The sequence below is a fragment of the Nicotiana tomentosiformis genome, chromosome 4, assembly GCF_000390325.3.
Source record: "Nicotiana tomentosiformis chromosome 4, ASM39032v3, whole genome shotgun sequence".
Classification (NCBI taxonomy): domain Eukaryota; kingdom Viridiplantae; phylum Streptophyta; class Magnoliopsida; order Solanales; family Solanaceae; genus Nicotiana; species Nicotiana tomentosiformis.
In genome coordinates, this window is record NC_090815.1 from 61,867,811 (window position 1) to 61,939,899 (window position 72,089).

A 72,089-nucleotide genomic window follows, 5' to 3' on the forward strand; every position below is an offset into this window, starting at 1 on the left:
TATATATATATATATATATATATATATATATATTTATATATGGGGCCTGCTGCGGCGTGCAACCCGATCCCATAATTATCCTTACAATCAGGCCCTCGGCCTCACTCAGTCATCAATCTTTCCAGTATCTCGGGCTCACAATGTCATGAAACAAGCCCAAAATGATGATAGATGCATCAATAGATAACAATAGAGACTGAGATATGATATGAAATGAATATGACTGAGTATGAAATTTTAATTTAAACAAATAATTCACAGCAATATGACCTTTCTGGGTCTCAATAATACTGGCACATAGCCTCAGCATGATTTCTAATATGATTCTTAGCTCAATTTCTTTAACACATAAAACTGCATGGAAAATGCCAAGATTTTTTGACTACAGAATTCTACGGAAACAATTACGTCACAATTTCTATGGTGCACGCCCACACGCCCGTCACCTAGCATGTGAGTTACCTCCAAACAATTCACATAATATGTATATTCAGGGTTCATACCCTCAGCTCCAAGATTAGAAGAGTTACTTACCTCGAACAAGACGAATCCAATGCAGAGCAAGCTAAACAGTGCTCCAGAAATCCCATTCTGCGTGTATCAACTCCTAAATGGCTCGAATCTAGCCACAATAAATTTGATTCAATCCACACAATTTATAGGAATTAATTCCATATCAAAATACTAATATTTTCCCACAAAATCTGAAATTACACTCCAAATATCGCTTGTGGGGCCCACATCTCAGAATCCGACGAAACTCACAAAATCCGACAACCCATCCAATTATAAGTTCAACCATACAAATTTCACTCAATTCCGACTCCAAATCAATGTTCAAAACTCAAAAATTCACATTATGAACTTTAGGCCAACACCCCCAATTTCCTCTTTAAGTTCAACAACCAATTGCTAAAATGAAGATAGATTCATGGAATATAATCACAAGGGAGTTAAGAACACTTACCCCAAGTTGTGTGAAAAAATTCCTCTCCAAAATCTCCCAAACCGAGCTCCAAAATCCGAAAATAGTGAAAATAATCACGAACCCTCGAACTTAAAGGGTTCTGCCCAGCACTTTCGCAGATGCGGACAAGAGGTCGCACCTGCGACCCTCGCTTTTGGAGAATAGCTTGGCCAGCCCAGATCGCTTCTGCAATGCCTAGGACCGTACCTGCAGTCGCGCTTTTGCACAACAGGCACCCGCACCTGCGAAGACCTTCGCTTCTGCATGTGTATTGTCACTTCTGCGACCATCGCTTCTGCGAGCCATTTTCCGCAGGTGCGATCACACCAGAACCATCAAATCTTCAGTAATTCTTTAACTTCGAACCTTGGTCCGTTAACCACCCGAAATCAACCCGAAGTCTCCGGGACCTCAACCAAACATACCAACAAGTCTTATATCCCAATACGAACTTAGTTGGACTCTCAAATCACCTCAAACAACTTCAAAAATACGAACTACACACGGATTCAAGACTAACGAACTTCGAAATTTCCAAATTCTACAAACGACGCCAAAACCTATCAAATCACGTCCGATTGATCTCAAATTTTGCACACAAGTTACATTTGACATAAGGAAGCTATTCAAATTTCCAAAATCAGATTTCGACCCCGATATCAAAAAGTCAACCCCCCGGTCAAACTTCCCAAAAATTCAATTTTCGCCATTTCAAGCTTAATTCCACTACGGACCTCCAAATAATTTTTCGGACATGCTCCTAAGTCCAATATTACCATACGGAGCTACTGGAATCATCGGAATTCTAATCCAAGGTTGCTTATACATAAATCAACATCCGATCGACTTTTCCAACTTAAGCTTTTCATTTAAGAGATTAAGTGTCTCATTTCACTCTAAATCTCTCTGGACCCGAACTAACTAACCCGATAAGTCATACAACAACTATAAAGCACAAACGGAGTAGTAAATGGGGGAACATGGCTGTAATACTCAAAATGACCGACCGGGTCGTTACATTCTCCCCCACTTAAACATACGTTCGTCCTCGAACGTTCCAAGAGTTATTTCCAAGCCATCAAATTACTATTCCATATTACCACGCACGTACTCGGGGGTGATCCCATGTCACCCTATTTTATATCGGCCTAACAACACAACATAATTGAAAGTCATTAATTTAACCTTAGCCCATAAACCTTGGAATTCAATTCCCAACCTTTAGATTTCCTTTTCAAGACACGAATCTCACATCTACACACTGTATGAGTCTGAATAAGCTGTATCAAGCCATAACCATGACCCCATATATATTCACATAACTTACTACACATCTCGCATGCTCGCAGCACCATCCCTGACCACAGTAACTACTCCAACTAACCCGGTACTAGTATTAACCACATATCAAACAAAACCTTATTCCCAAAACCTTTGTACACTACTGATAATGAAAGAAGCACGCAGAATCTCATAACCACTTATCAGATCAACTAGTCATGGAGCTTTCCCTCCCCAATTGGAGCTATAATCACTTTCTAAGCCAACTTTCAATATTATCCTCCCGAATACACCGTAATCAAACCTGATAGTACCCATTCTAGGTCCAATGACCTAATATTATTAAACACAGCTGTCCCACAAACACGCCACATCAATATAACTCAAGTCACAACTGCTCAATCCGTGTATCCAAATATGGGAGATGTCTCAAGGGAGAGAACCGTATTGCAAGTTCAATAAGCACCACCACAACCACAATGTTACAACCAACTCCTCAAATATCGTGAAGAGGATAACCGTAGGCTCATGTGCACAATTGTAGAGAAAGGCAATTAATGAATCAGATAAATTATCATAAAAATTAAATTCCCACACACGGCACGGACAACTCACATGCCAATAATATGAATCGCCCGGCATGGTCACAGGCCTCCAGTCCCAGCATATCATACAGGAGCAATTAAACAAGTACACTTGCATATGATAATGAAATAAGATTCTCATGCTCCTGGACTGGTATAAATAACATGCCATAGTGTAAGTATGTGCAAAGTTTGCTATCACACTTAAAATCGGCAATTTAACGCAGAAATAGTAACTACCCCGTTTATTCAGGGGATTAGCCTCTCTGTAACCTCAAGTGTAGCCTAGATAGTTCTCAACAAAGGTAAGAACACGAGAACATTATAACTTTACGCTTAACATTCAACTCTATGCATATCATAGCCTAAGCATTCTTTCGAGTATAAATACCTGCCCCAATGCCCGCACATTGGCTCAAACCTCACATATATGCACATTTATATCGCATAGCTATCACAAATAATTAACGAAACTAGTGCCTCCACTAAGTTAAAATAAAATACTAACCTCAAATAGGCCGCAACCCGAAACAATATACTTCTGAGAACTCCCAGTCTCCAAATTCATCAAATACATGAACTGATCCAAACTCCAGCACTAGAATGACTAACACATCTTCCATTCACGATAATCCCATTAGGAATACTTTCATAATTCTTCCGTGCCACATAGCAATAACTTGAATATCAACAGTCTATCGACCAGGTAAGTACTGCAATACCGATGAATATCCGTAAGTCAAAACACAATGCGCCTTCTGAAATGCGCACCTTCTCAGGAATTACCAAGAAGTTATAACATTCATCAAAATATCTGAAACTAACCATGCTGTCCAACATTCATTACCTTCTTTTCAAGACTGAACTGTCACCTTATACATGTAAATCCTAATCCCGCACAACACACCACATCTATTCTGCCATCATGTGACAAGCACAAGAATCCCATTATCAACTCTGAGTCACCAGCAAATTACATACTCGGTTAGTTAGAAACCTTCCTCTTGCTTCCTTTCAGGAGGAAATCACAATACACAACACGTTTCCCACACCAGTAGAAAATATCCGGTTCAAACCATGGTAGAAACCATCAAGAACACTTTGAAATCCATTTGCACATAACCAAGCTATTAGAACTAAATTCCTCTAACTCGACCAAACCACGTAGGTCACCAAAACCCAAGAATATTGCCACCAAAACATCTGTAGAGCCTCACCACATCATAATTACCCCTATAAATACCACAACCGAAACACCCACTCTGAAAATACCTTATTTGAGTCTAAGGCCGTTTCATTCACCTTCCTGATACCGAAATATAAAATCCATAATGATATACAAAAATTCCATAAGTCTCGATACAATCTAACTTAAATCTCAGATTTTAGCCTTAAACAATCCGCCAAAAATTCTCAGTTGTTACTTATTAATCTTGAATCTATTAGAACATTCTCAAGAGTCATCCACTCTGCTCAAATATCAATTGCACCGCCCAAACAGGCCAAAAGACACATGCCCCATTAGCACAACAACACCCAAAGAAGTACCCCTGCCTTAACACCACCAATCAAATTCATACTCCGTGTGCACTACATCCTTCACAAATAACAACTCACTCATTCCATGATTTTCATATATTCATAAGTGCAATATAACATGTATCCAGGAATTCCCTTATTCGAGTCATCCTCGATCTCAACCTCTGCAAGTCATAACTAACCCACAAGTATGCCTCAGCCAAAAACTAAACCTTTACATATAACCATGAAATTGAATTGTCAATTTCACGCCCCAAAACCGAGGAGCGCGACCGGCGCTCAACCAAGTGAACCCGGCCGAGCAAGCTTATTACATTTCCTTCTACCCAAACTCATTCATGAATAGAGAGAATATATATGTTTTCGTTAATCAACCAATAAAGTGATCATGTTGCAATACCAATTTCTTACCATCAGTTACTTTGTTTTAAAGTCCCAATTCCAAACACATTTTTCATAATCTGAAGTGGAAATAGTAATTCAAGCACAACACGTGAGTTTGACTTCCGCAGCACCATTATACAACCCACACTATGTCTACGTAGCCTCTATAGATAAAGATGAGTACAATGACAATGCCGACGACAAGGCATCGGCTATACCTCAAACAGAATACACAAAGAACAAAAGATACATGACCCCGGGATGAAGTGGGACTCACCAAGTCAGCTGGGAAGAAGGTGTGCTGCTATCACTGATCAATATCACTTGCTGTGGAACCACCTGCATCTATTTAAAGATGCAGCTCCCTCGGCAAAAGGGACGTTAGTACCATCGAATAGTACTAGTATGAAAACTAAACACTAATTTAAGAATTCAGAAATACAAGATGAATATGATGAACCAGTGCAGCAATAGAATAATATAGATAACCGTTTAAACCATAGAAAGCTTATTAAAAACTACCAATAACATTTATAGGATTTAAGATGAGATCCTCTGTAACCATCTTCACACAAAGCGGCCCTGCCGCCTTACCCGATATATGCAGGTGGAGGTGTACGTACAATACCACAACTCTAATCAAGCGGCCCTGCTGCCTCACCCCAATGTATGCGGGTGGATGTATAACCATAGTACCAAGAACCTACACAAAGCGGCTATGCCGCCTCACCCCAATGTATGCAGGTGGAAATGCATCAACGACACCAATACCAACACAAAGCAGCTATGCCACCTCACCCCAATGTATACGGGTGGTGGTGCCACAACAAAACCAAAACTATACACAAAGCGGTTGTACCGCCTCACCCCAATGTAAGCGGGTGGAGGTGCAGTCCCACAATACCATAATCTCTACACAAAGCGGTCATGCCGCCTCACCCCGATATATATGCAGGTGGAGGGGTATCACAATCACAATTTCTATACCATAATCCCCACATAAAGCGGTCATGTCACCTCAACCCAATGTATGCGGGTGGAGGTGTTTCACAATCACAATCTCTACACAACTTGGCACAATAACTTTCACATAAATCACGACTAGAAATTATAACATGTGGATACATAATCCATAGTTTAGGACACATCCTCAATTCATAATGCAATCTGATAAGAGCATTTGAAACACGAATTGAACATATATCTTTATCACAAAACTTATCAGAATACTCCATTTATAATCAACGTCTCGGAACTTACAAGGATATTGGGAATTCCAATTCTTAAAGAAGAGTTTAGCCAACATACCTCACTTGAGCTTCTTTACACTCTAAATATTCCGGAATTCTTAGCAACTTCAATCTATTTTAGAAATATAACAAATTGAACCAAAATTAGGAAGATGATCATGGTTCTAGCTCATTTGAGCATTTTATCAAACATAAGGTGTGCATAAGGTTTCAAGGCCCTTTTATGGAGAATTCCATCATCCCTCAACCCAATATTTACCATTCCTAGTTCAACAATCTTCCTACACACCTTGATATCACATGCATGTAAATAAACAACCCTCCTACCCAGAAATTATCTTGCTAATTATCCAATTCTACACACAAATTCGAAAGTGAGGGTTGGGGTGTAGAATCTTACCTCTAGGATGAATACCTAGTGAGTTTCCCTTCTTAATCTTCCAAAACTTGGGCAAGAATTGAAGAACAATTATTGAAGAATACCTTCTCACTCTAGGGCACTCTCTCTCACTCTAAAATATCAGATTATAGTTCAAAAATGGCCCAAAGAGTGTATTTAACGAAATAGGGTCGGGTTTTAAAAACTCAAAAAATCGAGCTCTGGAATGGTTCTGCGGTCGTATATGCGACCGCATAATGGATATGCAGACTGCATATCGGTCGCATAATCGCTGACAAAAATGATCGAAAATTTGTCTGTGTATGCGGTCACTATACGGTCCGCATAACTGTTATGCGGTCGCATAATGCACCGCATAACAGTTATGCGGTCGCATAGTCGACCGCATAGCTGCTTCCAGAATGGCCCTCTCCTGCTCACTTCTGCGGCCATTATGCGGCCCGTAGAGTGATTATGCGGTAGCAAAATAGACCGCATAAATGCGCTTTTCCACCAAAAAATTTCCTTTACTTTCCGGTGCATTGTTCAACCCAAAACGTTTCCGGGCTTTACACTTAAGTACTTCGAAATTTTCCGGGGTGTTATAGTCAATAGTGGGCTCCCCCACTTGGCTCAAAGCCATTGATTAAAACACTCAATAACTCATAATACCCATACTCTATTACTGCCTTAATACTGCAGTCAGTTCAATGAAAATGCTTCTCAGGCCCATGCAACACCAACCATAAAATACCTCAATCATCCGCTAATCTCGCATTCATTCTCTTGACAGTCAAGTCAACTTTCTCGACTAGATTCAAATTCAAATATCAACACATATAACCCGCTGGTAGAAAAGAAACTCTCCAATAAACATTATAAGAAACACACCTACGTAGATTACTTTGCAGGAGATAACCCAACTACTTAGCCTCAAATTGGCATCTTGTTATACCCTTTCACATCCACAATTACTACGCAATCACTTAATCTTCCTGAGTCCAAACTCATTAACAAGGCATGGAAATTTAATTCTCTCCACAATTAAACTGCATGACAGATCCTTCAACACACTCACAATTTGATACTGTACGTCACATCAAACGAAAATCAAGCACCCAATGGCCCTCTTTACATTCCAAGGAAACACTTATCGTCACATTCAATCCATCTTAACACATCCCGCAATCGCATCATCCTCATCATATAGCCATTCGACCGCTCATCGAGCCACAAAGTTTCCACTCATAGGGATACTACTAGACATATGAGTCCAAATGTATAAGTCACAACTGAAGCTACCGAGCCTAAGCTACGGTCCAAACCTGGCCTCAAGTCCTCCTGACTGGCCTATCACCAAAACACAGAATACACATCTCGCAATCATCCCTGAAATCATAAGCCGTCGATACACAGCTGATACTGAGCGCTCACATGCGCACACAAATGCGTGGAAGTAATTCAAAGAGTTATATTTCAAGCTGAATCAATTCCGCACAATAAGGAAAGATAGATGGGAAATTATCCTAAATGCCATGTAGCCTTTCGAAGATAAGTATGGACGTCATTATGCCAATCCGCAAGACTTTACTAGACACTTGCTCATGACTCGTAGAACCTATGAACCTAGAACACTGATACCACCTTGTCACGACACAAAATCCAACTAGTCGTGATGGCACCTAACCCAACCCGCTAGGTAAGCCAATTATCAACTATCTAATTCCAATAACAATTATTCAAGCAATTTAAGTAAAGAAAAATCTTAATCTTATACATTCCCCAAGAACTGGTAGTACAAATCATGAGCTTATAAGAATAGAGTTTACAATCCTCAAACACGTAAGCCTAGTGCGGTACCATGATACATTATTTTCTTTGCAAATTTTACCGGGCTTTACACTTAAGTACTTCAAAATTTTTCTGGGCGTTACATTCTCCCCCGCTTAGGATCATTCATCCTCGAATGAGGGTAAAAATCTGTCATTAGCATCTTATGCAACTTAGTTTGTTTTATACCACAGACTAGCAGCCCCAAATTTGACTAACTCCCTAAATTTCCAAATATTTCGCAAGAGTTTCCTTTGTAATTAGGCCTATCCACCTGTCAGAGAGCCCCAGAAACACATCCTAACAACATATACATATCCCAACGACGTAACATAATACAAAACAACACCAATTGTGGCCTCATAAGCAATATATTTCCAGAAAGGGACACCCTTAACGCCAATTGTTCAAATGATACAAAATTCATAAAAAGTAAGTCTTATAATTTTCCTAGATCACAGCTTTATAAATACATGGTCATTCAAAAAAATAAGGATACCTTTTCTTCATTTCTTCCTCAGCCTCCCAAGTAGCCTCTGCAACCTGTTGGTTTCACCACAACACTTTCATGGAGGCAATTTCTTTATTTCTCAATTTTCGGACTTGCCGATCAATAATAGAAATTGGAATCTCTTCATAAGTCAATTTCTCATTTACCTCAATAGTCTCAACCAGAACAATGAGTGTCGGATCTCCAACTACTTTCTTCAACATAGACACATGAAACACCGGGTGTACTAATGACATCTCAGGTGGTAGCTCAAGCTTGTACGCCACCTCACCGATCCTTTGAATGATTTTGTACGGTTCGACATACCTCGGACTCAATTTCCCTTTCTTACCAAATCGCATTACCCTTTCATGGGGAAAATTTTCAAGAATACCCAATCATCTTCTTTGAACTCCAAATCCCTACGACGAACATCCGAATAGGATTTATGATGACTCTGAGCAGTCTTCAACCGCTCCTTAATGATTTTAACTTTTTCCATAGTCTGATGCACGAGGTCTGGCCCTACCAACTCTGCTTCCCCAATTTCGAACCACCCAATGGGAGATCTACATCTCCTACCATATAAAGCCTCGAACGGTGGCATTTGAATGCTAGCATGATAGCTATTATTGTATGCAAATTCTATGAGTGGTAATTGATCATCCCAGCTACCTTTGAAGTCTAGAACACAAGCACGCAACATATCCTCAAGCATTTAAATAGTCCGCTCTGCCTGCCCGTTAGTCTGCGGGTGAAAGGCTGTACTAAAATTCACCTGAGTGCCCAAACCTTGCTGAAATTTCTTCAAAAAATTAGCAGTGAATTGTGCTCCCTGATCAGAAATGATGGAAACTGGGGCGCCATGCAACCTGACTATTTCTTTGATATACAACTAAGCATACTGCTTCACTGTGTCGGTAGACTTAACCGGCAAAAAGTGTGCTGATTTCGTGAGTCGATCCACAATCACCCAAATTGAGTCAAACTTGCGCGGAGTGCGCGGTAATCCTACCACAAAGTCCATATTAATCATTTCCGACTTCCACATTGGAATTTCTATGTTCTGTGCCAACCCACCGGGCCTTTGGTGTTCGGCCTTCACTTGCTGACAATTTGGACATATTGCCACAAAATCCGCCACATTCCTCTTCATGTCATTCCACCAATAGACTTCCTTAAGATCATGATACATTTTCGTAGAACCTGGGTGCACGGAATACCTAGAAGTGTGAGCTTCTGTCATAATTCTTTCCCGGAGACCATCCATATTTGGAACACAGAGTCGCCCTTGGTACCTTAGTGTACCATCATCCATGCCAAGAGAAAAGGCCATGGTCTTATGTTTATGAATCCCCTCTTTCAACTGCACCAACAATGGATCGTTGTATTGGTTTTCTTTGACTTCCACAACAAGCGATGATTCAGCCCTATTTTGCACAATTACCCCTCCTTCACTAGTGTCCGCAAGACAAACTCCCAAACTAGCCAATCGGTGAACTTCCTTGGCTAATGGCCTCTGATATGCCTCCAAGTGAGCCAAACTACCCATAGATTTCTGGCTAAGAGCATCAACCACAATATTGGCCTTTCCCGGATGATATAGAATATCAATGTCGTAGTCCTTGAGTAACTCAAGCCATCTTCTCTGCCTCAGATTTAATTCCTTCTTCTTAAAAATATATTGAAGGCTCTTATGGTCCGTGAATATATCAACATGGACCCCATATAAATAATGATGCCAAATTTTCAATGCAAATACCACTGCCGCAAGTTCTAAATCATGTGTTGGATAGTTCTTCTCATGATTATTTAGTTACCTAGAAGCATAAGCTATCACCTTCCCATGTTGCATTAATACACACCCAAGCCCGATTCTTGAAGCATCACAATATACCACAAATCCATCTATACCCTCTGGTAAAGTCAACACCGGTGTCGTAGTCAATCTTGCTTTCAATTCCTGGAAACTCTTTTCACAAGCATCTGACCATTGGAACTTAATTGCCTTCTACGTCAATTTAGTCAATGGAGAGGCAACAGTAGAAAACCCCTCCACAAACTTTCTGTAATATCTAACTAAGACTAAGAAACTGCGAATCTCTATTGGAGTTGTAGGCCTCGGCCAATTCTTCACAACCGCAATTTTCTGAGGATCAACCTTAATCCCCTCACTAGAGACAACATGACCCAAGAATGTGACAGACTCGAGCCAAAATTCACATTTCAAAAATTTCGCATACAACTGGTGTTGATACAGAGTCTGCCGCACTGCCCTGAGGTGACCGGCATGGTCCTCTCGATTACGTGAATATACAAGAATATCGTCAATAAACACTATCACAAAAGAATTGAGGAATGGCTTGAAAACGCGATTCATAAGATTCATGAAGGCTGCTGGGGCATTTGTTAGCCCAAATGGCATCACCATAAATTCAAAATGCCCATACCGGGTTCTAAAAGCTATTTTCGGAATATCCCGCTCCCTGATCTTCAATTGGTGATACCCGGATCTTAAATCAATCTTGGAGAAGTACCTGGTACCTTGCAATTGATCAAACAAATCATTTATCCTAGGGAGTGGGTACTTATTCTTGATTTTGTCCTTATTAAGTTGGCGATAGTCATACACATTCTCAGTGACCCATCTTTCTTTCTTACAAAAAGGACCGGTGCGCCCCAAGGTGACACACTTGGCCGGATAAAACCCTTTTCTAACAAATCTCTCAATTGTTCCTTTAACTCCTTCAATTCTGTTGGTGCCATTCTGTAGGGTGGAATAGATATAGGATGCGTGTCTAGCATCACATCAATCACAAAATCAATCTCCCTATCTGGTGGGATCCCAGGGAGTTCATCCGGAAATACTCCCAAAAATTCATTCACAACAAGCATTGACTCAAGTGTAGGTGCCTCAGTATCGGTGTCCGTAACCTGGACCAAATAGTAAATACATCCCTTGTTGATCATCTTTGTGGCCTTAAGGTAGGAAATAAACCTACCCTTTGGCACCACATCATCACCCTTCCACTCAATAACTGGCTCATTTGGAAATTTGAACCTAATAGTTCTGGTTCGGCAATCAAGCTTGGAAAAACATGAATAAAGCCAATCCATCCCTATTATCACATCAAAATCGACCATTCTCAACTCAATAAGATTGTCCACGGTGTCTCGACCACGTAATGTGACAACACAATCCCTATAAACCCGTGCGGCCAAAATAGACTCACCAACCGGAGTAGATATAGAGAACGACTCATAAAGCTATTCTGGTTCTATCCCAAATTCCATAGCAACATAAGGTGTGACATATGACAAAGAGGAACCGGGATCAATAAGAGCATATACATCATGAGATTGGACAGTCAATATACCTGTGACAACATCTGGAGAAGCCTCTGATTCCCAACGTCTCCGCATAGCATAAAATCTGCTGGGTCCTCCCAAATTTTATGCACCACCCCTAGCTGCACCACGCCCTACGGGTGCTGGGGTGCCTCGAGCTGGAGGTGCTGTGGATGTAGTAGCTGCAGAATTAGCTGGCTGTGCCGCACCTCTGCCCATATTTTGGCGGGATGAGAGGCAATCTCTCTAAATGTGACCCCTCAAACCACACCCATAGCATAATGGTAGGTCCATGAAATAGGACCCAAAGTGCATCCTCCCACACTTGGGGCATGGAAACCTCTACTGCTGAAACCTTCTATCGGGCCGACCCTGCTGGTGGGGGTCCCCTGTTGCCCTGACTGGGTCTAGATGATTGTGCACCCATCGAAGACTGGGCGAATGATTGGGATGGTCCTGATGACGCTCCCCTGAATGCCGACCTACCACCACTACCACCGGAAGAACAACCAAAGTTGCCCGTGGACCGGGCCTTGCTGCTACTCTGACGCTCCATTCTATTCTTCAATTTGCGGGTCTCTGTGGCTTGAGGAAATGCCACCATCTTGCCATAGTTCATATCGGAATTCAAGGCAGCTGTAGAGGCCTCATTGATAACCAAGGGGCTAAGGCCCTATACAAACCGGCGTACTCTAGCCTCCATAGTGGGCAACATGTGAATAGCATACTTGGACAGGCGCGCAAACTCTATATGGTACTCCCATACATTCATACTACCCTACTTCAGGCTTTCAAACTCAGCGGCACGAGCTGCCTTAGTTTTGGCAGGCAAGAAATGATCAATAAAGGCATCTGTGAACTCACCCCACCTTTCCGGAGGGCTTCCCTCCTCACAGGATTCCTCCCACAACTCAAACCAAGAATAGGCCACCCCTTTCAGGCGGTAGGAGGCCAACTCTACTCCCTCCGTCTCTGTAGCATGCATAACCCGAAGAGTTTTGTGCATCTCATCAATGAAGTCCTGGGGGTCTTCCTTGGGATCAGTACCAGTAAATACTAGAGGATCTAACTGAAGAAACTTTTTTACCCTGGAACTAGCAGATTCCCCTGGATGACTGGAAGAAGTAGGCCCAACACTCGATCTCTGGGCCTGAGAAGCCACTATTTATGTTAACATTCATATGGCTCCCCTAATATCAATATCAGACACACCAGAATTGGAAGCTGGAGCTAGAGGTGGGACTGGAATATCAGTTGGAGGAACCGTTGCACCTTGTGTAGGTGTAGGGACATGTGCGGTCTGATAAGTTGTAGTAGAGTCAGGCAGTGTAGTAACTGGAGGAATATTCTCACTCCTCGGGTGCTCACCTGCATCATCAATTATAGGGTCAATTGTCACTCCTGGGGTGACATTGGTTCTTTGGCTAGTTCTTGCCTTCTTCTTAGGTGCCATGTACTGAAAATTAGAGCAACGCAGGAGTTAAAGGAGGAACAATCTTACAACCAGCTTTATCGCACGATCAAGAACATGAAAGAAGAGTATTATTCCTAAATGCCTGTCACGCCCCAACCTCGGGGAGTGTGATCGACGCTCAACCGAGTGAACCCGATCGAGCAAGCCTATTAAACCTTTCCTATCTGACTCATTCATAATCTAAAAAGGGATCGCATCATCATTTGTAAAACCAAGGAGAGATCAGTTATATAAACATTGCTAGTTCATTTTCCTTATATACATTATGCCATAGTTGAGTTTCCAAAATACAACTCGATCCAACGACCACCCCAACATACATACACGACCCACATAAATGTCTATAGAGCCTCTAAGGATACAAAAGAGCAACATGACAATGCCGGCAACAAGGCCCCGGCTATACCTCAAAATGTGAAAACTTATACAAAAGAAGGACTACATGACCCCTGGGAGAAATGGGGATCACCAAGACTGCTGTGAGGAGAGAAAAAGAGCACCACTACCTGCGATCGGCACTATCTGCGATGGAACCACCTACATCCATTAAAAGATGTAGCGCCCCCCGCAAAAGGGACGTTAGTACTGTCGAATAGTACTAGTATGTAAGGCAAACACCAATCTTAGTAGAATGAACAGTGAAACAAAGAGAAGGAAGTCATAATAATCAATAAGTACTTCATAGAAATACAAAGAAAACACCAAGTAAGGATCACATAGTTTCCAATTCAATCTTTCCATCTTTTTAGATTAATAATCTTTAGTGACAAAGCCACAACTCACAACGCCACCGTGTTTTTACACGGAGTCCGGTCTCGGCCCGACCGGCTAAGCCATCTCAAGTGAGACATATCCATATCTACAATGTAATTCAATAATCCCAATACAAATGCCACCATGTGTACAGCATGGCGTCCGATCTCGGCCCGATCGGCTATGCCATCTCACTTGAGACATAACCTCTTTCAACTGTCCACTCAATTCACATTTTTTCCCATCTTCATTACATGGCACAAACAACCTCATTTATTAAGTAGTTCTTGGCACTTGGGCACATTTTACAATTCAAGTCTTTCCCTTTTTATTTGTTCAAATAACATCATCATTCATGTCGATAAGTACCATCACATAAGGCATTTCACACATAAGGGAAGGAGCTTGGAAAATCATAATTACGTTCTCAAATAGCATGATGACATGGTGACCATCTAAAATAATTAGGGAACGTGAATCTTTCAATCAAACACACTAAGGCAAACAATTCTAGTATAATCATGTTGGAACTTACACCAATTATTCGGACACCAGGAGTTCGATTCTAAGAAGAAGAGAGTTAGCCATACATACCTCAATTGCGCTTCTTTAGACTCTACAATTATCCGGAACCCTTAGCAACCTCAATCTATTTTAGCAATATACAAATTGAACCCAAAATTAGGAAAACGTTCATGGTTCTAGTTCACTTTTCCACACTCTTTTACCACACATGCATGCAAGATAAACAACCCTCATACCCATGGACCATCTTATTAATTACTCATTTTCAGTATAAGTTTCAAAAATTTAGGGTTAGGGTATTAGATTCTTACCTCTAGGATGGAGGCCTAGATTGCTTTCCTTGATAATCTTCAAAGTTTCAAGCAAGAATTGAAGAATAATTGATGAGGATTACTTTCTCACTCTAAGGCTCCCTCTCTCACTCTATAGTATCAGAAAATGAGCTCAAAATAGACTAAGGGGGGTGTTTTAACGGAATGGGGGTCAGGTTTTAAATTAAGAAAATGGGTTCCCCGACACAGGTCTGCGGTCGCATATGCAGCCGCATAATGGTTATGCGGTCCACAAAGTGACCGCAGAAATGGCCCTTAGGGGCCTGAACTTACGGCCCAGGTATGCGGTCCGCATATTCATTCTGCGGTCGCATAATGCACCGCAGAACTCCCTCCGCAAAAACCCAAGAGGGATTATGCGATCGATATGCGGTCCGCATAGTGGTTATGCGGTCGCATAATCGACCGCAAAGCTAACCTCAAAGCTGGCCAACGTACTGCTTCACTCTGCGGCCATTATGCGGTCCGTAGAGTGATTATGCGGCCGCATAATGCGCCGCAGAAATGCGTCCTTTTGCGAAACATTTTCCTCTAAGTCCATGGGGTACTATTCAATCCAAAAAGTCTGGACTATGATAACGCAGGAATCTAGCTTGGCAACACGAAACCCCGAGTTTTTTTTTTTAACGGGTCCTTACAATGCCCATGTAGCATCCTATTTATAGATGTGGTCGACAACACGCCGATAATAAGGACTCTACTAGACACGACTCCGAGACATCCTAGGATACTTTAAAACCTTAGGATCTGATACTAAGTTTGTCATGCCCCAAAACCGAGGAGCGCGACCGGTGCTCAACCGAGTAAACCCGTCCGAGCAAGCCTATTAGATTTTCTTCTACCCAAACTCATTCATGAATAGAGAGAATATATATGTTTTCGTTAATCAAACAATAAAGTGATCATGTTGCAATATCAATTTCTTACCATCAGTTACTTTATTTTAAATTCTCAATTTCGAACACATTTTTCATAATCTGAAGTGGAAATAGTAATTCAAGCACAACACATGAGTTTGACTTCCCCAGCAATATTATACAACCCACACTATGTCTACGGAGCCTCTATAGATAAAGATGAGTACAATGACAATGCCAGCAACAAGGCCCCGGCTATACCTCAAACAGAATACACAAAGAACAAAAGATACATGACCCCGGGATAAAGTGGGGCTCACCAAGTCAGCTGGGAAGAAGGTGTGCTGCTATCACTGATCAATATCTCCTGCTGTGGAACCACCTGCATCCATATAAAGATGCAGCGCCCCCGACAAAAGGGACGTTAGTATCGTCGAATAGTACTAGTATGAAAACTAAACACTAATTTAAGAATTCAGAAACACAAGATGAATATGATGAACCAGTGCAGCAATAGAATAATATAGATAACCGTTTAAACTATAGCAAGCTTATTAAAAACTACCAATAACATTTATAGGATTTAAGATGAGATCCTCTGTAACCATCTTCACACAAAGCGGCCCCGCCGCCTCACCCGATATATGCAGGTGGAGGTGTACGTACAATACCACAACTCTAATCAAGTGGCCCTACTGCCTTACCCCAATGTATGCGGGTGAAAGTATAACCACAGTACCAAGAACCTACACAAAGCGGCTATGCCGCCTCACCCCAATGTATGCGGGTGGAAATGCATCGACGATACCAATACCAACACAAAGCAGCTATGCCGCCTCACCCCAATGTATGCGGGTGGTGGTGCCACAACAATACCAAAACTATACACAAAGCGGTCGTACCGCCTCACCCCAATGTAAGCGGGTGGAGGTGCAGTCCCACAATACCATAATCCCTACACAAAGCGGTCATGCCGCCTCACCCCAATATATATGCGGGTGGAGAGGTATCACAATCAAAATCTCTATACCATAATCCCCACACAAAGCGGTCATGCCGCCTCACCCCAATGTATGCGGGTGGAGGTGTATCACAATCACAATCTCTACACAACTTGGCATAATAACTTTCACATAAATCACGACTAGAAATTATAACATGTGGATACATAATCCATAGTTTGGGACACATCCTCAATTTATAATGCAACATGATAAGAGCGTTTGAAACACGAATTGAACATATATCTTCATCACAAAACTTATCGGAATACTCCATTTATAATCAACGTCTCGGAACTTACAAGGATATTGGGAATTCCCATTCTTAAAGAAGAGTTTAGCCAACATACCTCACTTGAGCTTCTTTACACTCTAAATGTTACGAAATTCTTAGCAACTTCAATCTATTTTAGAAATATGACAAATTGAACCAAAATTAGGAAGATGATCATGGTTCTAGCTCATTTGATCATTTTATCAAACACAAGGTGTGCATAAGGTTTCAAGGCCCTTTTATGGATAATTCCATCATCCCCCAACCCAATATTTACCATGCCTAGTTCAACAATCTTCCTACACCCCTTGATATCACATGCATGTAAATAAACAACCCTCCTGCCCAAAAATTATCTTGCTAATTATCCAATTCTACACAAAATTCGAAAGTGAGGGTTAGGGTGTAGAATCTTACCTCTAGGATGAAGACCTAGTGAGTTTCCCTTCTTAATCTTCCAAAACTTGGGCAAGAATTGAAGAACAAATATTGAAGAACACCTTCTCACTCTAGGGCACTCTCTCTCACTCTAAAATGTCAGATTATAGTTCAAAAATGGCCCAAAGAGTGTATTTAACGAAATAGGGTCAGGTTTTAAAACCCAAAAATGGAGCTCCAGAACAGTTCTGCGGTCGCATATACGACCGCATATCGGTCGCATAATCGCTGACAAAAATGATCGAAAATCTATCTATGTATGCGATCACTATGCAGTCCGCATAACTGTTATGCTGTCGCATAATGCACCGCATAATAGTTATGCGGTCGCATAGTCGACCGCATAGCTGCTTCCAGAAGGGCCCTCTCCTGCTCACTTTTGCGGCCATTATGCGGCCCGCAGAGTGATTATGCGGTTGCATTATGGACCACATAAATGCGCTTTTCTGCCAAAAATTTTCCTTTACTTTCCGGTGCATTGTTCAACCCAAAAAGTTCGAGCCGCGGCGAGCATAAGAATTTATACAATCCTCAAACACGTAAGCCTAGTCCGACACCATGATACATTATTTTCTTTGTAAATTTTACCGGGCTTTACACTTAAGTACTTCGAAATTTTCTGGGGCATTACAGTCAATAGTAGGTTCCCCCACTTGGCTCAAAGCCATAGATTAAAACACTCAATAACTCACAATATCCATACTCTATTACTGCCTTAATACTGCAGTCAGTTCAACAAAAATTCTTCTCAGGACCATGCAACACCAACCATAAAATACCTCAATTATCTGCTAATCTCGCATTCATTCTCTTGACAGTCAAGTCAACTTTCATGACTAGATTCAAATTCAAATCTCAACACATATAACCTACTGGTAGAAAAGAAACTCTCAAATCAACATTATATAAAACACACCTACGTAGATTACTTTGCAGGAGATAACCCACCTACTTAGCCTAAAATTGGCATCTTGATATACCCTTTCGCATCCACAATTACTACACAATCACTTAATCATCCCGAGTCCAAACTAATTAACAAGGCATGAAAATTTAATTCTTTCCACAATTAAACTGCATGACAGATCCTTCAACACACTCACAATTTGAGACTGTACATCACATGAAATGAAAATCAAGCACCCAATGTCCCTCTTTACATTCCAAGGAAACACTTTTTGTCACATTCAATCCATCTTAACACATCCCGCAATCGCATCATCCTCATCATACAGCCATTTGACCGCTCATCGAGTCACAAATTTTCCACTCATAGGGATACTACTAGACATATGAGTCCAAATGTACAAGTCACAACTAAAGTTACCGAGCCTAAGCTATGGTCCAAACCTGGCCTCAAGTCCTCCTGACTGGACTATCACCAAAACACAGAATACACATCTCGCAATCATCCCTGAAATCGTAAGCCGTCGATACACAGCTGATACCTAGCACTCATATGCACACAATGTGAGTGCCCTGTAGCCGCTCGAAGATAAGTATGGACGTCATCATACCGATCCGCAAGACTCTACTAGACACTTGCTCATGACTCGTAGAACCTATGAACCTAGAGCACTGATACCACCTTGTCACGGCACAAAATCCAACTAGTCGTGATGGCACCTAACCCAACCCGCTAGGTAAGCCAATTATCAACTATCCAATTCCAATAACAATTATTCAAGCAATTTAAGTAAAGAAAAATCTTAATCTTATACATTCCCCAAGAACTGGTAGTACAAATCATGAGCTTCTAAGAATAGAGTTTACAAAGCTGGTATGAAATAAATACATCATCCATTTAAAAAGTACATAAACAGAGTTTTATGAATCTAAAGTTACCATGAACAAGAGGCATCTACAACCGAAATGCAGGTACACCTTCAAATCCAGCTCCTAACGAACGCAGCAACATCAATGGCCAATATCTACACGCAAGGTACAGAAGTGTAGTATGAGTAAAACCGACCCCATGTACTCAATAAGTAACAGACCTAACCTTATGTTGAAAGTAGTGACCAGCTCGCACCAAGGTCAGAGTCCAACTTCCACAACCAACAATAGTTCAAAACAACATAAAGCAAGTAATATAAGAAGTAACTCAAAGAATAAACGCTCAACTACATCATGATTTCTGAAAATAATTCTGCATTTCTAGTGTATCAGTGAAAATCCAAATCGTTTACCAAAAATATAAGTAAGTTTGAAAACAATAATTTTTCCCAAAAATCCTTTCAACAATGATAAGATGTTTTATTTTCTTTCCAGATAACCAGTGGAAAATGCATCACTATGCCCATATACCAATATGTGTGAGAAGTCATGAATGATGTGATACCGTACAGCATGAGGAAAATGCATCTCTATGCCTGTATGTCAAATGTGCATGTCAATACGATGCAACTCAATGATAAAATCATATGCATACTCTCATAGTATCATTTCACTCAGTCCTTCTAGTCACTCAGTCCTCACAGTCACTCAGTCCTCCCAATCGCTCGGCACTCGACACTCGCACTCAGTAGGTACCTGCACTCACTGGGGGTATGTACAGACTCCGGAGGGGCTCCTTCAGCCCAAGCGCTATAATCTGCACGGACAACTCACGTTCTATAGTATCAATATTTGTATCCGCACGGACAACTCACATGCTATAATAAGCCAATCTGGCCTACTGCAGGAGGGCAACCCCGATCCACACAATACTAATAACAATATATATAAAGCCAATATGGCCTGCTGCGGTGTGCAGCCCGATCCCATAATTATCCTTACAATCAGGCCCTCGGCCTCACTCAGTCATCAATCTTTCTAGTCTCTCGAGCTCACAATGTCATGATACTAGCCCAAAATGATGATATGATGCATCAATAGATAACAATAGAGACTGAGATATGATATGCAATGAAATGAATATGACTGAGTATGAAATTTCAATTTAAATAAATAATTCACAGCAACATGACCTCTGTGGGTCTCAATAATACTGGCACATAGCCTTAAAATGATTTTTAATATGATTCTCAGCTCAATTTCTGTAACATATAAAACTGCATGGAAAATGCCAAGATTATTTGACTACAGAATTCCACGGAAACAATTATGTCACAATTTCTACAGTGCACGCCCACACGCCCGTCACCTAGCATGTGCGTCACCTCCAAACAATTCACATAATACGTATATTTAGGGTTCATACCCTTAGCTCCAAGATTAGAAGAGTTACTTACCTCGAACAAGACGAATCCAATGTCGAGCAAGCTAAATAGTGCTCCAGAAATCCCATTATGTGTGTATCAACTCCTGAATGGCTCGAATCTAGCCACAATAAATTTGATTCAATCCACACAATTTATAGGAATTAATTCCATATCAAAATACTAATATTTTCCCACAAAATCCGAAATTACACTCCAAAAATTGCCCGTGGGACCCACGTCTTGGAATCCGACGAAACTCACAAAATTCGACAACCCATCCAATTACAAGTTCAACCATACTAATTTCACTCAATTCCGACTCCAAATCGATGTTTAAAACTCAAAAATTCATATTATGAACTTTAGGCCAACACCCCCAATTTTATCTTTAAATTCAACAACCAATTGCTAAAATGAAGATAGTTTCATGGAATATAATCACAAGGGAGTTAAGAACACTTACCCCAAGTTGTGTGAAAATATTTCTCTCCAAAATTGCCCAAACCGAGCTCCAAAATCCGAAAATGGTGAAAAAACTCACGAATCCTCGAACTTAAAGGGTTCTGCCCAGCACTTTCGCAGATGCGCAACAGAGGTCGCACCTGCGACCCTCGCTTCTACGGAAAACAACTCGCTTCTGCGAGAATAGCTTGGCCAGCCCTGATCACTTCTACGATGCCTAGGACCGCACCTGCAGTCGCACTTTTGCGCAACAGGCACCGCACCTATGAAGACCCTCGCTTCTGCGTGTGTATTGTCACTTCTGTGACCATCGCACCTGCGAGCCCTTTTCCGCAGGTACGATCACACCAAAACCAGCAAATCTTCAGTAATTCTTCAACTTCGAACCTTGGTCTGTTAACCACCCGAAATCAATAGGAGGTCTCTGTGACCTCAACCAAACATATCAATAAGTCTTATATCCCAATACGAACTTAGTTGAACTCTCAAATCACCTCAAACAACTTCAAAAATACGAACTACACACCAATTCAAGACTAATGAACTTCGAAATTTCCAAATTCTACAAAGGACGTCAAAACCTATCAAATCACGTCCGATTGACCTCAAATTTTGCACACAAGTCACATTTGACATAACAAAGTTATTCAAATTTCTAGAATCGGATTTCGACCCCGATATCAAAGTCAACCCCCCGGTCAAATTTTCCAAAAATTTAACTTTCGCCATTTCAAACCTAATTCTACTACGGACCTCCAAATAATTTTTTGGATATGCTCCTAAGTCCAAAATCACCATACGGAGCTACTGGAATCATCAGAATTTGAATCTGAGGTCGCTTACACATAGATCAACATCCGATCGACTTTTCCAACTTAAGCTTTCCATTTAAGAGACTAAGTGTCTCATTTCACTCTAAATTCTCTCCGGACCCAAACTAACTAACCCGATAAGTCATACAACAGCTATAAAGCACAAACATAGTAGTAAATGGGGGAATGAGGCTGTAATACTCAAAACAACCGGTCGGGTCGTTACAGTGGTGCCAAGGTTATGCACCCTAGTGTCTAGTGTGCCTCCTTCACGGGGTGCTTTTAGCGGTCAGTCCAGCAGACTTGGCCCGAGCCAGTCACAGCAACCACACTTTCCGAGGGCTTGTTTTGAGTGTGGCGACACCCACCATATGGTGAGGGATTGCCCCAGACTTAGGAGGGGTGCACCTCCACAGACTTCTCAGCCACCGCGTGCTCTACCGAGTCCTCAGGCTATGATTCCAGCACCAGCTACCGCCCCACCTGCTCAGCCAGCTCCAGGTGGAGGTCGGGGAGGTCGAGGTCGCCCTGGGGGGGAGGCCAGGCCATATATTATGCTCTTCCGGCTCGTATAGAGGTAGTTACTTCCGACTCTATCATTACAGGTATTGTTCTAGTCTGTCATAGAGATGCGTCGGTTTTATTTGATCCAGGCTCTATTTATTCCTACGTGTCCTCTTATTTTGCCCCGTATTTGGGCGTATCTCGTGGTTCCTTGAGTTCCCATGTTTATGTGTCTACTCCTGTGGGAGATTCTCTCATTGTGAATTATGTGTATTGGTCGTGTTTGATTACTCTTAGAGGTTTTGAGACCAGAGCTGATTTATTATTGCTCCGTATGTTAGACTTTGATGTTATCTTGGGCATGGACTGGTTGTCTCCCCATTATGCTATTCTTGGTTGTCACACTAAGACTGTGACGCTGGCTATGCCAGGATTACCGCAATTAGAGTGGAGAGGTACCTTAGAGTATACTCCCAGCAGAGTTATTTCATTTCTTAAAGCTCAATGAATGGTTGAGAAGGGGTGTGATGAATATCTAGCTTATGTGAGAGATGTCAGTATTGATACCCCTACAGTTGAGTCAGTACTAGTAGTGAGGGATTTTCCAGATGTATTTCCAGCTGATCTTTCGGGCATGCCGCCCGACAAAGATATTGATTTTAGCATTGATTTGTTGCCGGGCACTCAGCTCATCTCTATTCCTCCGTATCGTATGGCTCTTCCTGAGTTGAAGGAATTGAAAGAGCAGTTATAGGAGTTGCTTGGTAAGGGTTTCATTCGGCCCAGTGTGTCACCTTGGGGTGCTACTGTCTTATTTGTGAAGAAGAAGGATGGTTCTATGCAGATGTCTATTGATTACCGCTGGTTGAATAAAGTCACAGTGAATAACAGGTATCCATTGCCTCCTATTGATGATTTATTTGATCAGCTACAGGGTGCCAGAATGTTTTCCAAGATTGACTTACATTCAGGCTATCATCAGTTGAAGATTCGGGAGCCAGATATCTGGAAGACTGCTTTCAGGACTCTGTATGGTCACTACGAGTTTCATGTGATGTCATTTGGGATGACCAACGGCCCAACAATATTTATGCACTTGATGCACAGTGTGTTCCAACCTTATCTTAACTCATTCGTCATTGTGTTTATTGACGACATTCTGGTGTCCTCCCGGACTCGGGAGGATCATGAGCAACACCTGATGGCTGTGCTTCAGACCTTGAGAGAAAAGAAGTTATATGCAAAATTTTCAAAGTGTGAGTTTTGGCTAGACTCAGTGGCATTCTTGGGTCATGTAGTATCAAGTGATGGGATCTAGGTGGATCCGAAGAAGATTGAAGTAGTGCAGAGCTGGCCCAGACCGTCCTCAACTACAGAGATCCAAAGTTTTCTTGGGTTGGCGGGGTATTACCGTTGATTTGTAGAGGGTTTCTCATCTATTGCAGCACCTATGACTAGGCTGACCCAGAAGGGTGCTCTGTTCAGGTGGACAAAGGAGTCTAAGGAGAGCTTTTAGAAGCTCAAGACGACTTTGACTACAACCTAGTATTGGTATTGCCTACAGGTTCGGGATCTTATACTGTATATTGTGATGCGTCATGGATTGGTCTCAGCACGGTGTTGATGCAGGACGGTAGGGTGATTGCCTACGCATCCAAACAACTGAAGGTGCATGAGAAGAACTATATTGTCCACCACCTTGAGTTAGCAGCTATTGTTCATGCCTTGAAGATTCGGCGGCACTATTTGTACGGTTTCCCTTGTGAGATTTACACTAATCACCGGAGTTTGCAGTATCTATTCAAACAGAAGGATCTTAACTTATGTCAGCGAAGGTGGTTAGAGCTGCTTAAGGATTATGATATTACCATTTTGTACCATCGCGGGAAGGCCAATGTGGTGGCGGATGCTTTGACTCACCGCCGGGCGGAGAGTTTGGTGAGCTTAGCATATCTACCAGCAACAGAAAGGCCCATGGCATTGGATGTTCAGGCCTTAGCCATCCAGTTTGTGAGATTGGATATTTCTGAGCCGAGTCGAGTATTGGCTTATGTGGTTTCTCGGTCTTCTCTTTATGATTGTATTAGGGAGCGTCAGTATGATGACCCCCATCTGCTTGTCCTTAAGGGCACGATTCAGCACGGTGATGCTAAGGAGGTCACTATTGGGATGATGGTGCATTGAGGATGCAGGGCACGCTAAGTGTGCCCAATGTAGATGGGTTGCATGAGTTGATTCTCCAGGAGGCTCACAGCTCACGGTACTCCATTCATCTGGGTGCCGCGAAGATGTACCAGGACTTGAGGCAACATTACTGGTGGAGGAGGATGAAGAAGGACATAGTGGAATATATAGCTCGGTGTCTGAATTGCCAGCAGGTAAAGTATGAGCATTAGCGGCCAGGTGGATTGCTTCAAAAGTTAGAGATTCCGGAGTGGAAATGGGAGGGATCACTATGGATTTCGTTGTTGGGCTTCCACGGACTCAGTGAAAGTTTGATGCAGTTTGGGTAATTGTAGATAGGCTGACCAAGTCAGCTCATTTCATTCCTGTGGTGACTACCTATTCTTCCGAGCAGCTGGCTCGAGTTTATATCCGCGAGATCGTCAGGCTTCATGGCGTACCGGTATCCATCATCTTTGACCGGGGTATGCAGTTTACATCATGGTTCTGGAGGGCCGTACAGCATGAGTTGGGTACTCGAGTGGAGCTACGCACAACATTTCACCTTCAAACGGACGTACAGTCCGAGCGCACTATTCAGATATTGGAGGATATGCTCGCGTGTGTGTTATAGACTTCGTAGGATCGTAGGATCAGTTCTTGCCACTTGCAGAGTTTGCCTATAACAATAGCTACCAGTTGATCATTCAGATGGCTCCCTATGAGGCATTATGCGGTAGGCAGTGTCGATTTCCAGTTGGATGGTTTGAGCCGGGGGGGACTCGGTTGTTGGGTATAGATTTAGTACAGGATGCCTTGATAAGGTCAAGATTATTCAGGATCGACTTCGTACAGCTCAGTCCAGGATGAAAAGTTATGCTGACCGTAGAGTTCTTGATGTTGCATTCATGGTCGGAGAGAGAGTGTTGCTCAGGGTATCACCCATGAATGCTGTGATGAGGTTCGGAAAGAAGGGTAAGTTGAGCCCTAGGTATATCAGGCCTTTTGAGACTCTTGAGAGAGTGGGGGAGGTGGCTTACAGGCTTGCGTTGCCACCGGATTTATCAGTAGTTCATCCGGTGTTCCATGTGTCCATGCTCCAGAAGTATCACGGCGATCCGTCCCACATCTTAGATTTTAGCTCTGTCCAGTTGGACAAGGATTTGGCTTACGAGGAGGAGCCGATGGCTATTCTAGCCCGGCAGGTTCGTCAGTTGAGGTTGAAGAGTTATCCTTCAATTCGAGTGCAGTGGAGAGGTCAGCCTATCGAGAGAGCTACTTGGGAGTCCGAGTTGGACATGCGGAGTAGATATTCCCACCTTTTCACCAGCCCAGGTACTTTTCTATGTCCGTTCTAGAACGAACGATTGTTTTAGAGGTGGAGAATGTGATGACCCGATAGGTCATCTTATGTTTTAGAACCTAATTCTGTGCTTTGAAGCCTTAAATACCTCATTTTATCCTTCCTCGATTTGCATGCGCAGTCCGAGTATTTTTTCGGAAAGCTTTTATGTTAAAATCTTAGAGAATATGAAATTTTTGTCTTAAAATCAATTTGAGTTAACTTCGGTCAACGTTTTGAGAAAATGGACCCGAATTCGTGTTTTGACGGTCCTGGTGGGTCCGTATCGTGATTTGGGACTTGGGCGTATGCCCGGAATCAAATTCAGAAGTCTCTAGCCCGAGCTATCGGACTTTGTTGAAATTTGAAAGTTTGAAAGCTTAATGACTTTGAAAGTTTGACCAATATTTGACTTTATTGATATCGGGTCCGTATTTTGGTTTCGAAACCCGGTATAGGTCCAATACTATATTTATGACTTGTCTGTCAAATTTGGTGAGAAACGGAGTTGGTTTGACGTGATTCGGACGTTCGGTTGTGAAATTAGAAGTTCATGAGTTTTCTTGAAAATTTCTTTTGATTTGATGCTAAATTCATAGTTCTAGGTGTAATTTTGCCGATTTGATCGTGCGAGCAAGTTAGTATAATATTTTTAGACTTGTGTGCATATTTTGTTTAGAGTCCCGAGGGCTCGGGTGAGTTTCGGATAGGCTACGCTGGTGTTCTGCAATTTTTGGTACTGGTCTCTCATCTCGCAATTGCGAGATCAGTGTTCGCATTTGCGAACATCCCAAATCCTGCCAGGCTCGCATTTGCGAAGAGTAACTGGGTCAGCATAAGTTCGCATTTTCGATCAAGAGGTCGCAATTGCGGGGAGGCCAGAGTTCGCATTTGCGAAGTGGGGTAGGCTTGGTCGCATTTGCGATCAATTTGGTCGCAAATGCAATAGATCAATGTTTGCAATTGCAAACAAGTCATCGCATTTGCGATGAAAGCAGAGATGGGAGAGGACTTCGCATTTGTGATGGTTTCTTCGCATTTGCGGGGTTCACATTTGCGAACCCCAGGTCGCAAATGCGATATCGGCAACTGATCAAAATGGGACTTAGACAGGAGTTTGGTTGATTCTCTCAAATTTTCAAAACAAGAAACCCTAGAGGCGATTTTTCAAAGAACCCTTCTTCCCCAAATCATTGGTAAGTGATTCTAAACTAATTTCTTTCAATCTTTCACTACATTTCCTAAGATTTCAACCTATTAGGCTTGTAGACATATGTCGTGTACATGAAAGATTGTACATCCTTGTTGGCCTATGTTTTGAGTTTATAAATAACCATGTTGGCCTATTAGGCCTGTATGTCATGTGTATATGATGAAGTAATAAGAAAGATACGTTACGTTGGTACTCGATTGAGTAAAGTACCGGGTGCCCGTCGCGGCTCATCGGTTTGGGTCGTGACAAAAGTGGTATCAGAGCAGTTCTATCCTAGGGAGTCTACAAGCTGTGTCTAGTAGAGTCTTGTTTATGGGTGTGTTGTGCACCACATTTATAAGCAGGAGGCTACAGGGCATTTAGGATTGTCACTCTTTCTTCTTACTCTAGATCATGTGGTAGAGCTCAGCTGTAAGAACTCAATTCCCTAAAATCTTTCTTATTCATAATACGACGATGCCTGCATCCAAGAAGACGGTTGGCAAGAGATATAGCTATGGAAGTGTTGAGTTAGGGGAACTCGATTTTTTGCATCAATGCTTATGATGGATAAATATGAGGTATTTAGCAGATCATATGTGTACTAAGACGTGTAAGCTTCTTGATAAGGATCCCTAAGGCAAGAATGTCTATCTATTCTTATGGTAAAAATGAATAAGAGAATTGGAAAGTAGACATAAGTTTCAGCAAGTAAAAGAAGCAAGGTGAAGAAGGGTACTAGGTACCCAGTTAATAAAGATTAACAGTATTTACAATTCAAGTAGAGAAATATGAGCATTTTTGAGTTATCTTCAATTGTAACAAAGGTATGTACAATTAGTCACACTCATCTCAGTTATGCTCCATGGGAGCCAACAAATATAGTTTAAGAGAAGTACGGGATATAAGGACCCAACTGGGGTTAAAGTAAACCAAAATTTTGAATGGATTGTTAGCGTTAGCTTACATTCCGAAGGATATTACGAATGTGCTAATAGATCTCCTTGTAAGACACTCATATGGTGCACTCTAAAATAGTACAGCTAGATATGAGTACTTCAAAGACAGGCACTGGAAGCCTTAAAGGGATAAATATTATCTTAGTGTGGATCCCGTCCCTAGTAAAGGAAGAATGTTAGGTAACCCGAAGAGCCAACAGATGAAGCAAGGGGAGCTAAAAGAAAAATAATATCTTGTTAAAGTTTTCAGAATAAAGTGATAGACAAAAATATTAGCAGGGAAATAAGAAGAGAGATAACGAAGCATTATGAGTAATATGTGATGCATAGAGGACAACAGTAGAAAAAAAATTAAAGTATTACAGAGTCTATAGTCAAGTGAAAGAAAAGACGAGAGGTGATATGCCTTGAGACAGCAAAATAGTATAGGCCATAAAGTCATGCCCTCATCTCAAGAAATAAGTTCGTGGCTCCAACGCGACTACCAGAAGGAAAAGTTAGACCCCAGAATAATAGAAATCGGTATGGGCTGGTGAACAAGATAAACTAAACATGAATTAGGGACTGGGTGATTTGATAATGGTCGGCATCATGGGAATTTCAGATTGCGTTCCGGGGATAATGGAATGGACAACAGAAGAAGATTCATGAGAAATTCAGAGAATGGTCTTCGGGAAGACGCTTCCCTAAAAGCAAGCAATGTGAGCAAAGTTAAGCTTAAGGGACTGTATGTGCCAGTTATACTAAGTGTCACCCTCGTGAATAAGGAATTTTATTATTCTTGATACAGAAGGATTGCCGCAATGCGAGTAAGGGTCATCGATGATTTAAAAAAAAATGCCAAAGATGAAGAGGTAAAATATCTATAGGTAGATCCCCGTGGATCCAACTCCTAGTACTGCCCTAAAGGGGGGAATATGGAGTGATGTGGCATTAAGTCAGAATTAAGTGATTTTAGTAACTATGGAATGGTAAAGGAAGAATGTGATAAACATGAGAAATGAATGAGATTACATTTATCCGAATCCTACAGTTATGCTACAATTCCAGAACATTATGCAAGCACGACGTCAAGGAAAGGAAGTAAGGGTTCCTACCCGAGATGTTATTGATAGATAAGGAACCAGTGCGAGACGTAAGTTAAGACATAGGAAATAACCCAAGAAAGATTACGCGGAATATTGATATGAGCATGAGCCAACGAGTAGTTAGTAGTTGATTTAGGAAGAGCCTAGTTATGGCTAAACAAGAGGACACTGACAAATCAACAGATTGTGCAAGACGAATATAGTGAACCCCAACATGGGGAATTCAGTCTCGCAGATATGACATCGTAATCCTTGAGATATATTCAGATAGGAGTTGGGGTAGTTAAAGGTAAATAAAAGAGAATGCCACTTGGAAGACAGTCAAAATATAAGTTCAGAAGCAACCCTACAAGCACAAGGGCGTGGAGGTAAGTAACTACGGATAATTATATGTGAGTACGAACATCAAATCCCATCGAATATGCAATGTAATAAGCTCGTAACCTTGCAAGAATCAGAGGGTCCTCCCTAAGTACTACAATGAAAGACTAGTTGAGGAAATAAGAAAGAAGTATTCAATCAAAGCACAAGGACTAAAACAGGAAATGGTCTTGTAACAACAGTCTCACAACAACAGGGTATACATGCAACAAGGGGGCAGAAAGACCAGGAAAAGTAATTGCTTGCATTTAAAGAAAGTTGAGAAGGAACGAAAGGAATTATTCGATCAATGATCCAGAGTTAGTTAATTTATGAATGCACCAAAGAGTTCGGAGTTTTATATATGCAGCATATATGTTGACAATCATATAGACATAGAGGACTCCGGTATAAGTTCAAAGAAAGAATTGAGCCCAGGGCTGTCACGCCCCAAACTCAGGGAGTGCGACCGGCGCTCAACCGAGAGAACCCGGCCGAGCAAGCCTATTAGACTTACTTCTACCCAAACTCATCCATGAATAAAGAGGAGATGTACTCCATTAATCAATCACTGAAAAGATTTTATTAACAACTTCCTTTTCATTCCCATTAGTAGCTTCATTCATAATTTCCAAAACATTACGAGTTTATAGAATTAATGAAAAACATAATTTCCAAGTACCAACATTTCTAGTTCAATTCTTAACATCAACCATAACCCACAACCTGTCTGCGGAGCCTCTAAATACAATAGAAGAGTAATATGGAAATGCCGGCAACAAGGCCCCGGCTATACCTCAAAACACTGTACATGAGAAACAAAAGATACATGACCCCGAAATGAAGTGGGGCTCACCAAATCAGCTGAAAAGAGTGTACTTCTATCACTGATCAATGTCGCTTGCTGAAGAACCACCTGCATCCATTAAAGATGCAGCGCCCCCGACAAAAGGGACGTTAGTACTGTCGAATAGCACTAGTATGTATGGCTAAAAATCCTCTTTCAAAATAGAATTCCCATATAAGAAAAGGCAACACATAGGAACAACAAGTCACAATCAACAATATTTAAATGTCCAGTTAAAACATAATAATTTTCAAAATACAAACTTCATATATAATTTTGGTTGGGAGACCATTAGCACCGATATACCACCGTCTTTGTTAGCACGGAGTCCGATTACGCCCGATCGGCTAGGCCATCTCCCCACGAACAATGTGGTTTGACATGTGATGCGAAAGAAAGTTGTTACCAAGAGTAGTACCACCATATGCGCAATATGGCTTATGACCTCCACCCGATCAGCTAGGTCGCCTTCCCACATATGTCGTGCGGGTTGACTTTTCCAATCCACAAAGGTTCCAGTTTCATCCCAATTAAGGGGAATAATATCACAATCCACCCCTACACAGGCACGTGTAGTTTCAGGTGTGGGCCTTATGACCCACCCTTCCTCGGTATTGCTAATGATGCTCCCAAAAATAGTTTTGATTTGATTTGCAAACAGAAATATCATAAATACAATTGTACTCACCTCAACATCTTTCACATTGTATGAATTCTCATTAGTATTTCCAGTCATTCACAACAACAATATTTCCTTGGCTCATTAGGCCATTCACGAGATTCTTTATTCCTGGAACAATGGCCGTATTTTATATTTCACACTTTCACCTCTTTCAAAGATCACCATCAAGTATCAACATATAGGATATTTTAAAAATCATATACTTTAAACACAAATGGTTTCTTCCCAAAGAATGAAGCATACCAACCAACAATAGAAACACACATGAAAAATCATAAACAGTCAATACAGCATTTACTCTTGCAATACTATCCCCCAAAAATGACAATGTACAATTTCAACACTTTAGTATATAGAACTCGAATCACACTGGATATATTTATAAATTAAAGCATTAGTTAAAGCAACCACTAATGGGCATGAATTTAGTACAAAAGCTTTTAGACAATTCTATCTTTCATTGAAACATGACTCAAAGCCATAACCTTTTAATACGTAACCCACACTTTGAAACTTACAGAAACATTATGGAATTCAATTCCAAGAGAGAAAGTTTAGCCAACATACCTCAATTGCGCTTCTTTAGACTCTACAATTTTCCGAAACCCTTAGCAACCTCAATCTATTTTAGCAATATACAAATTGAACCCAAAATTAGGAAAACGTTCATGGTTCTAGTTCACTTCTTATTTTTCCCACACTCTTTATCACATGCACGAAAGATAAACAACCCTCACACCCATGGACCATCTTATTAATACCCTATTATAGCTATGTTTGAAATTAAGAGCCGGGGTGATGAAGTCTTACCTTTTTGGATGAAGAATTTGGTACTCTACTTGAATATTTCCAAGCTTTGAGTGATGGTTGAAAATTAATGGGTGGGAATTAGGCGCTCCCTCTAGAACCCTCTCTCTCTTTCTCTCTCTCTCTCTCACACACTAGAATATGAGAAATGAGCTTCAAAATAGGCTAAATGGGTGTTTTAACGGAATGGGGGTCGGGTTTTAAATTAAGAAAATGGATGCCCTACACAGGTCTGTGGTCGCATATGCGACCGCATAATGGTTATGCTGTCCGCAAAGTGACCGCAGATATGGCCCTCAGGGGTCTGAACTTATGGCCCAGGTATGCGACCAGTATGCGGTCCGCATACTCATTCTGCGGTCGCATAATGCACTGCAGAACTCCCTCTGCAAAAACTCAAGAGGGATTATGCGATCGATATGCGGTCTGCATATCGATTATGCGGTCGCATAATCGACCGCAAAACTGACGTCAAGTTGGACAAACTTACTGCTTCACTCTGCAGCTATTATGCGGTCCGCAGAGTGATTATGCGGCCGCATAATAGGTTGCAGAAATGCGTTCTTCTGCGAAACATTTTTTTCTCACTCCATAGGGTACTGTTCAATCCAAAAAGTCCGAACCGCAGCGAGCAAGCTCGCCGCAAAGAATTTCTACTAATATAATGCAGGGATCTATCTTGGCACCACAAAACCCCGAGTTTTTTGGTTTAAATATTTACGGGTCCTTACAAGGTCATAGACAAAGGATTGATTTGTTAGAAGATTGAATCATGAATATTCCATAGCGCCCATGAAAGGCTAAAGTAATAACTAATACTTGGAGCCGTATATCGGAAGATAGCTTAAGCCTACACGAAGGTTGATCATAAGGAAAAGGAAACTAAAGAGTTATATCAACTAAGTAAATCAGGAGTTTGGTTATTGAACCCAGAAAATTATGGACATAGTCATTGAGAACATTGCAGGATCACTCTTAATATCAAATGTACAAGACAGAAAGTACAACAACCATATTCTATAACGGCCCTACGATAAAGCCAGTTAGAAGAAGTACTGGCCTCATAAGAAGTCAGTATGAAGCTCCCACCGGATTGTATATGCACTAGAGGTGCAAGTATTATAATAGAGCTTCAAGTCATGGATGTAAATTATACCTATGTGGAAGGGAGGTCATGAAAGAGATATAAGATGTGATGCGAGATTTTAAGGTAAGTAAAGTAAGGATGAACAACGTACGAGATACTTCAATGCAGAAAGTTGTGGATAGTCCATACTTCGGATAGAAGGCTAAAAGCACTGGATTCAGTATCTAGGAATGATAGCAACGTCGTCAGTGGCATGTCTTCCGGCCTATGGTTTCTAGGTATCAAAAAGCCTGATTAAGAAAGTAACGATGGGTTAGAGACGATGTGATATCTCGCTTGATGTCCCAGAATGACACAAGGAAATCTATGATGCAAGCAAGTTGAAGGAAGGTTGCGAGTAGTATAAATAGATATGTGTAGGTCGCAAGCTAAAGTATGGTAAAGCGACAAGGTTTTAAGAAGACAAGAGTAAGGAATAGAAAGGGCGAGTGAGAAGGTGACGAGAATGGATAAGTCCAAGGGATTAAGCCTATGAAACAAGAGAGCTGATGGTTTCTCTAAGTTATAGAAAGCTCAGTATAGCCTGAATAAACTCAAAGGAGTCTAAGACCAGTAGCATTTACAAGAGATGGAATGCTGCCCTAGCGTACAATGAGGATGTAATTGTGATAGATAAAGGATGACGTTTGGGCCTTCGATTGAGTTGATTTGAAGGGGATTTCATGAATTATACTGGATTAAAATACCCACGTAAATGAATCTCATTGGGGTGCTATAAAATACGCTTATTGAAGTACAATATAGCCGCTAAGTGGATCAGGAAAATCACTTCAAATATTCCTCGATGCAACGTAAGCCCTAGTAGCAAGGTATTACATAAGAAGTTTCAAGTCATCAGTGGTATATTGTAGATCAATATTGAGGTTAATCAATAATGGATGGACAAAAGTCACACAGTATAAGATGAGATCAGGCCGTCATACTTAAGATGAATAGTAACGAGGAAGCGTTAAAGGACTTTGATTTATATATATGGGATAAGCAACGAGAGTAACCTGGAGTTTGGTAGCAGACCTCAGTAACGATGGGGACCTACTTAGATGTAGTAAAGCCATAGACGCCCAGAAGGACAGCTTGTCATAATTTTATATATGTTCATAAAATGAGGCCTAGAGATTGGCTAAAAGCTGGAGGAAAAAGGAGAGAAGAGTCGCATAGGCGCACGTACAAGGACAAAGTCATACATGCTGCATGATAGAAGGTAGCAATAGTTACGAGATTGGAAGGATTCCAACCACAAGTCGTGGTATGAGAAAGAGGCCTAGAGGGGGGAACGTCTTGGCCTTTGGATTTATTCACAGAACAGTTGCCTAGATGGCAAGGAGAGAATACTAAAGTATTCGGAAGACATAGGTTATGAAAATGATAAGTGCATCAGCCAACATTCGAGGACGAATGTTCCAAAGGGGGGATAATATTACGCTCCGCAGTATTATATTACGATGATGTTACGCTCCACAGTAATTTGTTACGATGATGTTATACCCTGTAGTATTGTACGTTGAATTTGTCATAAGTAAATTGACATTAGTTCAAGGACAAGATTATTTGGAGATTATAAGCATTATGCTATTTCAAACATATGATAAGTAAATTCTTGAAGGAGAAAGGGTAAGCAAATCGAAGAAAATGAGTTTCGTCAAAATTTGACATTTTGGGATAAAATACGGCCCGAGCTAAAATACCCGGTATTTATGGACTAGTGGCATACAAGGTACCACATGGCCATGATAGTAATGTGTATAAAGTGTATTAAAAGTGAGTATCATTTTATGTAATTTGAGATAATTCTTAATTATGTAGATAATTGGTTAATTATTAATTAGTGGAAGATTAACTAGTTAATTAAGGATTAATGGGTAATTAATTAAGACTTTGGGGATAAGGCTTAAGGGTCCAAAATGTGGCAGCCACCCCCTTAACAACAATATGACTCTTAAAAGGTCTTGCAAGATGTCAAATTTTGAAGATTTAAGTGGTTAGCTACCACTTGAAGTGGGCCCACATTCCATTCAAGCCCACTTTAAGATTTGAGACCATTTGGCTTCATTTTAGTCTCTTAAAAATTCCAGGAGATGCAAACTAATTTTTCTTTCCATAAGGAACTTGCAGTAGACCATAATTGAAGAAAACCATAATACTTTCATATCCCAGTACCAAATTACCACGATGGAGCAATTAGTAGGCGTTGGATTTATGTTACTATTGTGAAATTTTGTAATATTAAGGGAGTACAGTATAATCCTTCTCAAGAATATCACAGGGATTTTTCCCTACTCCAGGTATGTAAAGGCTATCCCTTCTTTCTTTTTGGCATGATCAATACGATACAAACGAAACGAGCAAATGCACAATTTCCATAAATGACTCTATTCATAGAAATATTAGGGGTGTCTATATTCTTGATTCCCCATGTGAATTATTATTATATCTTATGTTTATGGGTCTTAGAAAAATACGTATTTGAAAAAATTTATCCGACATGCATATTGATTTTATGACAATTCAAGAAATCTTATTAACGTGTTTCATATGCATTTATACATGCACATTGACCTATGACCAGATGGCGTTATATACACGTATATATATGTATATATATGTATATGGGATATGAAAAAGGTTACGGCGTTATATACGCACCACCACCTGATCAGCTGGTACACGTTGATAATTTGCCCACAGTGGCCGAAATGATATGATGGGATGCCCTCAGTGGCTGGACGATGTTATGAACACATATACCTATGCATGGTATGACATTTATACGCATATGCATGACAATATAAAAATGAAATGATTCACAGAGCTATGCAGACGTACATGTCGAGTCTTTTACTCCATGTTTCTCTCATGTCTATTATTTACTAATTTTCATTCCTTACATACTCGGTACATTATTTGTACTGACGTCCCTTTTGCCTGGGGACGCTGTGTTTCTTGCCCGCGGGTCTTGATAGACAGGTCGAGAGTCCTCCAAGTAGGCGATCAGCTTAGCAGAAGATATTGGTGCACTCCATTTACTCCGAAGTTGCTTGTTTGGTCAGTATGATTTAGATGTGTATGGTTTGGTATGGCGGGGCTCTGTCCCGACCTTTATGATAATTATGTACTCTTAGAGGCTTGTAGACATATGTCGTGTACGTGAAAGATTGTACGGCCTTATCGGCCTATATTTTGAGTTTATAAATGATCATGTTGGCCTATTAGGCCCATATGTCACGTGTATATGATGAAGTAATAAGAAAGATACGTTACATTGGTACTCGGTTGCGTAAAGTACCGGGTGCCCGTTCCGGCCCATCGATTTGGGTCGTGACACAAAGAAATTATGGTGGGAGATGATAATGTTGATTTGGCTACAAGAGAGGCAGCCCAGCAAAGAGAAAAAGCTACAAGGGATGTCGAGGAAACAATTATTCAGAATGCACAACTTGTCTATGAGGAGGAGAGGGCTTGGAGAATTGTTCAGAATCAACCTTTGGGTGTTGGGATACCACTTGGCGAGTATGCTAGACCGGTCTACAACCAAGGCTTATCAAGTGTTAGACCACCTCCAGTGGCTATGAACAATTTCTAATTGAAGCAAGGGTTGCTCCAAACTCTAAAAAACTGATGTGTCTTCAGAGGGAAGATGAACGAAGATCCAAACACATATCTGATAAACTTCGAGGAGATTATGAATTCCTTTCAATACAATGGTGTTTCACAAGTTGCTTAGAATCTTTCCCCAGGGATCAATTAGAACATGGAAGGAGATTACCAAAAACTTTCTTGATAAATATTTCTCCTCAGCTAAGACGGGCAAGTTTAGAAGAGAAATCCATAACTTCTGCCAGAAAGATACTGAAACTGTGTTTAAAGCATGGGAGAGGTTCAAGGAATTAGTTCGAAAGTGTCAACATAGCAGAATTGAACTCTGGATGCAACTCCAGGATGTTTTGGATGGTTTGACACCGGCCTCACATAGAACATTGAGTAACGCAGCTGGAGGCCCTTTGATGAAAAAGACACCAGAGGAGATAGTCACTATTCTCGATGAATTGTCTGAAGATGCAAATCAGTGGCCTTCTGAAAGTGCTGAAAGAAGAAGGGCGAATGGTGTTCACCAGGTTGATGCTAACACATCTGTGCAGGTACAAATTTATGCCATGGCGAATGAGATAAGGAAGCTGACCTTAGCTTCAATACAAAATGAGAATCACACAGTTTGTGATATATGTAGAAGAGGACACCCAACTCATGAGTGTCAGGCCTCAACTAAGGAAGTAAATGTTGTGGGGAATTATAACTTCAATGCAATGGGTCAGAAGCACCCCGATTTTTCATGGAGTTTACCTAGGGGTACTGCAAATGCATAGAAACAAAACAACTCCAGAGTCCAGGGACAAGGAGCTCCAGGCTTCCAAAATCAGTAAAGGCAGCAGTTTCAGCCTCAACAATCCAATCAGTCTGGGCTAGAAGATCTGATAAAGTCCTTTATTGTCAAGACAGATGAAAGGTTAGATGCTCATGGTGCAGCTATCAAAGAACTGGGCAAAGGGCTGCGAAACTTAGAGAAACAAATTGGACAAATTGCCACCATATTGTCTGAAAGGATCCCAGGTTCTTTGCCAGCTGAAACCGAAATAATCTCCAAGGAAACGGTAAATGCTGTAACTATGAGAAGTGGACAAGTAGTGAAAGAGCCCACCCCTATCCAAAAAGAGGTGGTACCTAAAAAGGAAAGTGGGGAGCAACTGACAAATGAAGTTGATAAGAAGAAGAAATGCAAAAAGGGAATTGAGAAAAAAAAAGAAGGAAGATAATTCAAGAAGGGAGGAATCTAATCATAGCGAGCATATGCCTGATCTACCTTTTCCCCAAATGCTATATAGAGAAAAGATGGACAAGCAATTTGAGAAATTTCTAGATATGCGGAGACAGGTTAATGTAAACTTGCCATTCACAGAAGTGCTTTCACAAATTCCAGCTTATGCCAAATTCTTGAAGGAAATCCTCACAAAGAAGAGAAAGATAGAAGAAACATCAGTAGTCAAGATCACAGAGCATTGCAGTGAAATCTTGCAATATAAACGCCCACAAAAGTGTGGAGATCCAGGCAGTTTTACTATACCTTGCTCGTTAGGTACTCTTAATTTTGATAAGTCTTTGTGTGATTCTGGTGCCTCAATTAATTTAATGCCTTTGTCTGTTTACAGGAAACTGGAGAATGAGATAAGGAAGCTGACCTTAGCTTCAATACAAAATGAGAATCACACAGTTTGTGATATATGTAGAAGAGGACACCCAACTCATGAGTGTCAGGCCTCAACTAAGGAAGTAAATGTTGTGGGGAATTATAACTTCAATGCAATGGGTCAGAAGCACCCCGATTTTTCATGGAGTTTACCTAGGGGTACTGCAAATGCATAGAAACAAAACAACTCCAGAGTCCAGGGACAAGGAGCTCCAGGCTTCCAAAATCAGTAAAGGCAGCAGTTTCAACCTCAACAATCCAATCAGTTTGGGCTAGAAGATCTGATAAAGTCCTTTATTGTCAAGACAGATGAAAGGTTAGATGCTCATGGTGCAGCTATCAAAGAACTGGGCAAAGGGCTGCGAAACTTAGAGAAACAAGTGGGACAAATTGCCACCATATTGTCTGAAAGGATCCCAGGTTCTTTGCCAGCTGAAACCGAAATAATCCCCAAGGAAATGGTAAATGCTGTAACTATGAGAAGTGGACAAGTAGTGAAAGAGCCCACCCCTATCCAAAAAGAGGTGGTACCTAAAAAAGAAAGTGGGGAGCAACTGACAAATGAAGTTGATAAGAAGAAAAAATGCAAAAAGGGAATTGAGGAAAAAAAAGAAGGAAGATAATTCAAGAAGGGAGGAATCTAATCATAGCGAGCATATGCCTGATCTACCTTTTCCCCAAATGCTATATAGAGAAAAGATGGACAAGCAATTTGAGAAATTTCTAGATATACGGAGACAGGTTAATGTAAACTTGCCATTCAGAGAAGTGCTTTCACATATTCCAGCTTATGCCAAATTCTTGAAGGAAATCCTCACAAAGAAGAGAAAGATAGAAGAAACATCAGTAGTCAAGCTCACAGAGCATTGCAGTGAAATCTTGCAATATAAACGCCCATAAAAGTATGGAGATCCATGCAGTTTTACTATACCTTGCTCGTTCGGGGGTCGAGAAACACGTCGGGATAACTAAAAAGCAAGAAATATCTATACTCAGAGAAAATCCAAAAGCCCTCGCGTATGGGGCGGCGCGTGGCGCACCGCGGCTGCCCAATTTTCCTGAAGTCTGTCAGAACAAGCTCTCTGAAGTTTCCCACAACTGCCCCGCATGGCGCGCCACCCCATGCGACATGCCTGTGCAATATTTACAGAGTTATTATCCCAGTTCGCGCAGGAAAAGGTATTTTCGTCTGGGCCCGAACCTACTTAGTATAAATACATGTAAAAATATTATTTTATGGACTTTTTGACACATCTAAGACCTAAGGAGTCTAGAGAGAAGGTGGAGAAGCGAAAGCACAAGGGATTCATCATTTAATCCTCACTCAAGACAAGAGTTTGGATCGTTTTATTTTTTTTCTTTATATTTCTGATGAATTACTCCATATCTATGGAGTAGTTCTCTTTAGGGTTTGATGGATTTGTGTATTGATATTTGTTTGTAGATTATTACTCTAGTTTTTATGTATTTAATTGTTTTGGATGATTTAGTTGTTGCATCTATATTCACATATTCATGTAATCGAGAGAGGCATAACTTGTGATATCTTTGCATTATCTTGTTGGTTGAGTTCATTAATTCTTCTTAGTAATCGGAAGAGACTAGTTGAATTGTTGATTAAACCTAATTAGGAGGATAATCGAGAGAGATTCTCCTAAAGACCAATCCACTACGCATTCTTGCATATCTTCACGTGCTTAAATTGGTTCATCTTGTAAGGTTGAGACTTAATCGAGAGAGGAGTTTCTACTAAACGTTTAAACTAATAATTGAGTGAATTCGAGAGAATCACTTAAACATTAGAAGTGAATTAACTAGAGTTAGATCCCAAACAATTATCTTGCTCCTATCCAATCAACCCCTACTTTCTCCCACTGATAACTTCCTTGCTTACCTTAGTTGCGATTGTCATTAGTCAACAACTTTAGATTCTTAGTTAATTGTAGTTTTAATCACAGGAATCTAAATTGTTGATCATCTTGGATAGCAATCTAGCTACAAACTAAGATAATACTGTTTAACTCCAATCCCTGTGGATACGATATTATACTATACTATCTTTGACAAGCGGGCATAATTAAAGTGGTGTTTTTTGCTCGTCAATTATCGCAGGCAGTTTGAGTGTCTTCGGCAGGGTGGTATGACCGTTACCTAGTACGAGACTCGATTTGTGGACCTACCTCACCACGCCATTGTTTTACTCCCTACTGAGAGGGAGAGAGTGAGGATATTCATTGATGGGATCACTTTCACTATCAGGCTACAGATGGCCAAGGAGACTGGAGATGATATTTCTTTCTAGAGGGCCGTAGATATTGCTAGACGGATCAAGATGGTTCGTGGCGAGGAGAGGGGGCCGGTGTCCGATAAGAGGCCTTGTCATTCCGGTAGTTTCAGTGGTGCCTTATCTGGAGGTAGGGGTACTTTTGGTAGAACCCATCCCCCAGGCCATTTCAGTCAGCGCTTCAGGTATCTCACAGTGTTTCGGGGAGTCGTGGTCCTTATGTATCTCATTCTGGGCAGCCAGCCTATAGTGCACCATCAGCTCCTATTAGTGCATCTTCGATGTAGATCTATCACCGTGGTTATCCGGCCAGTTTAGGTCAGCTTCAGCTTCAGCAGCCACAACAACCAAAAGTAAATGGCACCTAATACATAACAATGACCGAAGACAAGGGTGAGAAAAGTGGGATTGATCTTGTAAATCGACAGAGTCAGAGGTAAATCTTGAACTTTTTAATCATTCATATGAATTTAGCAACACATATAGACACTAACATGATTATTGATATCGGGTTTGTTTATGCATTTATTATTACCCCCACATTTCGTGAGGCAATTTTTTGACGATTAACTATAACATAGGCACATTAGTATTTTAAATCAGGGAAAAAAAAGTTTAATATAACATATAACTAAAAAAATACCAAAAAATAAATGAAAGAAATAAAAGAGCAAAAAATTAACCTTGAGAGATTGGAATGTAATATCCATATCTGCTAGACTTCAAAGCTAGCTGTTACACCCCATATTTTCGTACGTGAAAGTACGCCATAAATAAAATGACGTAGACTCCGGGATGAGATTTTCTTGAGATTATAAGCATTTATGCTATTTATAACAAGCAATAAGTAAGCGTCGTGAAAGATAAAGGGTAAATAAATCAAAGAAAATGAGTTTCATTGAAGGTTGTTGATTTGGGATAAAATACGGTCTGAGCGATAATACTCGGTATTTATGGACCAGTGCCATAAAGGATACTACATGACCATGATAGTAAGGTGTACAAAGTATATTAAAAGTGAGTAGTATTTTAAGTAAGTTGAGATAATTCTTAATTATATGGGTAATTGGTTAATTATTGGGTAATGGGATATTACCTAATTAATTAGGGATATATTGGATAAGGATTAAAATTGCATTATGTGGCAGCCCCCCCTTCAAATTAAGTGACTCATAAATCTAGTTGAAAGGTAGCAAACTAAAGTGTTAAATACAAGACAATACATCCCTTTACATGTAAAGACATAAAAGATTAGCATTTTGGCTTCATTTGGACTTTAGATATTCAAGTAAGTAATCTTATAATATTTTCCTATTGCAAAGATTACAAAACAGACATTAAGAATATATAAAGAGAATTCATAACATCTTCAACCAATTACTACAAGGATTCCGACGTTAGCAACCTCAAACCAACGAGATTTCAACAAGATTTCTTGAAACAAAAATTCCAACGAGATTTCTTAGCACCTTAGCAACGAGAGATTTTGTGATTCTAAGGGAGTACGGTGCAACTTTTTCCAAGAATATCATATGAATTTTTTCCTACTCCAGGTATGTTAAGGCTAAGCTCTTCCTTCATTTTGGCATGATCTCGTAATTACATGTGTTTGATAACGAGGCATAAAGAGAATTTCATACTCCCAAATTTATATACATTATCATAGTCTCATAAATTACAGTATTCTCCTTATCATGACATCATATTTAATTAAGTATTGTCTTCTTCTAGTCAAGAGAGCATAGAGCCTATATATACATTATTACAGTATTTTCATTGCCATCGAGATATAATCGATGGGCAGGCCCCTATTGGGCAACCTCTGATCAGATGGTAAGTTATATACCGAGCCTACTGTGGCTGATTGCCTATGAGCGAGCCCAACATGGCCGAGATACAGATCCTAGTATGGCCGAGCGCCTATGAGCGAGCCTACTACGGCAGAGCAGTTATATATATACAAAGCCTTATAAGTACAGACAACTATTTTACTTACTATATTGAGAGAGTTGAGTCAGTATCAGCAGGTGAGCATATCTTCAGATTATCTTTGACTCCCAGCTACTTTCAGTTATTATATTATCAGTTCAGTTTCAGCTTTCAGTATATTGCCTTACATACTCGGTACATTATTTTGTAGTGACGTCCCTCTTCTGGGGGCGCTGCATTTCATGCGTGCAGGTTCGGACAGACAGACAGGTAGACCTCTCCTTTAGGTGTTGCCCGAGTTCAGCTTGATCGGTAAGCTCCATGCCCTTCGGAGTTGCCGGGTCTAGATCTTTATGTACATCTTGTGTATATATGTATATATGTTATGAGTAAGTCCGGGCCCTGTTCCGATCATAGTATATCCATCAGTAGAGGCTTGTAGACATATCCTGTTAGTTAGTGTAGTATGTTGGGCTTATAGGCCTTTTATGTATATTTTGTTGGTTTGCCAGCCGTAGTAGTTATGACGGCCTTGTCGGCCCAGCTTTATATTGATGTTTAGTCAGCATTCGTAATAGTCTTGCAATGTGGCCCATGGCCAAAGTATGATATTATATGTTCAGAGTCCCTTAGTCGCAAGTTGGTACGCAAGGATAGGTGAGGCACCGAGTGTCGGTCTCGCCCCCCAGGTTCGGGGCATGACAAAAGTGGTATTAGAGCAGCTCTGTCCTAGGGAGTCTACAAGTCGTGTCTAGTAGAGTCTTATTTATGGGTGTGTAGTGCACCACACTTATAAGCAGGAGGCTACATGACATTTAGGACTGTCGCTCTTTCTTCTTACTCTAGATCGTGTGGTAGAGCTCAGTTGTAAGAATTCAAATTCCTAAACTCTATGTTATTCGTAATAAGACAATACCTACATCCAGATAGATAGTTGGTAAGAGGTTGAATGTGGCTATAGAAGTTTTAAGTCAGAGGAACTCGATTTTGCATAATGCTTATGATGAGTAAATGTAAGATCTTCAGTAGATCATGCGTGTACTAAGACGCTGAAGCCTTTTGATAAGGAGCCTTAAGGCAGGAATATCTATCCACCCCTATGGTGTAAGGCAATGAGAGATTCAGAAGGTAAATATAAGTTTCAACAAATAAAAGAAGCAAGCGACGGATATCACGATCCGACTGGGGTTAGAGTGACCCAAAATGGTGGATAAACTATTTGCATTAATTGACATTTTCGAAGGTTATTGCAAATGTGCTAATAGATCTCCTTGTGAGACACCCAGATGGTGTACTCTAAAATAGTGCAGCTAGATATGAGTACTACAAAGATAGGCACTGGAAGCCTTGAAGGGATAAATATTACCTTAGTATGGCTCCCGTCCCTAGTAGAGAAAGAATGTTAGGCAACCCGAAGAGCCAGTGGATGGAGCAAGGGGAGCTAAAAGCAAAAGAATGTCATGTTGATGTTTTTGAAATAAAGTGATGGACATAAATGTTAGCGAAAAATAAGAAGAGAAATAATGAAGCATTATGAGTAAGATATAATACATGGATGACAACGGTAGAGTATTATAGAATCTGTAGTCAAGGGAAGGAAAAGACGAGAGGTGACAGACCTTGAGGCAACAAAAGAGTATAGGTCATAAACTCACATTCTTATTTCGAGAAATAAATTCATGACTATAATGTGATTACCAGAAGGAAAAGTTAGACCCCAGAGTAATCGAAATCAGTATGGATTGTTGAACAAGATAAACTAAACATGAATTGGGGACTGAGTGGTTTGATAATGGTCGACATCATGAGAATTTCAGATTGCGTTTCGGCAATAATAGAATGGACAACAGAAGAAGATTCATGAGAAATTTAGAGAATGTTCATTCAGGAAGACGTTTCTCTAAAGCAAGCAATGTGAGAAAAGTTAAGCTTAAGGGACTATATGTGCCAGTTACACTAAGTGTTATCCTCACGAGTAAGGAAATTTGTTATCCTTGGTACAAAAGAATTACCGCAAGGCGAGTAAGGGTCATCGACAATGTGAAAAGACGCCAAAGACAAAGAGGTAAAACATCTATACGTAGATCATTGTAGCACTAAATCTTAGTACTCCCCTAAAGGGGGGAATATGGAGTGATGTGGCATTAAGTTAGAATTAAGTGGTTCTAGTAACTATGGAATGGTAAAGGAAGAATGCGATAAAAAATGAGAAAGGGATAAGATTGAACTTATACAAATCCTACAGATATGCTACGATTCCAGAGCATTATGCAAACACGACGTCAAAGAAAGGAAGTAAGGGTTCCTGCCCGAGATATTATTGAATGGTAAGGAGCCAGTGCGGGACGTAAGTTAAGACAAGAAAATAACTCAAGAAAGATTACGCGAAATATTGATATGAGAATGGGCCAACGAGTAGTTGGTAGTTGATTCAGGAAGAGCTTAGTTATGGCTAGACAGGAGGTTACAGACGAATCAACAGATCGTGCAAGATAAACATACTAAAACCCAATAGAGTGAATTCAGCCTCGCAGTAATATCATTATAATACTTGAGAAATATTCTGATAGGAGTTGGGTTAGTTGAAGGTACCGTATAAGTGTTATGGAATTAAAAGAAAGCCCCACCGGGAAGACAGTCAAAACATCAGAAGCAATTGTATGAGCACATGAGTGTGGAGGTAAGTAGCTAAGGACAATTATAGGTGAGTACGAACATCAAAAATTCCGTCGAGTATACGATGTATTAAGCTCGCAGCTTTACAGGAGTCAGATGGTCTCCCCTAAGTTCTACAATGAAAGACTAGCTAAGGAAATAAGGAAGAAGGCTTCAACCTAAACATAGTAACTCGAAGGAAAAATGGTCATGAAAAAAAAAAACAGTCTCACTACAAAATTGTATGCACTCCAAAAGAAAGTGGCACCTACCGTGGCTAATGAACGGGGAGAAAACTCGAAGGTAATATTCGAGACCATATGAGTTGCACAAAAATTCTATCAATTGTGGGAACTAAGATAAGCTAAGTATGCACGCAACAAGGGGGCAGAAAGACCAGAAAGACCAGAAAAAGTAATTGCATATGTTTAAATAAAGCTAAGATGGAACGAAATTATTCGATCAATAATCCAGAGCTAGTTACATCATGAAAGCACTTAAGATTTCGGAGTATTATTCATGCAACATATATGTTGACAATCATACAACCGTAGAAGGTTCCGGTATAAGTTAGAAGGAAGAATTGAGCCCGGGTCATAGACAAAGGATTGAATTGTTAAAGGATCGTATCATGGATATTCCATAGCGCCCAAGAAAGGCTAAAGTAATCACTAATACCAGGAGCCGCAGATCGGAAGATAGCTTAAGCCTACATAAAGGCTGATCAGAAGGAAGAGGAAACTAAAGAGTTACGTCAACCAAGTAAATCACGAGTCTGATTATTGGACCCAAAATATTATAGATATCATGATTAAGAACATTGCAGAATCACTCTTAATATCAGAGGTACAAGAGAGATAACACAACAATCATATTCTATAACGGCTCTACGATAAATCCAGTTAGAAAAGTACGAGCCTCGTAAGAAGTCAGTATGAAGCCCCCACCGGTTTGTATATGCACCAGAGGTGCAAGTATTATAATAGAGCATCAAGTTGAGATAGAAGATGTGATGCGAGATTTTAAGGTAAGAAAGGTAAAGGTAAACAACATACGAGATACTCAAATGTAGAAGATGGTGAATAGTCCATACCTCGGATAGAAGGCTAGAAGCACTGGGATTCAGTATCCAGGAATGATAGCGGCGTCGTCAGTGGCATATTTTCCAGCCTATGGTTTCTAGGTATCAAGAGGTCTAGTTAAGAAAGTAAAGAAGAGTTAAAGACGATGTGATATCTCGCTTGGTGTTCCAGAATAACACAAGAAAATCTATGGTGCAAGCAAGTTGAAGGAAGGTTGCGAGTAATATAAATAGATATGTGTTGTCGTAAGCTAAAGTATGGTAAAGCGACAAGGTTTAGGAAGACAGGAGTAAAGAAAACAAAAAAAAGAAGCGAATGAGAAGGTAACAAAAATGGATAAGTCCTCAGGATTAAGCCCATGAAAACAAGAGAGATAATGGGTTCTCTAAGTTATAGAAAGATCATTATAGCCTGAATGAGCTCAAAGGAGTATAAGACTATTAGTATTTAGAATAGATGGAATGCTACCCTGGTAGTAGAATGAGGGTGTAATTATGATAGATGAAGGATGACATTTAGGGCTTTGATTGAGTAACAATTTCATGAATTGTACAGGATTAAAATACCTAAATCACATTGGGATGCTATGAAATATGGTTATGAAAGTATAGTATCGTATCACCCTTAGGTGGATCAAGAAAATCACTTCAAATATTCCACGATGCAACGTGAGCCCTAGTGATTATGTAAGAGGTTTCAAGTTATCAGTGGTATATGGTAGATCAATATTGAGGTGAATCAACAATGGATGGACAAAAGTCACAAAGTATGATGTGAGATTAGGCCGTCATTCTTAAGATGAATAGTAATGAGGAAGCATTAAAGGACTTAGATTTATACATATAGGATAAGCAACGAAAGTAACATGGAGTTTGGTAGCAGACCTCACCAATGATAAATCAAAGTAAGAGTTATGGTACAGTATGACCTACCTAGATGCAGTAATATCATGCGGATGGATAGCCATGTCTATGAAATAAGATAAAGCAATATTTGTAAGTTCGACAAAGTAACGATAAAAGAACTTCAGTATACTTATAGATTTCCAGAGGGACATCTTATCAAGCTCGGTATATGTTCACAAAGTGAGGCCTAAAGATTGGCTAAAAGCTGGAGGAAAAAGGAGAGAAGATCGCATAGGCGTACTTACAAGGATAGAGTCATACAGGCTGTATGATAGAAGGTAGCAACAGTTACGAGATTGGAAGGATTCTGATTACAAGTCATGGTGTGAGAAAGAGGCCTAAAGGGGGGGATGCCTTGGCCTTTGGGATTCATTCACAGAACAATTGGCTAGATGGCAAGAGAAGTACAAAAGTATTCGCAAGAGCTATGGGTTATGAGAATGATAAGTGCATCAGTCAACATTCGAGGACGAATGTTCCAAAGGGGGAAATGATGTTACACCCCATATTTTTGTACATAAAAGTACGCCACAAATAAATTGACGTAGACTCGGGGATGAGATTTTCTTGAGATTATAAACATTTATGTTATTTATAACAAGCAATAAGTAAGCGCCGTGAAAGATAAAGGGTAAATAAATCAAAGAAAATGAGATTTATTGAAGGTTGTTGATTTGGGATAAAATACGGTCCGAGCGATAATACCCGGTATTTATGGACCAGTGCCATAAAAGATACTACATGACAATGATAGTAAGGTGTACAAAGTATGTTAAAAGTGAGTAGTATTTTAAGTAAGTTGAGATAATTCTTAATTATGTGGGTAATTATTTAATTATTGGGTAATGGGATATTACCTAATTAATTAGGGATATATTGGATAAGGATTAAAATTGCATTATGTGGCAGCCTCCCCTTCAAATTAAGTGACTCATAAATCTAGTTGAAAGGTGGCAAACTAAAGTGTTAAATACAAGACACTACATCCCTCTACGTGTAAAGAAATAAAAGATTGGCATTTTGGCTTCATTTGGACTTTAGATATTCAAGTAAGTAATCTTATAATGTTTTCCTATTGCAAAGATTACAAAACGGACGTTAAGAATATATAAAGAGAATTCATAACATCTTAAACCAATTCCTACAAGGATTCCAACGTTAGCAACCTCAAATCAACGAGATTTCAACAAGATTTCTTAAAACAAAAATTCCAACCAGATTTCTTAGCACCTTAGCAACGTGAGATTTTGCGATTCTAAGGGAGTACGATGCAACCTTTTCCAAGAATACCATACGGATTTTTTCCTACTCCAGGTTTGTTAAGGCTAAGCCCTTCCTTCATTTTGGCATGATCTCGTAATTACATGTGTTTGATAACGAGGCATAAAGAGAAGTTCATACTCCCGAATTTATGTATATTTTCCTAGTCTCATAAATTACAGTATTCTCCTTATCAGGACATCATATTTAATTGAGTATTGTCTTCTTCTAGTCAAGAGAGCAGAGAGCCTATATATACAGTATTATAGTATTTTCATTACCATCGAGCTATAATCGATGGGCAGGCCCCTATTGGGAAACCTCTGATCAGATGGTAAGATATATACCGAGCCTACTGTGGTCGGACGCCTATGAGCGAGCCCAGCATGACCGATATACAAAGCCTAGTATGGCCGAGCGCCTATGAGCGAGCCTACTATGGCAGAGCAGTTATATATATATACCGAGGTTATAAGGACAAATAACTATTTTACTTACTATATTGAGAAAGTTGAGTCAGTATCAGCAGGTGAGCATATCTTCAGATTATCTTTGACTCCCAGCTACTTTCAGTTATTATATTATCAGTTCAGTTTCAGCTTTCAGTACATTGCCTTACATACTCGGTACATTATTTCGTACTGACGTCCCTCTTCTGGGGGCGCTGTATTTCATGCGTGCAGGTTCAGACAGACAGACAGGTAGACCTCTCCATTAGGTGTTGCCCGAGTTTAGCTTGATCGGTAAGCTCTATGCCCTTCGGAGTTGCCGGGACTAGAGATTTCTGTACACCTTGTGTATATATGTATATATGTTATGAGTAAGTCGGGGCCCTGTCAGTTCACAGTATATCCATCAGTAGAGGCTTGTAGACATATCCTGTCAATTAGTGTAGTATGTTGGGCTTGTAGGCCTTTTATGCATATTTTGTTGGTTTGCCAGCCGTAGTAGTTATGACGGCCTTGTCGGCCCAGCTTTATATTGATGTTTAGTCAGCATTCGTAATTGTCTTGCAATGTGGTCCATGGCCAAAATATGACATTATATGTTCAGAGTCCCTTAGTCGCAAGTTGGTACACAAGGATAGGTGAGGCACCGAGTGCCGATCTTGCCCCCCAGGTTCGGGGCGTGACACTAGCTAACCACAACATCATCAAAGTAATAGATAAATAATGGTATCGCAAACTAATAAATAAATAAACTTACCATTAACTCGTAAATTCAAAAAAAAACTCTTGAAGAAAAAAGGAGACACCTGCCATCGATCTTCACTTGTTCTTCGAGTTTCTTCATTATCAGATTATCATCTATATGGATCTACATCTTTCACTTCATCATTCTTAACATATATAACCATTACCATATGGTTGTAATGGTCCATAATTGTGGAAAAGGGAAGGTTGTAATGGTCGGTGACAGCCATTGTTGGGACCGTTATTTCATTAATGGGTGGAGATTATATTGTATAAGAAAAATAGCATATAAATATGAAAAAAGGGATACAAGCCAAAAAAAGAAGAAAATAGATAAATAAGTTCCTTGGCCAAAGAGATGCGCCAACTCATCTACATTCCTCTTTTTTCCATGTAATAGAATTAAAAGAAAGATTTTAACGGAAGTAAAGAATGAAATAATTTAAATTAAAAAAAAGGGTAGGGGTCCGGTTCATAACAAACCTGCCGCAGGTTAATGGCTGACCCGAATCAGGCAGCTCAGCTACACACGTGGACAATTGCCCAGAAACTAACCAAAAAGGAATAGTTTAGACGTGTCACCAGTTTAAAAGGGTAAACACGAAACCAAAAGTTTTTGTAGCTAAACCACACACCTGAAATTTTAGTATGCACATTAGTACAAAACCCCCTAAACGAATTGAAAGGACAAATAATGGCTCTGCAAAACGTGTGTGACAGACTCAAATTTTTTTTGTACTTAGGTTAACTGTCTCACCCACTCTATAGCAAAAAGCTTCCAAGTATGGTCAACCCCATAAGCTTTAATAAGACATGTCTTTATTTCCACTCTTTCCAAAAATTGATTTTTGATCAAAACCCTGTTTTACAAGAAAAGTGATTGAAATCAAGGACCAAGCACCAAATAGTTGAGACCCAAATATTGTGAAGATATATTAGAAAGCCTCTATTCCATTTTCAGCTCACCAAATCAAAACTGCTGGTTGTACAAACTTAAGCACGCCAAGAAAACACAACTATACACCTCCTAAAAAACTTTCCCTTATAACAACTATATTTCTAGCAGTAGAATCACACAAAAACAACCACTCCATGCATAGCTACAACATTTCCTATCATCTAAACATCATGAATTCGTTGAACACCATTAACATGACTTCTTCATCCTCCACATCCTTCTTTGCATATTTCAACCCGAACGGTCTCTCGACAAGTTTGTTTCTCTTGCCAGATATACAAATGATGGAAATATTCCTAGCCTTAGTTGTTTTCATTTCTATACATTCTTTAAGGCAGGGGAAGAAACAAGGATTACCAAATTGGCCATTAGTAGGGATGTTGCCTTCTTTGATTTTAGGGCTACGGAAAGACATGTATGAGTGGATTTCTGATGTTCTTTGCCGGATGAATGGGACGTTTACGTTCCGAGGTCCATGGCTCACCAACCTCAACTGTGTGGTGACATCCGATCCCCGGAATATTGAGTATCTTCTCAAGACAAAGTTCTCAAATTTCCCTAAAGGTGACTACTTTAGAAGCACTGTTAGGGACCTCCTTGGAGATGGAATATTCAGTGCAGATGATGAGATTTGGCAGAAACAGAGGAAAACAGCAAGCATTGAGTTCCATTCTGCTAACTTTAGGAACATGACTACTGATTCATTGCTGGAGCTTGTTCATTCTAGGCTCTTACCTGTTTTGGAAGATTCAATCAAGCAATTAATCCCCATTGATCTTCAAGATGTTCTCCTTAGGCTCACATTCGATAACGTCTGCATGATTGCTTTCGGGGTTGATCCGGGGTGTCTCCACCCTGGCTTACCTGAAATTCCATTCGCCAATGCTTTCGAGTCAGCAACCGAGGCAACCATTCTCCGGTTTGTCACTCCCACGCTTGTCTGGAAAACCATGAGGTGCCTTGGGTTAGGAACAGAGAGGACGTTGAAGCATTCATTGAAGAAAGTGGATGAATTTGCTGACGAAGTTATCAAAACTAGAAAGAAAGAGCTTTCTTTAGCATCATCAGAAGATAGCAAAAAAAGATCGGATCTTTTAACAGTGTTCATGGGGCTAAGAGATGAACAAGGAAGGCCATTTTCGGGTAAGATCTTGAGAGATATTTGTGTGAACTTCATTCTAGCTGGAAGAGACACTTCTTCAGTTGCATTAAGCTGGTTTTTCTGGCTCTTGAATCGTAATCCGGAGGTTGAAGAAAGAATTTTGGCTGAGATTTGTAAGATTTTGAATGAAAGAGAGGATGCAATTAAGGAAAGTCCTTTGATTTTCAAGCCCAAAGAGATCAAGCAAATGGAATATCTACAAGCTGCTCTTTCAGAAGCTCTCAGATTGTATCCTTCTGTTCCAGTTGATCACAAAGAGGTAAAAGTTTCCCACCTTTCTTCCGAACTGGCATATCCATTCTTCATCATCTTTTGCTCATCGATCAATTGTTTGGTTTGTTATCTAGGTTGTTGAAGACGACGTTTTCCCAGACGGGACAGTATTGAAGAAGGGAACAAAGGTAGTGTATGCAATCTATACAATGGGAAGAATGGAAGGGATATGGGGGAAAGATTGCAGAGAATACAAACCAGAGAGGTGGCTGAGAGATGGCCGGTACATGAGCGAATCCGCATATCGCTTCACAGCATTCAATGGAGGACCTCGCCTTTGCTTAGGCAAAGATTTCGCTTACTATCAGATGAAATTCGTCGCTGCATCCATCCTCTACCGTTACAATGTCAAGGTAGTCGAAGGTCATCCTGTTACGCCCAAAATGGCTTTGACTATGTATCTCAAATATGGACTACAAGTCAAACTTTCCGGGCGTACGTGATCCTTCTCACAAGAAATACTAAATACTTTCTTTGGCTCTTAATGTTTGTTTTCCTCCTTTTGTCTTTTTTTTTTTTTTTTAAATTTTCAGTAATATAAAGAGCAGGTTGTATTGACAAGTATGAAATGAAAAGGTGAGTTACTAGGAAAGGAGAAAGGGAACAAAAAATTGATGAATTAGGTATATACGGTGAGTGACCGACTGGAATAATAGATTTCTGTGTTGATTGTTATGATTCTTTATTTTTAATATCCATTGTTTCAGTTTCATGCTAATTTTCTGTATCACCTCACTATATATTACAAATATATAAGCACAGTCAATAGATTATTGCATGCTAATACACGTATTTTTTTTTTGTTTTTCCTTTTTCCATAAACCCGAATCTGCTTCTCAAACCAATCAACTATGTCCATTTGTTAGATGACAACAGTATTTGGAATAGAATAGGACTTCTTGGGTGTATTTAGTACTGAAAATATTTTTCAATTTTGTCATGTTTGGTTGGCTTAAATGTTTTGGAAAATATTCTTCTCATGAATTTATTTTCTTCCAATTAGAGAAAATTATTTTCCCTATCAGAAGAAGGGAAAACATTTTCCAAAACTCATTTTCAACGTTCCTCGCCCTATTTCCCATCCCCACCAATCCCCACACACCCCCTACCCACCTCTCCCCCACCCCACCAACCCACACACCCCCGCCCACCCTACCCTATTTCAACGTTCTTTCGTTTCAACAAAATGAGTACTTACTTATCATGTTGTAGAAAGAGTACTTTCCTTTTTTAACCAAAAAAAGTATTTTATTTTTAGTTATAGAGCACCAATTTCAACTTTATTTTTGCGGAAAGAGTAAAGCACTACTTCAGTTCTTTTGGGTTTGGGTGAACCTTTAAAAGAATAAATAAACTCTTCAAGAAAATAGAGTTATGAAAACGTCAGTTTTTGGGGGTTTGGGGGGGGGAGGGGGTGGGGGTGGGGGTGGAGGGAGGAGAGCATAGGAAACATGGGGATTTAGGGAAAGGAGGGTCACGAGAGTAGCATAAAAATATTTTATACTCTCTAACCAAACACTAAAAAATATTTTCTGGAAAAAGATTTTTACTCACCAATCAAACAAGGAAAAATAAGTGATAAAACTATTCATTTTCTAGGAAAATATTTTTTAAGAAAATATTTTTCATGGAAAATAGTTTCTTTCATACCAAACACACTCTTATCTCTCCCCTTTTAGTAGATAAGATTAAGTTTCAAATGTAAATTTGTTTACCCACAAATAAGTATAATTAAATTATTAACGTAGTTTATAAACACGTGAATTATATTGATCTGATAAAATAAAATAACACAACACAAAAGGAATAAAATAAAGATAATTGAAGAAAGAACAAGCCCGAGTTTCAGATTGATCTCACTAGAACTAAGACAATTGGCAAACCTTAATAACAATAATATAAAGTTTTTGCAATACAAGTATTTTGTGTCCTTCAACGAGTACAAATATCACTATTTATAGTTAAATTTGTAGAGACAAGATTCTAAAATCATGCTCCTCTTAAGGATAAATAAAAAACCCTCTTGATGGTTACATAAAGTTTGAGAATAAATGTTATAATTTTCTGTAACGGCTGCTCCTTTAACATTGCCATCTCCAATCGGTACCTTGCTTTCAAATTCTCTTCCCCAACCTGGATATCTTCGAAACTTATGTAATACCAGTCACATGCTTGTATCCAGTATCAACCATCAGTTGACTCATCTCCTACCTGTCTTCACTACCACATGTCTACTCGAGAGGCGTACACCTGTAATCTATAAATTTTACCCAATACAGATAGTCATCTACTTTTCGGCGACTCAACTTGATGTGTCCGAAAAGTATATAAGACGTTCTCTTTTCTTGGCAGAAAAGTTCTTGAATAGTTGCTGACACTAAAAGGGACGCATGTCTCTTAACATTTAATGAGTCGAACACGTGTTGCCCTATGATTCGATTAACAGCTTCGCCAGTTACCTAAGTAATGATGGCTTTACACTGAACCTCCAATAAACTTTCTCCCTTTTCTCCAATTTCATCTTTAACTTTTACACACGTCTTCATCGAGCCTTCTTAAAACTTCTCTGCAACTCCCCTTTATCAGCAAAACCTTCAAATTCGAATACCATACTTCCTTAATCACCAAGTCTTCTGCTATTTATTTCCCTGGTAATTCCTCTTTTTCCCCTAAACAACATAGCCTTAATTTGACTTCATCCCTACTTTCATCTACCGGCATCGGGACTTGCATCGGCAGCGGACCATTTAAGAAAAATAAGTCCATAAGACCTGAAACTGGACCTCCCATAACAAACACAATCATCCCTTTTCAATGGTCTTTCAAAAAGGATCTCCAGGTCCAAAAAGAATCCTATGACCCCGACAACGACAGAAATAAAGCCGTCGACAAATATCCTTCCTCTATTCACTCGGAGAGGATTCCCATTGTGAAAGAGAATTGTGACTGGAAGAATAGCGAGGTTTTAACCTCCTTAAGGTGGAGAGGGTTACTTTTAGCAAAACAGAGTAAGGTTTTATTTATACATACCCTTTTACTCTCAGACTTGGCAAAGAAATATACCCAATCATCTTGGAACTTTGCCGTAACTACCAAGTCTGCTTGGCTCAAGTGGGACCGGTGATGTAATGTCCTGACCAATTATTTTGAGTATTTTAGCCCTGATCTCCTATTTATTGCCTCCTCTATGTTGTATTATGGTTATGTGATTTGTCGGGGGTGTTTGGCTTTGGTTCGGGCAAGTTTCAGAGTGAAATGGGGCACATCGTCCGTAAGTTGGAGCCTTAAGTTGAAGGAGTTGACCGTTGTTTGACTTTGGTGTAGACAACTTTGGAATAGAGTTTTAACGATTCTAATAGTTCTGTATGATGATTTTAGACAGTAGGAGCGTGCCCGGATATTGATTTGGAGGTCCGTAGGTCATTTCGGCGTGAATTGGCGAAAGTTAGAAAGTTGAAGGTTTGGAAAATTGGAAAGTTTAATCGTGAGTTGACTTTATTAATATCAGGGCCGAATTCCGATTTCGGAAGTTGTAATAGGTCCCTCATGTCATTTATGACTTGTCTGCAAAATTTGAAGTCAATCGGAGTTGATTTGATATGAATCGGCATTAGTTTTGGAATTCAGAAGTTTATGTTACACCCAATGTTTTTGTACGTGAAAACACCGTAAGTCAATTGATGTAAGCTCGAAAATGTGATTCTCTTTGAAAGTATATAAAGTGATCTAATGATATTACATCCCGTATTTTCGTTCAACATACAAACGACTAGGTTGAGGACGAATGCACTTAAACGTGAGAAAGGAGATTTTGGACAAATAAAAATGAGCTGTTTACTTACCCGACGTGCCTGCTTCACCAACTTACTTTTCGTCCTACTTTCTTGAGCTACTAGATTCATGTCTAAATTATTTAATAAGGATGAGACACATGTTTCAAAATGAAAAAAGGACCAACATGAATCACCTACTTGATTAAGTAGGTGACAAGCAGGTGCATCACCTACTTAGAGCTTGTGGATCAAATTAAAAGGGAATGAAAAAGTATAGAGATGGGCAAGTCTTGTGGCAGGCCAAGACCCATCTTCTCAAGCCCATTAGTGGGGCCATATAAACATAGATATATCTCAATTTCACTTAGAAAATAATTCATAATCCCTCTCTCTATTGCAACATGAAGGAGCTCCAAAATATCACCCCCAAGATATCTCTCAAAGTTATCCTAGGGTTCAAGACCAAATCCACAAGTTGGTAAGGTGATTTCTCTCATGGAAGATCAAGTTCACCTAGTTATCTCTCTACTTTATTTTTTAGGGTAAAGAGCTTATTTGAGCTTGAAGTAAAGCTTAGTTGAATGATTATTCTTGCTGCCAAGGTAAGGTTTAACTTCTCCTATATGTATTTAAGATCATCTATGTATATCTAGTTGATTTGATAAAGGAAACTTGTGAAGTAAGTCGAACTTTATATTGAAGTGTTGTAGTTGTTGGACTATTTTGAAGTTGAATTCTTGATGTTTTATGGCTAAAAATTAGTAGAAATAACTTAAGAATACTATTTCTATTGTGGTTGATGTGTTTGGAAAAAGAGAAGGCTTGGAAAGTATGTGGGACCGGGATAGAGAGGAGAGGGAGGCTAAGAGGCCTCGAGATTCTGGCACATATAGTGGTCCTCGTGCCCCAGTTGTAGCCCGTCATGGTAGTGTCTATGTGAGCCGTCCTGTTCATTTAGCACTTCCAGCTTCCAATGCTATTCCAACTACTCCCACGTCCCAGGTTACCCATTATGCACCGCCACTGTCTAGTGCACCTTCTGCACGGGGTGCTTTCAGCGGTCAGTCCAGCCGACCAGGCCAGAGCCAATCTCAGTAGCCATGTCCTCCGAGAGCTTGTTTTGAGTGTGGTGACACTCGTTATATGGTCAGGGACTGCCCCAGACTCAGGAGGGGTGCACCTCCACAGACTACTCAGGCTCCACGTATTCCACAGGGTCCTCAGGCTTCTCAGGTCGTGGCTACCGCACCAGTTGCCACTCCACCCGCTCATCCAGCTAGAGGTAGAGGTCGGGCGGGTAGAGGTCTTCCTAGAGGGGGTGTCCAAGACAAATGTTATGCTCTTCCGACTAGGACGGAGGCGGTTGCATCCGACTCAGTTATCACAGGTATTGTTTCGGTTTGTCATAGAGATGCATCAGTTTTATTTGATCCAGGCTCCACTTATTCCTATGTATCATCTTACTTTGCTCCATATTTGGGTATATCCCGTGATTCTTTGGGTTCTCCTGTCTATGCGTCCATGCCTGTGGGAGATTCCATTGTTGTTGATTGTGTGTATCAATCGTGTTTAATTATTTTTGGTTGTTTTGAGACCAGAGCTGACCAATTATTGCTCACTATTGTAGATTTTGATGTTATTTTGGGCATGGACTGGTTGTCGCCCTATCATGCTATTCTTGATTGTCATGTCAAGACGGCGACGTTGGCTATGCCAGGCTTACCGTGGCTGGAGTGGATGGGTACTTTGGATTATGTTCCTAGCAAGGTGGTGTCTTTCCTTACGACACATCGTGTCACGACCCAAACCGATGGGCCGCGACGGGCATCTGGTACCTTACTCAACCGAGTACCAACATAACGTATCTTTTTGTATTATACTATCATAGATAACTGAGCCGGAGAGGCTGCCGTGAGATAAGTAGAATACAACATGAAATACCAACTTACACATAAGACATACGGGCCTATGAGACCAAAATAACCACTCGTACACTCAACATAGGCCGACAAGGCCATACAATCTTTTACATACATGATATCTGTTTACAAGCCTCTAAGAATACATAATTATCATAAAGGTCGGGATAGAGCCCCGCTATACCAAAATACACATCTAAATCATACTAACCAAACAAGCAACTCCGGAGCAAATAGAGCGCACCAACACCTTTCCTGAGCTGATAGCCTACTTCTAGGACTCTCGACCTGTCAATCGGGACCTGCGGGCATGAAACACAATGTCCCCAGGTAAAAGGGACGTCAATACAAATAATGTACCGAGTATGTAAGGAATGAAAATCAGTAAATAATAGACATGAGAGAAACATGGAGTAAAAGACTCGACATGTACGTCTGCACAGCTCTGTAAATTATTTCATTTTTATAACGTCATGCATATGCGTGTAAATGTCATACCATGCATAAGTATATGTGTTCATAACATCATCAAGCCTCTAAGGGCATCCCATCATATCATTTCAGCCACTGTGGGCAAATCATCAACGTATACCAGCTGATCAGGTGGTGGTGCGTATATAACGCCGTAACCTTTTCCCATAGCTCATATACATATAATATACATATATACGCATATATAACGCCATCTGGTCATGGGTCAATATACATGTATAAATGAATGCAATGCATGAGATCGGCGTCAATAAAACTTCTGGGAACGTCATAAGACCATTATGCCTCTGATTAATATCGTGAAATAAACTTTATCAACTTACGTATTTTCTGAGACCCATGAACAGATGATAGAATAATAAGACATATGGGGAATCAAGAATATAAACACCCCTAGTATTTCTATGAATAGAGTTATTTATGAAATTTGCGTATTTTGCTCGTTTCATTTGTATCATTTGGATCATGCCAAAAGGAAAGAAGGGATAGCCTTAACATACCTAAGCCAATTTTCTTGACAATCCCTCTAACATACATCAATTCCGATACCACGTAATGGCGGATCAAAGTAGAGAAAAATCCGTATGATATTCTTGAGAAAGATTGCACCGTACTTCCTTAGAATTACAAATCTCGTTGCTATTACAGAGTATAACATCATGTGAAATTTTATTGAAGTTGCTATAGCAGATCTGTATGAATCTTCCCTAAAAATGAATGAATGAATTTAGAAAAGTCCCTTTTTATAGTGGTGTGGGCCCCACTTGGTAAGGCCTACTTTAGCCACCCAAATATCTCTTAAAATGCCACCTTTTATATGACTTTAAGAGTCATCATTTCTTGATGCAAGACTGCCACGTGATGTCTATCCATTCCCAACAATTAACCACCAGCATCGTAATTATTATTAATCTCCCACAAAAATTAATAATTACCCGATTATTCACATAATCAAGAATTATCTCAAATTACTTAAAATACTACTTACTTTTAACACACCTTACTATCATGGTCATGTGGTACCTTGTATGGCACTAGTCCATAAATGCCGGGTATTATAGCTCGGACCATATTTTATCTTAAAATGTCAAACTTCGACGAAACTCATCTTCTTTGATTTGCTTACCTTCTCACCTTCACGAATTTACTTATCACTTGTTTGAAATAGCGTAATACTTATAATCCCAAAATAATCTCATTCCCGAACTTAAGTCGATTAACTTACGACGAAACTTTAAAGTACGAAAATGCGGGATGTAACATCTCATTTCCAAGCTTATATCAATTTACTTATGGCGTACTTCCACATACGAAAACATGGGGTGTAATATCATTCCCCTCTTTGGAACATTCATCCTCGAATGTTGACTGATGCATTTATCATTTTCATAACCTATGTCTTACGAATACTTTAGTACTCTTCTTGCCATATAGGCAACTGTTCTGTGAATAAATCCAAATCCTTCAATGCTTCCTTATTACTGTTCATCTAATGGATGGAATCCTTATCTCCTCTCATACGTTGGAACTTTATCCATCTATTGTCGATTCACCTTAACGTTGATCCATAATCTACCACTGATAACTTGAAACCTCTTATGTAATGCATTGTCACTAGGGCTTACGTCTCATTGAGGAATATCTGAAGTGACTTTCCTGATCCACCTGGGGGCGATACTATACTTCCATAACCGTATTTCATAGCATTCTAATGTGATTCACCTTACGTGGCTATTTTAATCCTGTACAATTCATGAAATCATTACTCAATCGAAGGCCCAAACGTCATCCTTCATTTCTCACAATTACACCCTCATTCTACTACCAGGGCAACATTCTATCTCTTCTAAATACTACTAGTCTTAGACTCCTTTGAGTTCACTCAGGCTATTCTGAGCTTTCTATAACTTAGAGAGACCATTAGCTCCCTTGTTTTCATGGGCTTACTCCTGAGGACTTATCTATTCTCGTCACCTTCTCAGTCACCCTTTCTTATCCTTACTCCTGCCTTCCTAAAACCTTGTCGCTTTACCATACTTTAGCTTGCGACCTACACATATCTATTTATACTACTCGCAACCTTCCTTCAACTTGCTTGCACCGTAGATTTCCTCGTGTTATTCTGGAATATCAAGCGAGATATCAGATCATCTCTAACTCTTCTTTACTCTTTTAACTAGACCTCTCGATACATAGAAACCATAGGCTAGAGGATATGCCACTGACGATGCCGCTATCATTCCTGGATACTGAATCCCAATGCTTCTAGCCCTTCATCTTGAAGTTATAGATTATTCACAACCTTCTGCACCTGAGTATCTCGTACGTTGTTCACCTTTACCTTACTTGCCTTAAAATCTCGCATCACATCTTCTATTTCCTTCATGACCTCCCTTCCATATAGGTATGATTCACATCCACAACTTGAAGCTCTATTATAATACTTGCACCTCTAGCGTATACACATTTTGGTGAGTGCTTCATACTGATTTCTTATAAGGCTGGTATTTTTTCTAACTGGCTTTCTTGTAGAGACATTATAGAATATGGTTGTTGTATTATCTCTCTTGCACCTATAGAGGTTAAGAGTGATTCTGCTATGTTCTCAATCATGATTTCTTTAATTTTCTGGGTCCAATAATCAGACTCCTGATTTACTTCTTTGATGTAACTCTTTAGGTCACTGTGCTTAGGTTGAAGCCTTCTTCCTTATTTTCTCAGCTAGTCTTTCGTTGTAGTACTTAGGGAGACCTTATGGCTCTTGTAAATTTACAAGCTTATCACATCGTATACTTGATGGAATTTTTGATGTTCTTCCCTGCCTCTAATTATCCATAGTGACTTACCTCCACGCCCTTGTGCTTGTAGGGTTGCTTCTGAACTGATATTTTGACTGTCTTCCCAGTGACATTCTCTGTTATTTCCGTAACACTCATATGGTACCTTTAACTACCCCGACTCCTTATTTGAATATTTCTCAAGTATTACAATGTCATAACTGCGGGGCTGAATTCATTATATTGAGTTTTACTATATTTATCTTGCACGACCTGCTGATTTGTCTATATCCTCTTGACTAGCCATAACTAGGCTCTTCCTAAATCAACTACTAACTACTCGTTGGCCCATTCTCATATCAATACTCCGCGTAATCTTTCTTGGGTTATTTTCTTTGTCTTAACTTACATCTTGCGCTGGCTCTTTATTTATCAATAACATTTCGGGTAGGAACCCTCACTTCCTCTCCTTGATGTCGTGTTTGCATAATGTTCTGGAATCATAGCATATATGTAGGATTTGAATAAGTGCAATCTCATCCCTTTCTCATTTGTATCGCATTCTTCCTTTACCATTCCATAGTTACTAGAACTACTTAGTTCTAACTTAATGCCACATCACTCTGTATTCCCCCCTTTAGGGGAATACTAAGAGTTGGAGCCACGACGATCTACCTATAGATGTTTTACCTTCTCATCTTTAGCGTCTTTTTACATCATCGATGACCCTTACTCGCCTTGCGGTAATCTTTCTGTACCAAGGATAACAAAATTCCTTACTCACAAGGGTGAAACTTAGCGTAACTGGCACACATAGTCCCTTAAGCTTAACTTCGCTTATATTGCTTGCTTTAGGGAAGCGTCTTCCTGAATAACCATTCTCTGAATTTCTCATGAATCTTCTTCTGTTGTCCATTCTATTATCGCCAGAATGAAATCTAAAATTCTCATGATGCTGACTATTATCCAATCACTCAGTCCCTAATTCACATTTTGGTTTATTTTGTTCACCAACCCATACTGATTTCTATTATTCTGGGGTCTAACTTTTCCTTCCGGTAGTTGCGTTGTAGTCACGAACTTATTTCTCGAAATGAGGATATGACTTTATGGCCTATACTCTTTTGTTGTCTCCAGGCCTGGCACCTCCATTCCTTTGACTATAGACTATGTAATACTGTCATCTTTTTTATCTGCTGTTGTCATCCATGTATCATATCTTCCTCATAATGCTTCATTAACTCTCTTCTTATTCCCCACTAATATTTATGTCTATCACTTTATTCTGAAAACTCGAACAAGACATTCTTTTGCTTTTAGCTCTACTTGCTCCATCTACTGGCTCTTCGGGTTGCTTAACATTCTTTCTCTACTAGGGACGAGAGCCATACTAAGGTAATATTTATCCCTTCAAGGCTTCGAGTGCCTATCTTTGTAGTATTCATATCTAGCTGTACTATTTTAGAGTGCACCCTCTGGGTGTCTCACAAGGAGATCTATTAGCACATTTGCAATATCCTTCGGAAATGTCAACTAACGCAAACGATCCATCCACCATTTTGGGTTACTCTAATCCAAGCCGGATCCTCATAACCCGTCCTTCTCTTAAACTATATCTGTTAGTTCCCATAGGGCATAACTGAGATGGGTTTGGTCGATTGTACATATATCTGTTACAGTTAAAGGTAACTCAAAAGGCTTATATTTCTCTGCCTGAATTGTAAATACTGATAATCTTTATTAGCTAGGTACTTCGTACCCTTTTTCATTTTGCTTCTTTTACTTGTTGAAACTTGTATCTATCTTCTAAATCTCTCATTGCCTTTCACCATAGGGGTGGATAGATATTCTTGCCTTAAGGCTCCTTATCAAGAGTCTTACACGTATTAGTACACACATATTCTGTTGAATACATCATATTTATCCATCATAAGCATGATGCAAAAATCGAGTTCCTCTGACTCAACTCTCCCACAGCTATATCTCTTACCATCTTTCTGGATGTAGGCATCGTGTCGCATTACGAATAAGATAGAGTTTAGGAAATTGAGTTCTTACAACTAAGCTCTACCACACGATCTAGAGTAAGAAAAATAGTGACAGTCCTAAATGCCCTGTAGCCTCCTGCTTATAAGTGTGGTGTACAACACACCAATAAACAAGACTCTACTAGACACGTCTTGTAGACTCCCTAGGACAGAACTGCTTTGATACCACTTTTGTCACGACCCAAACCGATGGGCCGCAACGGGCACCCGATACCTCACTCAACCAAGTACCAATATAACGTATCTTTTCGTATCATACTATTATAGATAACTGAGCTGGAGAGGCTGCCGTGAGATACGTAGAATGCAACATGAAATACCAACTTATATATAAGACATACGGGCCTATGAGACAAAAATAACCACTCGTACACTGAACATAGGCCGACAAGGCCATACAATCTTTTACGTACATGAAATCTATCTACAAGCCTCTAAGAATACATAATTGTCATAAAGGTTGTGACAGAGCTCCGTTATAACAAACAATACACATCTAAATCATACTGACCAAACAAGCAACTCCGGAGCAAATGGAGCGCACCAATACCTTCCGTTGAGCTGATAACCTACTTGTAGGACTCTCGACCTGTCTATCGGGACCTGCGGGCATGAAACGCAGCGTCCCTAGGCAAAAGGGACGTAAGTACAAATAATGTACCAAGTATGTAAGGAATGAAAATCAGTAAATAATAGACATGAGAGAAATATGAAGTAAAAGACTCGACATGTAAGTCTGAATAGCTCTGTGAATCATTCAATACCTTTAATGTCATGCATATGCGTATAAATGTCATACCATGCATGGGTATATGCGTTCATAACATCATCAAGCCTCTGAGGGCATCCCATCATATCATTTTGGCTACTGTGGGCAAATCATCAATGTATACCAGTTGATCAGGTGGTAGTGCATATATAACACCGTAACCTTTTTCTATATCCCATTTACATATAATATACGTATATACGCATATATTACGCCATCTGGTCATGGGTCAATGTACATGTATAAATGAATGCAATGCATGAGAAGTATGTCAATAAAACTTCTTGGAACATCATAAGACCATTGTGCCTCTGATTAATATCATGAAGTAAACCTTATCAACTTACGTATTTTCTGAGACCCATGAATAGATGATAGAATAATAAGACATATGGGGAATCAAGAATATAGACACCCCTAGTATTTCTATGAATAGAGTCATTTATGAAAGTTCGTATTTTGCTCGTTTCATTTGTATCATTTGGGTCATGCCAAAAGGAAAGAAGGGATAGCCTTAACATACCTGAGCTGATTTCCTTGACAATCCCTCTAACATACGTCAATTGCGACACCACGTAATGGCGGATCGAAGTAGGAAAAAATCCGTATAATATTCTTGAGAAAGATTGCACCGTACTTCCTTAGAATTGCAAATCTCATTGCTATTACAGAGTATAACATCGTGTGAAATTTTATTGAAGTTGCCATAGCAGATCCGTATGAATCTTCCCTAAAAATGAATGAATGAATTTAGAAAAGTCCCTTTTTATAGTGGTGTGGGCCCCACTTGGTAAGGCCTACTTTAGCCACCCAAATATCTCTTAAAATGCCACCTTTTATATGACTTTAAGAGTCACCATTTCTTGATGCAAGGCTGCCACGTGATGTTTATTCATTCACAACAATTAACCACCAATATCGTATTTAATTGTTAATCTCTCACTAAAATCAATAATTACCCGATTATTCACATAATTAAGAATTATCTCAAAATTATTTAAAATACTACTTACTTTTAACACACCTTATACACCTTACTATCATGGTCATGTGGTACCTTGTTTGGCACTAGTCTATAAATACCGGGTATTATAGCTCGAACCATATTTTATCTCAAAATGTCAAACTTCGACGAAACTCATCTTCTTCGATTTGCTTACCTTCTCACCTTCACGAATTTACTTATCACTTATTTAAAATAGCGTAATACTTATAATCAAAAAATAATCTCATTCCCGAATTTACGTCGATTAACTTACGACGAAACTTTAACGTACGAAAATGCGGGATGTAACATCTCATTTCCGAGCATATATCAATTTACTTATGGCGTACTTCCACGTACGAAAACATGGGGTGTAACACATCGGATGGTTGGGAAGGAGTGTGAGGCATATCTAGTCTTTGTGAGAGATGTCAGTGTTGATACTCCTACCGTTGATTCAATTCTGGTAGTGAGGGATTATCCATATGTATTTTTGGCGTATCTTCCGGGCATGCCGCCCGATAGGGATATCGATTTTGGTAATGATTTATTGCCAGACACTCAGACCATTTGTCTTCCACCATATCATATGGCCCTAGCGGAGTTGAAGGAGTTAAAAGAGCAGTTGCAAGAGTTGCTTGATAAGGGATTCATTCGGCCTAGTGTGTCGCCTTGGGGTGCTCCGGTATTGTTTGTAAAGAAGAAGGATGGTTCTATGCATATATGTATTGATTATTGACAGTTGAGCAAGGTTACACTGAAGAACATGTATCCATTGCCACGCATTGATGACTTATTTGATCAGCTACAGGGTGCCAGAGTGTTCTCAAAGATTGATTTGCGGTCAAGCTATTATTAGTTGAAGATTCGAGAGCCGAATATTGGGCTGACCAATGCCCCAACATTCTCAAAGTCATTATGAGTTCCTTGTGATGTCATTTGGGTTGACCAATGCCCCAACAACATTCATGCACTTGATGAACAATGTAATCCAGCCTTATCGTGACTCATTCGTCATTGTGTTTATTGACGACATCTTGGTGTACTCTCGGAGCCGGGAGTGTCACGACCCAAACCGAGTCCTACCTGTCGAACACCCCTAAGCATGCGTCTAACATATAAACATGAATTGAGGGTAGGTCATGAATAATATCTGTCAATAAACTGCTGAATTACAAGAATGACATACGTGAGGAAAACATGTCCAAAAGACACACACACATACACACACACACACACACACACACATATATATATATATATATATATATATATATATATATATATACACACACATGCGGAATATAGTAGGGCAAGCCGGGAAGGCTACTATGGACAACAACATATCCAAGACTGGAAGCCGACAAGGCCACATACTATACAACTATACATGACTGTCTACAGACCTCTAATAAAGTGTACAACTGTATAAAGGACGGGACTGGGCCTCGTCGTACCCATATCTACATATATATATATATATATATATATATATATATATATATATACACACACACACTTCATTGAAAGGGTTTTGTTAAAGAAATTACAACTCACACGTTTATTCGTGAGTGGGGTCCAGGACCCGTCAAAGCCTCTTATTCTACCGGGATCGGGCCGTTCGCCTCGGCAGGATTATGTATTTCACTCTTATGGGATCGGGCCGTTCACCTGGGCAGGATTATCTATTTCACTCTTATGGGATCGGGCCGTTCGCCTCGGTAGGATATTGTATTTCACTCTTATGGGATTGGGTCGTTCGCCTCGGTAGGATATTGTATTTCACTCTTATTGTATCGGGCCGATCGCCTCGGCAGGATATAGGTACTACATTCTAAGAGTAGCGTACCAAAACTAATAACAGCTCCGAATAAAGTGGTTCACAGCGACTCCTGATCAAGCATCCTAAAAAGGGGGGCCGTCAGCCTGTCTACCTGCACCTGTGGGCATGAAACACAGCGTCCCCAGGAAAAAGGGACATCAGTACGAATAATGTACTGAGTATGTAAGGCATGAAAATCAGTACATAAAAGACATAAAGGAAACGTGGAATAAAGAATTCCACCTGTAAGTCTAAATAACTTTGTGAATCCTGAAACATTTATCATTTCATGCACGTGATTATAAATGTCATATCATGCATAGGTGTAGGTGTAGATAACATCATGAAGCCTCTGAGGGCATCGCATCATATCATCCGGCCACTATAGGCAAAATCATCAACATATACCAGCTGATCAGGTGGTGATGCGTATATAACGTCATAACCTTTTTCCATATCCCATATACGTATAATATACGTGTATATATCGCCATCTGGTCATGGGTCAATGTACATATATAAATGAATGAAATGCATAAGAAATACATTAATAAGATTTCTTGGAATGTCATAAGATCAATATGCCTTTCGGATAACTTTATCAACTACGTATTTTTCTGAGACCCATGAACAAAAGATATAATAATAATTCACATGGGGAATCAAGAACATAGGCACCCCTAGTACATCTACAAATAGAGTCATTTATGAAAGCTGTGTGTTTACTCATTTTGTTTGTATCGTATGAATCATGCCAAAAAGAAAGAAGGGATAGCCTTAACATACCTGAGCCGATTCTCTTGAAAATCCCTCTAACACACATCAATCGTGACTAAACACGTAACGGCGAGATCGAAATAGGGAAAAATCCGTATGATATTCTTGAGAAAGATTGTACCGTACTCCCTTAGAATCGCAATTCTCACGTTGCTAAGTACTAAGTAGTCTTGTATGAAATTTGATTGTAGAAAATCACGTATATGATCTTGTATGAAATTGGCTGAAACTCCCCTTCACTTCATTGTAGAGATGCAAGCATCTTTCTTAAATGTTTTAGAGGGGTTTTTATTCTTAGTTGGTGTGGCCCCACTATGTGATGATTTGGCCACAAATTTCTTTAAATGTGACACCTTGCTACATGGAGTAAGAGTCATTTATTTGGGATTTGATCCACATTTAACTTGCTGCGACGTTGGGGGCTTTTTAAGCTTATCCAATTATCTTAATTGCTTAATTAATCTCCCACTAAATATCCCTAGTTACCCAATCAGCTACAATATTAAGAATTATCTCAAATTACATAAAATACTACTCACTTTTAACATACCTTATGCACCTTAGTATCATGGTCATGTGGTACCTTGTATGGCACTAGTCCATAAACATCGAATATTATAGCTCGGACTGTATTTTATCCCAAATTGACAATCTTCAACGATACTCATTTTCCTTGATCCGTTTACCCTTTAACCTTCACAGCACTTACTTATTGCCTGTTATATATAGCATAAATGCTTATAACCTCAAAATAATCTCATTCCCGAGTCTACATCGATTAACTTACGACGAAACTTTAACGTACGAAAACGCGAAATGTAACATCCTTCCCCCCTTAGAAACATTCGTCCTCGAATGTTTAACTCCCTGGGGTCCATATAAAATTTAGCAGAGTCGCCTTTATAACAGTACTACTACCAACCCTTCTTATAGAAAACTCAATAATTTAATGCCACATATTGCCACAATCATCAATAACAACAATGGCCTCACACGACTAATGACAATAACTAACACAAGAATCCATACTCGTACCTTAAGGCTGTGATGTATCAGTTGGATCCTTTTCTGAAAGAGGAAACAAGTGAGGATATCTAGACTTCATATCTTCTTTGGCTTCCCAAGTCATTTCTTCTACATTATTGTTTCTCCAAAGTACTTTCACCGAAGCTACGTCTTTAGTCCTCAATCTCTGAACCTGTCTAGTATAGCAATGGGAGTTTCCTCATATGATAGCTTCTCTATGACATGGACATCGTTAACTGACATGACTCTAGAAGGATCTTCGATACATTTACGAAGCATAGACACATGAAAGACTGGATGTACGGACTCCAAGTCAGAAGGCAAGTCTAGCTCATATGCTACCTGGCCTACCTTGTGTATAAATTATATGGTCCAATGTACCGAGGGCTAAGTTTTTCTTTCTTACTGAACCTCATAGCGCTTTTCATCGGTGATACCTTTAGGAATACCCAATCGTTAACCTGAAACTCCAAGTCTCGTCGTCGATTATCTGCATAAGACTTCTAACGACTTTGTGCTGCTAATAGCCTTTCCTGTATAAGCTTAATCTTCCTGATTGCCTGTTGTACCAACTCTGGTCCTACTGACTTAGTTTCCCCAACATCGAACCATTCTATAGGCGACCTACCCTTTCGTCCGTAAAGAGCTTCGTATGGAGCCATTCTAATACTGGAATGATAACTATTATTATACACGAACTCAATAAGCGGCAGATGATCATCCCAGCTACCCTTGAAGTCTATCACACAAGCCCGTAACATATCCTCCAATGTCTGAATAGTACGCTCAACCTTTCCGTCTGTCTGGGGATGAAATATTGTACTAAGACTTACCTGAGTCCACAATACTTTTTGAAAGGACCTTCAGAAATTAGTTGTAAACTGAGCACCTCTATCCGAGATAATAGATATAGGGATAGCATGAAGTCGTACTATCTCCTTAATATAAATCCTTGCATAATCTTCTGCGGAATATGTAGTCCTAACGGGCAGAAAATGGGCTGATTTTTGTAAGTCTACGATGAAATCCATATTGATTACTTCCCACTTCCAAGTCGGAATCTCTATAGCCTGCAATAATCCACCGGGTTTTTGATGCTCAATCTTAACCTGCTGACAGTTAGGGCACTGAGCAACAAACTCCACTATATCCTTTTTCATTCCGTCCCAGCAATATATTTCCCTGATATCATGATACATCTTTTTTTCTCCTGGATGGATAGAATAACGAGAATAGTGAGTTTCTCCCATAACCTGCCGATGCAGCCCTGCAATATTAGGGACACATAATCGTCCTCGATACCTAAGGATCCCATCTTCTGTAATCTCAAATGGTGTCTTCTCCTTCTGAGGGGTTGTATCCCTATAATGAGCTAACACAGGATCCTCGTACTGGTGTTCCTTCACTTCAGTTAATAAAGAGGATGTTGTCGTATTCTGAATAGTTACGCCGGTATCACCTGAGTCTAGTAATCGAACACCAAGACTAGCTAGCTGATAAATCTCATGGGCTATCACCCTCTTCTCTGGCTGTAAATATGATAGGCTACCCATAGATCTACAGCTGAGGGCATTGGCTGCTACATTCGCCTTTCCTGGATGGTATAAAATATCAATGTCATAGTCTTTCAGTAGCTCCAACCATCTCCTTGGCGTAAAATTCAATTACTTTTACTTGAAGATATACTGAAGGCTCTTATGATCCGTATAGATATCAACATGAATGACATACAAGTAGTGCCTCCACATCTTTAGTGCATGAATCACCGCGACTAACTCTAAATCGTGGGTCGGGTAATTCTTCTTGTGCTTTCTTAGTTGTCTAGAAGCATAAGATACATACTTACCATGATGCATCAGTACAAAACCCAATCCAACGCCCGAAGTGTCACAATAGATAACATAACCATTGGTCCCTTCTGGGAGCGTTAAAACTGGTGCTGAAGTTAATCTATCCTTCAATGCCTGGAAACTCCATTCGCAAGCATCAGTCCATTGAAACTTAGCTCCCTTCCGAGTCAACTTTGTCAATGGTGCTGAAATCGAAGAAAATCCCTCTACAAATCTCCTATAATAACCTGCCAAACCGAGAAAGCTACGAACCTCTGTCGGTATCGTGGGTCTAGGCCAAGTCTTTACTGCATCAATCTTTTGGGTATCAATCGGGATACCTTCACCCAAAATAATATACCCAAGGAAAGCTACAGAATACAACCAGAATTCACATTTAGAGAATTTTGCATATAATTTCCCTTTTTGTAGAACTTTGAGCTCAGTACGCAAATGATCTACATACTCAAATGGTTTATTCCCTTTTTGAATGAGAATACACCAATATATCATCAATAAATACAATCACGAATAGATCTAGAAAGGGTCTGAACACTCGGTTCATCAAGTCCATGAATACTACTGGGGCATTAGTCAAACTGAATAACATAACACAAAACTAAAAGTGCCCGTATCTGGTCCTGAATGCTGTCTTCGGAATATCCTTCTCCTTAACCCTTACCTGAGCTCTGGCAGAAGACCCGGAAGCTCATCGGGAAAAAACATCGGGAAAGTTATTAACCATAGGGATGGATTGAATGGTTGGTGACTCTACTTTCACATCCTGAACCCGAACTAAGTGATAAATATAGCCATTTCTGATCATCTTCCTTGCCTTGAGATAGGAAATAAATCTTCCTCTCGGCGATGCCGTATTACCTTTCCACTCCGAAAACAGGCTCTCCTGGGAATTGGAATCGAACCATCTTTGATCTACAATCGATGTTAGCATACCAAGAAGCCAACCAATCCATACCTATTATTACATCAAATTCTACCTAACTGAGCGCCACGTCCTTATCCTTGTTTATTATCAAACTTATCACGGGCCACATCCATATATATAATTAACAATATTAGGACTTAACTCACATAACTAATTCAAAAAAAAGGTTTATATAGATACATAGGGGCCGCCAAGGCCGTAGACTTGTCATACCCAAAACTATACACGTGATACTGTCTGCAAAACCTCTAAGAAAACATAACCATAATATATATAAGTCGGGACAGGGCTCCCTACGTCCTCATAAAACAACATAACATATACAGAATCCTGACTTGGTAATACTCCAAGAAGAAGTGGAGCTCACCAACCAAAAGCTAATATCTGGAGGAAGCCTACAGTGGAGGGTCCTCGCCCCGTCCTATATGAGAGCCTCGATCAGACACACTTTGAAGCGAAAACTTCATATCCATATCAGCTACCTTCCTCCTCTTAGCCCGACTACTATCCTCTTCCTCTGCATATCCCATGACATACACATGCGAACCTTGATTGATAGACTCCCAAGACTGTAGACTATCTGGAACCTCAGAAGAGCTGGTGTCTATAAATACCCTGACATAGTTTTGAGCCTGGGGGGAACCAGGTTGTGCCAATCCGTGCACCACTCCCTTTATACACTGATCAACTGGCCCTGATAATGAAACTAAGG

The 72,089-nt window shown here is 40.0% G+C and overlaps 2 protein-coding genes and 1 non-coding gene across 3 annotated transcripts; 2 read left to right on the forward strand and 1 right to left on the reverse strand.

The window, feature by feature from the left end:
- Positions 1–37,080: 37,080 nt before the first annotated feature.
- LOC117273622 (small nucleolar RNA R71) lies at positions 37,081–37,187 on the reverse strand. The gene has a single exon (XR_004503621.1). It is a non-coding gene; the product is annotated as a small nucleolar RNA R71 (small nucleolar RNA).
- Positions 37,188–50,722: 13,535 nt separating this feature from the next.
- LOC104121112 (cytochrome P450 86B1) lies at positions 50,723–52,889 on the forward strand. The gene is made up of 2 exons (XM_009633005.4): positions 50,723–52,200; positions 52,289–52,889. Exons 1-2 carry the CDS (start codon positions 50,914–50,916, stop codon positions 52,655–52,657), a joined length of 1,656 nt encoding a protein of 551 aa, XP_009631300.1. The 5' UTR covers positions 50,723–50,913; the 3' UTR covers positions 52,658–52,889.
- Positions 52,890–57,130: 4,241 nt separating this feature from the next.
- LOC138909787 (uncharacterized) lies at positions 57,131–57,847 on the forward strand. The gene has a single exon (XM_070201002.1). It carries the CDS (start codon positions 57,131–57,133, stop codon positions 57,845–57,847), a length of 717 nt encoding a protein of 238 aa, XP_070057103.1.
- The last annotated feature ends 14,242 nt before the right edge of the window (positions 57,848–72,089 follow it).

Excerpts from the sequence above, each read along its gene's own strand:
- LOC104121112 (XM_009633005.4), top strand. The coding sequence starts at position 50,914 with ATGCATAGCTACAACATTTCCTATCATCTAAACATCATGAATTCGTTG. Across the intron at positions 52,201-52,288 it reads TTCCAGTTGATCACAAAGAG|GTTGTTGAAGACGACGTTTT; the intron begins GTAAAAGTTTCC and ends TTTGTTATCTAG.
- LOC138909787 (XM_070201002.1), top strand. The coding sequence starts at position 57,131 with ATGGTCAGGGACTGCCCCAGACTCAGGAGGGGTGCACCTCCACAGACT.